The sequence below is a fragment of the Vidua chalybeata genome, chromosome 9 (genome assembly GCF_026979565.1).
Source record: "Vidua chalybeata isolate OUT-0048 chromosome 9, bVidCha1 merged haplotype, whole genome shotgun sequence".
In the NCBI taxonomy this organism is placed as follows: domain Eukaryota; kingdom Metazoa; phylum Chordata; class Aves; order Passeriformes; family Viduidae; genus Vidua; species Vidua chalybeata.
In genome coordinates, this window is record NC_071538.1 from 24,405,658 (window position 1) to 24,474,973 (window position 69,316).

The 69,316-nt window shown below is 41.7% G+C and overlaps 4 protein-coding genes across 10 annotated transcripts; all 4 read left to right on the forward strand.

The window, feature by feature from the left end:
• The first annotated feature begins 2,104 nt into the window (after positions 1-2,104).
• LOC128792355 (pancreatic alpha-amylase) lies at positions 2,105-27,151 on the forward strand. 2 transcript variants are annotated; one of them, XM_053950697.1, is made up of 12 exons: positions 2,105-2,309; positions 4,561-4,666; positions 21,588-21,806; positions 22,412-22,558; positions 22,758-22,955; positions 24,893-25,123; positions 25,510-25,643; positions 25,729-25,851; positions 25,956-26,055; positions 26,267-26,388; positions 26,492-26,617; positions 26,865-27,151. In XM_053950697.1, exons 3-12 carry the CDS (start codon positions 21,636-21,638, stop codon positions 27,052-27,054), a joined length of 1,542 nt encoding a protein of 513 aa, XP_053806672.1. In that variant the 5' UTR covers positions 2,105-2,309; positions 4,561-4,666; positions 21,588-21,635; the 3' UTR covers positions 27,055-27,151. The 2 variants fall into 2 exon arrangements, with proteins under 2 accessions (XP_053806672.1, XP_053806670.1); XM_053950695.1 differs by lacking the exons at positions 2,105-2,309; positions 4,561-4,666 and adding an exon at positions 20,128-21,424.
• A 5,869-nt stretch (positions 27,152-33,020) lies between these two features.
• RNPC3 (RNA binding region (RNP1, RRM) containing 3) lies at positions 33,021-47,066 on the forward strand. 3 transcript variants are annotated; one of them, XR_008432398.1, is made up of 16 exons: positions 33,021-33,254; positions 34,329-34,376; positions 35,500-35,618; positions 36,223-36,303; positions 37,023-37,134; positions 37,599-37,667; positions 38,241-38,389; positions 39,309-39,434; positions 40,174-40,310; positions 41,088-41,249; positions 41,419-41,513; positions 41,593-41,651; positions 42,199-42,331; positions 43,153-43,225; positions 45,926-46,511; positions 46,839-47,066. XR_008432398.1 is itself a non-coding variant. In XM_053950781.1 (15 exons), the coding sequence occupies exons 1-14, from the start codon at positions 33,021-33,023 to the stop codon at positions 43,210-43,212; spliced, it is 1,584 nt and encodes a 527-aa protein (XP_053806756.1). In that variant the 3' UTR covers positions 43,213-43,225; positions 45,926-47,066. The 3 variants fall into 3 exon arrangements, 2 of the variants coding, with proteins under 2 accessions (XP_053806756.1, XP_053806757.1); XM_053950781.1 differs by having other exon boundaries at positions 45,926-47,066; XM_053950782.1 differs by lacking the exon at positions 45,926-46,511.
• Positions 47,067-48,011: 945 nt separating this feature from the next.
• LOC128792350 (pancreatic alpha-amylase-like) lies at positions 48,012-57,876 on the forward strand. 3 transcript variants are annotated; one of them, XM_053950692.1, is made up of 12 exons: positions 48,012-48,199; positions 48,468-48,552; positions 50,325-50,540; positions 52,017-52,163; positions 52,444-52,641; positions 53,180-53,410; positions 54,285-54,418; positions 54,504-54,626; positions 54,731-54,830; positions 55,765-55,886; positions 55,990-56,115; positions 56,704-57,876. In XM_053950692.1, the coding sequence occupies exons 3-12, from the start codon at positions 50,373-50,375 to the stop codon at positions 56,891-56,893; spliced, it is 1,539 nt and encodes a 512-aa protein (XP_053806667.1). In that variant the 5' UTR covers positions 48,012-48,199; positions 48,468-48,552; positions 50,325-50,372; the 3' UTR covers positions 56,894-57,876. The 3 variants fall into 3 exon arrangements, with proteins under 3 accessions (XP_053806667.1, XP_053806666.1, XP_053806665.1); XM_053950691.1 differs by lacking the exon at positions 48,468-48,552 and adding an exon at positions 49,836-49,918; XM_053950690.1 differs by lacking the exon at positions 48,468-48,552.
• Positions 57,877-59,159: 1,283 nt separating this feature from the next.
• On the forward strand, positions 59,160-67,603 carry LOC128792430 (pancreatic alpha-amylase-like). Of its 2 annotated transcripts, XM_053950849.1 has the most exons (11): positions 59,160-61,628; positions 61,792-62,010; positions 62,606-62,752; positions 62,948-63,145; positions 65,334-65,564; positions 65,951-66,084; positions 66,170-66,292; positions 66,397-66,496; positions 66,708-66,829; positions 66,934-67,059; positions 67,306-67,603. In XM_053950849.1, the coding sequence occupies exons 2-11, from the start codon at positions 61,840-61,842 to the stop codon at positions 67,493-67,495; spliced, it is 1,542 nt and encodes a 513-aa protein (XP_053806824.1). In that variant the 5' UTR covers positions 59,160-61,628; positions 61,792-61,839; the 3' UTR covers positions 67,496-67,603. The 2 variants fall into 2 exon arrangements, with proteins under 2 accessions (XP_053806824.1, XP_053806823.1); XM_053950848.1 differs by having other exon boundaries at positions 59,160-62,010.
• The last annotated feature ends 1,713 nt before the right edge of the window (positions 67,604-69,316 follow it).

The window sequence follows — 69,316 nt, forward strand, 5'->3', positions numbered from 1 at the left end:
AACAGAGCTAATAAATAGTTTATCTTAGAAAGCTCACGAATATAATTTATGACAACTTGGATTTTATTTCTTTTCTTTTTCAAGAGGTTTCCTGTGACCTAACTAAAAAAAAAAAAAAAAAAAAAAAAAAAAAAAGTTGTAGCACTATGTGTCCTTAGACCCTGGTATAGATGGCACACAAAAGGAAGCTTGTCCTTTTGGGACCTGGCTCTGAATCAATTACAGACGACAGAGAAATACTCTTTTGTGGCTGCTAAAGTTCAGGAATGAAATCTGGCAGGCTTAGCCAATTCCCTAATGCAGCATCCACATTACCAACGTCAAATTGGCAGCTTTTGCCTGTCCCAATGGGGACAGGGTAATGAATAGATTTAGTTAAGGTGTCCTGACTCATCTACAAAGTGCCTGGTATGTGCACCAAGGCTCTCCTGTATAACTTCCAAAAAAGTGTCATTCAAAGAAAAATGAAGTTAAGAAGGTTTGCTGGCTAGCACTGCTATAGCACAGGACTGAGCTTCAGTCTGCTCCCACTGCCCTAGAAAAAGCTACTGTTCATTCTCCTTAGGCACTGGAAGGAAAGTACATTTCTCATAATCTATGATTTTTCACTGTTGTCAAGGAAGATAATTCCTTTATGACCTTCACACTTTCCTTTTTCTTTTTCCCTGTCACTTCAAAATAATTTACACCATGTCAAAAGACTGCTTGGCCTAATGGTAATTTTAGGTGATTTTCCTTGGAATGAGGCACTGTCATTCTTAAATCCCCAGGCAGTGTGCTTATGAATTTCCAGAGTGTGATACAAACATAATTTTCCTGTGAGGCTCTTCCCCTGACTGTGCAGTGAAGATTGACAAGGGATCCAAAAGTAACCACATCAGAAAGCCCAATGAAATCCAGCTTCTACAGGTGGGATTCTTTCCACAAGTATCTCTAAATATCTACTCTTTTTTTTTTTGTTGTTTTAATAGAGAGCATTTAAAATTTTTCTTTACATTTATTTCTAATGCAAACACAAAGAAATGGGAAAATTTTAAACTCCAATTGTATTTAATTTTTTCTATTCTCACTCATGTCCCTAGAATCCATGCCAGTGCTCAGGAAAAAAAACAAAACAAAAAAACCAAAAAAAAACAAAAACAACAACAAAAAAAAAAAACCAAAAAAAAAAAAAAAAAAAAAACAAAAAAAAAAAAAACCAAAAAAAAAACCAAACAAAAAAAAAACTAATAAAACAAGGGTAAACATTTTGTCTCCTTATATACACTCTCCTGTTTAACCTTCCCTTTTCCTTCATTCAGAAAAATGAAAGAGAATAAAATAACCTAGGTTAAGTTCAAGTTTCCTTGTTTATTTTGGTGGCTTCTGCAAAGATTAGTAACATTCACAGACTCATAAGGCACAGGTGATCCAGTGCAATAGAAAGATAATAAAAAACCAAAGTCATTGGAGTCACTGGAGTGATCTTTTGGATTGTTTCTCTCAATATTAAATGGAACTCTGAGTTCTTGAAGGGCTTGTATCAGCAATTCTCATCTTCAAACTGCTGCAAATGAGGTTCTATTTCACTGCACAAAATTGTATTGGACTGGTGTCTGATGTGTTAGGAACTGAGCCCATGTTCATGATTATAAATATGTATATATGGATGTACAGTCTCCATAGGATTTGTTTGTTGCTTTCAATACTTTCAGATAAGTAACTGATTTGCTGCCATGCAGAAGTCCCCCAAGGAATTACATTACAGAATAATTTTAAATATTTGCAGAACCTCCCAAGCAAAGGCGTTATAAATGTTAAACGCAGAGAGAGATATCATCCATTTTTCACCCTGGCTGTGATAAGCAATATGGAAAAAAAAAAAAAGAGAGAAAAAACTCTCAATAACAAAATCCACATTGAAAAGTTAGGCACTTTGAACTTTCCCATCACCTTACCAGTGTTTCCCCACAGGCTGTCTAAAAGACAACTCAGCAATGTCTGAATGGGGCTGCACACAATGGCTCCTTCACAAGTAGGTCTTTAATTGATTACGGCTGTGTTTATAGAAGCAGAAGAGAATTTACTCAAAATGACAGATTGCCTTTAGTGTTAAAATAGTTTAGTAATGTTAATGGTAAAGGAGGTCCCCGCCACCTCCTCTTCAGCTGCATGAAGCCCTAAAGATGAGCTCTTTGTTCCTGCAGCCCCCAATCGCTTTTTGCTCTCCCTCCTCCCCTCCCCGCTTCTTTCGTGCTTCCAGCGCGGGATGCTCCTGGCTCCAGGGCCACATTCACACCGAGGGCAGCAGCTGGCCGGCTCCTGCGGAGGTAAGATCCTGCAAAACTGCAGATTCCATCGGAAATATTATAAAGTAGAAGAATACCCGGCACAAAGCTCCGGGAGCGCGTCCCAGCACCCTGCCTGTGTCCCTGTGCTCGGGCAGCGCTTGAGGGTACGGCCGCAGGGCCAGCCCAACCCGGGCGCTGCAGCGAGCAGCTTTTCCCCATTTATATTCGAACACCCGCAGTGACGAGGTCCCGGTGCGGCGGCTGGACGTGCAGGAAGCGCTGGATGTGCTGGAAGCGCTGGACGTGCAGGAAGCGCTGGATGTGCTGGAAGCGCTGGATGTGCTGGAAGCGCCCCGGGCCCCCGCCCCCTCCCCCGGCGCGGGGGCGGCATCTGCCGGCCAACACTGACCCCTGGCGGCCAGCGCCGCAACAGCACGGCCGGGAATGCCGGGCGCGCTCCCGCCGGGAATGCCGGGCGCGCTCCCGCCGGGAATGCCGGGCGCGCTCCCGCCGGGAAGGCGGCCGGGCCGTGGTGACGCGAGGCTCAGCGTCACGGCACGGGGCGGCTCTCAGAGCTACAAAGTGCTTTACAGCCTTCTCGCACCTGCCGAGCCCCGGGGCAACTGGCATCTGTGACTTTATAGTATTAAATAAAAAGAAATTAAAATATCCCCCACCCCGATATTTTAAAATACCCATAAACAAGAAGTTAACTGCCGGAGTCTCAGTGTAATTTGGTTGACAATGATGAGCCATGGAGTTCATACACCTGGTTTCTTCCTTATCCAAAAAGGAAAGATAATGATTTAAAAGTCTTCTCTTTGGTTCAGCTGAATTTGTCGAAGCTTGAAGTAAGCAGGAAAACAAACAAACAAACAAAAAAACCAAAACCCCAAACATTAGAAGTGATGCTGTGTAGTTAACCCTGTGTGTGGAAGGTAATGTCAATGTCATCAGACTATATTTGAATTGATATCAAAGATACTTAAAATTGATTCTTTCTTTCACCTACATGACTTCTAGTATCAGAAGAGAGCAATCATAAGTAAATGATGGCATTCCAAACAGACATTAATAAATCAGGTGAACATGATCAATAGCAAAATACCCCAAAGAAGACTTGGGGTATAAATATCCCTGCTAAATACCTTCTAAGCTCTGATTGTGCTGAATGCCTCTTGATTGGAAAACACATTGTTGTGATGCTTTATAGTGAATTTTTCTGTCCCAGATTAGAGGCTTGACTTGCTACTGAATGACTCATCATGCTGCCTGCTTCTATCATCATGCTGAAATATGCTGCTAAAAGAACAACCTTTTAGGGAATAGTAATACCTCCATTGCAAGAGCAGAGCAATGGAGGAAGAAAGAGCCCATTCCCATGGGTAGTTTGGGCAGATATTAACAATGACCTTTGCTAGGACAACCTGCCCTAATGAGTTCAAGCCTCCCATGAAATGCCAACCTCGGTGCATGAGGATGCAAACAGTGAAGTAGATGTTGTTAGTGACATGTGAAATAATTTATAAACAATACCCTTAGTTTTCATACCCTAGACTCCTTAAACTTTTAAATCCAGAGGAGAAGAAGGTCCCCCAGAGAGGTCAAAGGAGGCGGTATTGCTTACTAAGCTTACAGTAAGGCTGTAAAACTGGCACATGAATATAAATTTCAGTTCACTTCTCAATGATACCATTATTGCACTGCAGGAGCAACACGTGGCTATAGCACCTTCCACCTCTGTGACTGCAGTGCCAGCAAAGCCAAGAAGAACAGTCTTTGTACACCTCTGAATTCACATGACTCTTCCAAGTCTACTGAAAAATGAAACCTTATTTTTGTCTTTCATCCTCCATTAGGACTGTCCTTGCATATTTTTTTTGAATGGAACTGCTTAGATGAACCTGAAATACTGAAAATATGTCCTTAAAAAACAAAAAAACCAAACAAAACAAACAAACAAACAAACAAACAAAAAACCCAAAACTGAAACATTTCTAGTTTGCGGTTTTGGAAAATACAGATCACCTGAGGCTGGTAAAAACACACACATATTTAATAGATATGGGAAGGCCAAAAGCAAACATTAACAATAGTCCTACTACAATCTCATACAGAGTACGTATTTATGCAAGAAATTTGTGACAGAAACAATGTATCTCATGCAAACTCACAGAGCTATAAATACATTCTCTTTCTTTAAGCTACAGGAAATGTCAGAGTTGTCACTTCCCAGTGCAAACACATTCAAAAATTCAAAAATAACAATATGTAATATTTGCTCTTGCAGATGTACATCCCATTCAGGATCAACTCGAGAAAAGGAGGATTAACCCTCCAGTCATCTATACAGTCCTTCCTGGTAGACTGGAAAATTCAGTAAATGAAATCTCAAGGTGAGTTTATGAGTGTGATCCTGAGTGTGTGAGTTAGTGGAGCTCCCATAACATGAGTTTGGCTAATGATGAATTACTCCAGCTGTTTCTGTCTCTGAAGAAATAAAGTTGCCTTTGCTATATATCTGCTTACAATATCTGTAGTTTAAGTTTCCTAGAAGGGGAACCTGGCCTTTGATTTTTAAATTTGGGAAAGGCTAATAAATCCTTGTGTCTAACATATAATTAACCTATGAGACTGCCTGGCATGGGCTACTATTCTGACAGATGCAAAAGCAGATTAAAAATCACACTCCCGAGGAATAACACTTGCAGTAGCTAGGACAAAACTTATAATAAGATCTGTCAATCCTGAGGCATTGAGGAATATATTTATTCCCTTGCACAGAGACAGGAGTGTTTATTACAACATTATATCATCTATTTCTTGCAACTTTTCCTTCAAAACCTGTCATTAACAGTGGTGAACAAGATGGAACAATTAGTCTCATCTTGTTAGACATTTCTTGCACTCTTTGGCCATTGGAAAAGTATATAAATGGAGTCAAGAAAGCATTGAGGAATTGCCTGAGGCCTGTTTTAAAATGCAATGGAACTCTTATGAGTGCTTCAAATTATTACTGATTTTTGATTAATAATTAATACATGTATTAATGGAAATGAGGCATAAATCGATCTTGGTAATCAGGAAAATACAAAAAATTTCATTACTCTGCTCCTCAAACGAGAGATAAAACTGTTCCTTTGCTTTCAGAACATTATTACTGAAGCTGCAGTCCCAAAGGCAGAGTGACATCCTGAGCACAGAGAAGGCTGTGGGTTTGCCCTTTGGACATGGGGGAACACAGGGGGTGGCTGTGAACCTCTTCAGCCACCTAAACAGAAAAAACTGGCCTCTCCTCATGCAGAGGAAATGCCCCAAAGATGGGGAGAAAACAAAGAAAAGTGAGTGGTTTTAAAAAGCTCAAAGATCATTCTGAAGCAAAAGTACAGAGAATGTAACACAATGGTTGTATAGAGAGGACGATTAGTGTTAAATAAGCAGTGAAATCTTACAGAACACATCTACTACAAAATCACACATTTGCTTCTATGAATGTGTCTTAGTTGTCTGATGAAGGTGTCAACTCAGAGAACATCTAAAATAAAGAGGCTATATTGTATTCACACTTCCAAAGTGATACATGTTGTGGAGTGTGAGCTGCTTCATAATAAATGGATAGTTTTGTGAAGAGAACTTTAAAAAATGTCATTGGTTTAATGAGGTGCTGGTGTCCTCCCTGCTCAGATTAAATCCTGTCAGGAACGGAGCAGTGCTGTGGCCCTTGCTGTTGTTCAACCCAAATTGAGCATGAAGAGAACTACAGAAACAAGAATTTCCTTGCTCCCACTTCTGATGCAGGCAGTACCACGGGTATGCATTAAATGAGTACAATGTGTGGCAATCCTTTAGAGCTGCTGTGCCCACACTGTGACTGGAGCTCTGCCCATGGCTGGAGTGTGGTGCCAGCTGGGCAGAGCAGGAAAGCTGGGGCATAGCTGTACTCTGGCCCTGCTGAAATTCCACACAAATGGTTTGGGGTCAGAAAATACGATTAGGTTAGCAGCTACAAACATGATAAAGGCTAAAGAATATCCCTTACTAATCTCTGTGGCAAGTTCCTTAGCTGGGCACTGAGTCTGATCCAGCTCTGGGTGACAGCTGCAGGACTTTTTCAGCTGACATAAATGGATTATCTTTGATGTTGGGCACTTTAGGAGAATGAGTGGGGCTGCCATGGTGTTGTTGGGAGGGACATTTTCTCATGTGGTGATTTGCATGGATTTTAGTGGCCTTTGTAAGGTACCATCCAAGGATAAGAGTTTCAGTGAATCTGCACTGCTTGCTGACAGCCTCTGCACATGTCAGTGTCTCAATCCTCATGTACTGTGCCTGGCCAGTGGTCTAATATAAACCACAGTCAAAAAACAGTCAGAAAGAGGGCATGGTATGTGACAAATGTCTTTCTCTACTGCAAATAGTTTATAGTTAAGGATTGCTGCCATATCTTCTGTTACAACTTTCTATTGACTGAATGTTCATATTCAGTAAAATATTAACACATATAGGGCTTATTTTCATTCTTTTTGTTACACAAGCAACTTAAAGATTATCCCTCTGTGTCCAGGAGGTTCTAGTTGCCTGGTATTTATAAGCTCAGCTTTGTCAGTTGACTCTTGCTTCTCTGTGGTACATGCTGGAATTGATAAATCAGGTTTTACTTTGAAAAAGTGGGGGAGCCTAACTCAAAATATGTTATGTACCTTGTTGAGCCTTTCTCTCAAGAGCTGCTTTTGTAAGAATTGCATATTCCTTATACACACTTGACTAATGCACTTTGTGTATTGCAATATATATACATGTCCTAAATTAATCTATTTAGAAATTCTGGGGAAGCTCATTCCTCCCTGTTTTTATATGCAGCATATTTCTGTCTGTGGCCAATGTGCTCAACACCAGTCATATTCACACCAGCTTGTTTTAATCACCTTACTCAGATGCCAGTTCAGATATTAGTTTCCCTATGAAATTACAGAGTGATGTGTCCTGTAAAAGTGACTTTTTATTTTTATTTCCTACCAAGAGTCTTTAGCTCCCAGTGTAGATACCTGAGATGGATACCTAGGTGTAGGTGATAATGATCTGAAAGTCTGCCTCTAACAATGCAAGCTATTCCTTAGTGAGAATCTTTTTTCACACAATTCCCTGGTGTTTCCACAGTCTGAGATACTTTAAACAGCAGAGCAGTCTCACTACATCTCACTGCAATGGAAAACAGATGTTTTCCATTGCACACATCCTCTGCAGGCTTTATTAAACAGTCTGTAACTAACCACTAGGAAGGAGCCTCCTGGCCGTGTCACACTTCCTGGTGGCTTGTTCTGGGCAGCTCCTGGTGCTGCAGCCCTGTTAGACACACTGTGGGCAAACCCTGGCACACAGGGCATCCTGATGTGCTCCACCACGTTTGCTTTCCACTTGATATAAACCATGGAGGAAATTCCAGGCTTAGAATTCAAATCCCAATATGCACAATGACTATTTTTCCCCCATATAACAATTACAAAGTCTTTATGATCATCATAATCCTGTTTTGTACAGAGCCCTAATTAAAATAAAAGCTTGGTGTTGGCCCATAACTGGCTTATGATCTCCTCACATACTCATCAACTTACCTTCTGCATTTTGCTTTTATTTGCCCCTTCTTGAACATTTTGTTTTGCCAATAGATGCCACAGTTAGCTTCCCAAATTGCTAGTTGGAAATTGCATTTACAGTTTCCAAATTATATGTTAGGTTTTCATAATACCTTAAATAGACAAACATTTGAAGAAAGTCTCAACAATACAGCCTTACATATTCCTGCCTCTTGAGGTAATTTTGCCAAGTAAACTATGAAAATACATGGGTTTGGGATGCAAATCAGGTCTTTGTTATTTACACAACCAAAGTCCTTGCTCCTCTTTTCCATTTAATGCTTGAAGTTATGACGACACAAAAAGATAAAGACAATGTATTTCAGTGGAAATATACCTAATCCTAAGTGTATTTCCTATGTGGAAGAAGGAGGTAGGTAATTTACCAATGATAAGAATATTTTATCAATGTAAATCTATCTACACACTTAAATATCGTGAGATATTCAAACCATGCCAACTATAGGTAAATTATGACTGTAATAAATTTCCTTTAACATGTTAAAATGAAAATTTAAAATTTTGGTTCATCATAATGAATGCAGTCATTTATATCCTGATTTGATATAACCAAAAATCACAGATAAGGAGGTCATTCAACATCAGAAAATGCAGGTATTATTTTCTTATTCTCTGGACCAAAAAAACTAATTCTGACAGTTTGTCTGGCCAAATACTCTAGGTGAAGAAATATAATTTATCTTTTGTCATTTTGACATCAATATTATTTTCTGTTGTTCTCAAAGACCTACTGTACTTGAGTTGCATATTATAAAATGTGAAAATTATTACACTTTTCCCTAACAGGACTGATTGTTCTCCTGCTGTCATACATATGTGATAGGACCCTTAATTTGAGGGAGTTGGAATATATAAATTACAACATACATTTCTGTATGCTTTTCTATAATGGAGTGAAAGCCTTCTTGACGGGAAAGAACAAAGATTTCTTTGATAAAACAAAATGGACAGAGAGAAGCATTTTTATGTCACCCACTCAGGTGATTGCAGAGATGCTGATGTCCTAAATGCATCATCAATGTCAGATGATAATGTTTTCCCTCTCAAAACTTTATCATTTAGTTTTAACTGCAGATCTTTGAGTTTTGTGACTCTGGATGAACATGAGTCATCTGTATACATGACTCATGTATACATCCTTGTAAGGATTATATCCCAGATACTGATGGATAAGAAACTTTAAGGAGTAAATGAGGTCAAACAAATAATGCAGGATTCTACACTGAGCAGAACGGAGACCTGCTGTTAACTGAGAAAATGCTGGGAGGTCTCAAAACTGGACCACGCTGCTGTGGCACTCTCTTCCCACCTGCTGTGCATTCCTCCCATGGCTTTTAATACTTTGTGCCATGTGCCAGCAGTGTCAGCAGCTGGTGTAACAGGTCTGAGACCCAAGTGGTACCAGAGGTCTCTTTTTGGGCTAGGACAAGCCAGTGATGGTGCTATGGGACATCATCCCGCTGGCCTCTGTTTGGCACAGGCTGGGTGACTCTGGGAATGTCCTTAATCAGAAATGCTTTGATGTTCCATCAGTTACTCTGTGCCAGTGTTCCCAATGGAAAAAAAAATAAAAGTTTTTGCAATAGCACATAGTAAAATTAGGATAGGATCTGTTTCTTTTATGTAAATTCTTTAAAGCCATTCTCAGTGGTAGAATGGGTTTAAATAAGGGTCAATAAGATTCATTTAAACTATTAAAACTGCTAAATAGAGCAGGTTTCTTAGCAGTTAAATTACGTTTCTCAGAAAAAAAATTCACTTCATTTACAATCAGCTCCTGGTTCAAAAGGTGTAAAGCCATCAGGATAAACATTAAAGCAGAAACTTTACCACTTTACACATTAAACACTCAATTCTGAACAAAAGACAAGTTGATGCACATATATGCATTTCCACTGAGATTACAATATTATCACATAACTAATTTTAAAGAGATAAGAAACCTCACTGCACACTGGTAGACATTAAAGATAAGGTAAAATTTATTAGAAAAATAAATACCAAAAAATGTTCATAATAAACTTTTTTTTTTTGGTAGGACTTCCCCGAAGTTTTATTCAATGTATTCACACTATCTTGATCTGTGGATTAGACTGGACATTCCAGTGAATAGTCAATATTGGGAACCTTGAGTTGAAGCTTCCTTTACATGATACTGCTGACCCCTCTCAAAGCAATTCCTGCAGACTGGAACTGTCTGTGACAGGTTCTACAAAAACAATGTAAAAGGAAGTATTGCTTCAGCATATTTAAATTACACACAAGTTTTCAAAAATTCACTAAAATTAATGGAAGGAACTTGTTATACTTCAACAGACAGTGGATGAGGCTGAGCAGCTTCAGTCTCCCAGTCCATAAATGGGGCTCTGCCCCTGTGCAGTTCCAGTGGTGGAACCATGGCCTCATTTCAGACCTGGTCTCACAACCTGGCAAGGTGAGCAAGCTGGAGAAGAGAAGGTCTGAAAAGGGAGTAAAGATGCAAGGAATGAATAGACCTCAGAAGTCAGAGGCACTTTCCTGCTTATATGTAAATAAGATAAAGAGACTTTGCTGCCTGTCCATGGCCTGGGCTCACACTCAGTGTGCCTGTCACAAGCTCACTTGTCTTGCACCTCGAAGGCACTGATTTCCTGCTGTCTTGTACCTTGTGCAGATACTTGTCTCAGAGCCAACTGCCTTAAACTGTACTGGATTTGATGGATGAGTTTTATTTGCAGCAGCTCTTTCCAGATTGCTGAGACATCTTTGATCTTTGTTGCTATGTACCTGGTCAGCAAAAGAGAATCATCAGCAAAATGCAACTTTCTTAGCAGACTTTTTAGCTGATGCTACATTTTAGAAAATTATATCTTTTATATATGGTTTAAGTCACATAACTGCTTCCTGATGCCTTCCTTGGTTCTTAGATGTGACGTTACTCTAGGCAAGCCCACAGACTCAATATCCTGTCAATTCTGGATGCCTGCAGCACAAAGGAAGGGAAAACCAGCTTTTTTCCTGCATGGACTAGAATATATTGTTTTACTGAATTTTTGATGCAAAACCAGCCAAGTTCAATGGCAATTCAATCCTATATTAAGGCAAGATAAAGACCTATTGCAAACTTCAGGTGACTTCTTATCTGTAGCATGACTTTGCTGAATAACAAGAGCAGAAGCCATTTTCTGAGTGTTTTAAAAATAAATTGTACAAGTACAGACTGTACTAGACACTGCACAGAAGAGTGGCTTAGCACAATCTAACAATCATGGAAAGCACAGCTGTCCAAGGTAATTAAGAAAATCCTGGGAGATCTGCAGCTTGGTCAGTCTAGTGAATGGCCAGGACATTGCAGTGCTGGGGCTGAAGGTTGATCACGTCTCACTCTTGCACTCACACTTTCCAATTAAATAGTAACCAGGAGGCAGAAGAGATTATCAGTAAGGTGAAAATCAAATACTGTCTGTTCCCCTGTTTTCTAGTAATGTAGCACCAACAAGGTATAAAACTTTCTAAACTCCTGCTTTACTCTGATTTACTGTAATACCAGCTGTAAAATAATATACAATTACACCATTTTTACTTCACTATTATTAGGCCTCAGTGAATTACTTTTATTTCTCTCATCATTGAAGGAATTTGCAGTATGCACACTCTAAGTAATAAAATAAGTACTTTTATATATCAAACTATTTGAAAGATCTTAATTTTGGATTTACTTTTATTTAATCATACAGAAGTACAATTACTAAAACAATTCCTGTGACTCATTTCCATATCTTCTTGATAGCCAAGCAAATGTGTTATATTGTACTTTTAAGAATTTTGTTTAATGGTAACATCCATAGCTGGCAAGACCATTCCTGATGTTCCTTAGAACCACAGTGTTAAGTACCAATGGCAGATTTATTTTGCGGTATAATTCACCAGAGAATTACTCTAGTTCAGTGATACTCACTGGAATTTTTTCTTCTTCAATGGTGAGGGATTTAAATGCAGAAAAACTGTGTTTTAGGCCATGTTAATACGCAATATAAACAATATACTCAAGGAAAAAAGTACATTTTCTTAACTTGAAACCTAGAGTTGGGATTTGAAAGTTGTAACTTACCCTGATCTTTACGCTGTCTGCAGTGCAGGGCACTTTCTCTGGTTTTCCAACTAGAGCACTTCTATAATGCTAGAATAATACAAGTCAAATAAATAGATTTAGAATGAAAATGCATTAATTTGTCTACAGAGAGTTGTGGTATAAAGTAGAAATATAACTATCAGAGACTTTTCCCACTGGCTACTTTTCTAAAATTCAGCATTTATGGAGACTCTATTTTCACTGAGTCAGTTTTGTAGGATTTTTTTTTTGCTTATATTGTGTATGCATTGCTCTGATATATATATTTGTATATAAAAACTAAGACTATTGTAACTTCTAAAAATACAGCTGGAGAACCAGTAAACACATTAGAAGAAATATGTTAAAATCTGTATGGTTGCTTTCTGAAATACTAATCTCTTGAAGCGTTTTGGGATAGCTAAAAGCAGTGACTCCAAAAAAAGTGAGACAGATGTGCAACATAAATGTTGATCTATTGTTTATTGTATTCAAATACAAGGTCACCAAATTAATAAGTGGGTTTTATACATCGTTATGGACAGAATCCAAGCAACTTGCTCAATGTTTTATTATTTACTGCTTGCTATTTATTAAAGAACATTTGCATAGAAATGGAAGGTTACCTCAGTTTTTTTGCATTTGAACTGTGGGATATGTTCCCTTTCTGGGAGATATTACAGCTTAACAGATGTCTCCCAGATGGTTCTCTGATCCAACTGTACACAGAAGTCAGGTCAGCAACTTCGGAAATAAAATTCAACTCACAGGAAATACTTACAGTTGATTCAGCATGCAGCAAGATGACCTTTATTAGTATTGAAGGAAAAAGAAGAGAAAAAGTTTACATACTTAGAATAGAAAGCTTTTGGTGAAAATATCAGAGAAACTTTTAGTTTGGCATTCCTAGGGCTTACCCAAAGTTAAGAAAAAATAAAAAGAAAGAAGAAAAGTTTAATAGAATCATGAACTTTTTGGTAAAAATATTAATGAAACTTTTAGTTTGCTATTCCTGAGGCCTACTCAATGTCAAAGAAATTTGAAACAAAATACCTAATTTTTCACATATCCTAAACGCCTTTTTAACATGTAGACACCCAATTTAGGCACTCTGCAAACCCTGCATTCAAAATGACAATAAATATTAATGTTCACAGGTATCTATTTGAGGCATTATTCACAGAGACTAACTCCATGATCCCTAAAGCCAGTGCAGGAAGAAAAGCTACTAAAAAGTGCTCTGTGTTATAAATCTCTCCTAGGGCAGGGAAAAGCAGCAGCATCTCAGGCACACGTTAAAGAAAGGGAAACAATCCTGCTCTTGTGGGGTTAGCTCACAGCCAGACCAGCAAGTAGAAACCCCATGTGGTGGGACAGCAGGAGCACTGGGCTGGCACAGGGAACACAGCAGAGCATGTGTGCTTGTAATGTTCACAGAGAGGCCACAAAAGAAAACAGATGGCTGAAACTTGCACTTGTATGCAGTTTCAGTTATTAGTGCCATCTTTACAGCATCTCTTTAAACGTGCTCCATTCTTTTAGCTGCTTTGAAGCATTCTTGCTGCACACCAAATTAACTTTAAATTGCCTGGTGTGGTACTTATCTGCGCCAAATGTAACAATTAGTTGTCAAGTGGATTTTCATATCCTGAAGGTAGATGGTGCATTTTAAAGGCTTGACCGAATGCTGAGGTCACTGTGCTTGTGTCCTCTTGGTGTCAGAAGGCACCAACAGGCTTTAAGGGCCTGACCAGCCCCAGCTGGAGCTTTATACACCCCTGTCCGTAGGCCCAGCATAAGCTGAGCCTTTGGCTTTCAGTGGCATGGAGGAGTGCTGGTCTAGTTCAGTGCTGGTCACACCTGCCCTTGGCTACTGAGCTCCTTGATTTGGGCCTTGACCTTCAGACTTCCCCTTGGACTGCTGCAGTGCTGTGGACCTGCCTGGCAACTCCTGGAACTGATCCTGGTGTGTGGGGCTGACTCTGTCCCTCCATATCAGAGCTGTACCACCACAGTGACCTTGTCTTGTGATGTGGACTCTTAGGTGGATGTGGGGGCTGTCTCTGGAGGTTTCCTGCTCACCTTGCTCAGGTGCTGTGGGGCTGTGCCCTGGCTGCTCTGCTTAGCTCAGCTCCTGCCTTGCCTTTCCTGATGGCCAGAGATGCTGCCCACTGAGGCTTACTCTTGTGCAGCTTGGCCTTAGTCTTCAGTATATCTTCTCATTATGCAGTGGTAATTAATATTTATTATATTTTATTTGTATCTTTCTGTTCTAGAATTTCCATTCCTTTTTCTCTTCAGGTTTCCAGTTGATTTTGCCCTTCCTTTCCTACCCTTCTTCTCAGGTTCTCACTGGACCTCCTTGTTGTAGATATCACTCCTCTCTCAAATCCCCCTGTCTCCTTCCTCTAGGAAATCCCTGACAGTTATCTTCCGTAGAAATACTTAATGCCTATCCTTGATGAATGAAGATTTATGACTTCATCTGTCCCTAAATCAAGCACTTCCTCAGGTGGCTTCCTCACAAAATACATCAGAAGAATTTTACTGAAAGTGAAAGGGAGAGAAAAATCTCAAAAGTTATGAGAGAAGTAATAATTTATTATATACTCTTAGCGAAATCCAAGAAAGGTCACTGCATTTAGAGGATTGAGGAGGAGTGGGGGGTTGGGTGTGGAATAAAATGCCAAGCTCTCCCTTAATTGAATCTTAGGTGTACAAATCCAAAGCTCTTCCTCTTTAAAATATTCATGTAAAGTTTCTCTTGCCAAAATTATTGCTGAACAAGAGGAAAGGAAAATGCCATCATGGTTTGGTTTGGTTCGGTTTGGTTTATTTCTGGGCTAAAGTTCTGGAGTAAGTAATAAGTTAGAAGAATGTTCTGCAGTAAATGCAGTGTTTAACAGATGTGCTTCTTTCAGAGCCGACAAGTTTCCTCCACTAACTAATGCTTATGCAAACTGTAAATAAGGATCTGCTATTTGGTTCCTTCCATCAGGGGGTACAAGCCAGAAACATAACTAGGAGATTTCATGAACCCCATGCAGGCTTTGTGGTGTATTTTCTACACTGATGAACTCATTTACAAACAAAGGGGCTAGGCGTGGAAAATAGAAAAATAAAAACTACAAAACCAAGCAAACGTTAAAAATTTAAAAAAAAAAAAATCCAAAACCAAAAACCAACACCAAAAATGACGCAAAAGGAAAAAAACACAACACCACCAGGAAAAAAAACACTCTGCAAACCAAAGCCCCTGAACAGCACCTGACTATGGCCACGCAGGCACAGTGGGGCTCTGCCTCAGCACAGCTCTTGGAAGCAGCACCAAAGCAGCTTCCTCTTATCCCTGTTGTTACAGTAGCAAGGGGCAGCTCTCTCATGAAGAAAATCATTCATTTCCCAGTCCCCCAGCACTCCTTTTTGTAGCTTTCTGGTCCAAGTATTTTGCTGAACGTGAGATTGGGGCTTTTTTGGGTTCTTTTTCCCACTATGTGAAGCAATTGAGTGTGTTAGGTATTGGTTCATTACAAATTCTTTTTCTATGACAGCAATCAAACCATAGCAGCCAAAGTTTCTACATTTCCTAACCTTCCTTTTGTCATTCTGATTGTCAAAAGCTTTTTATGGCCTCCTGACTGCCATGTTCCCAAGGCTGTGTTCAACAGTGCCTTGTGTCCATTTTTTCCACCATTTCATCTCACTGCTATATCCCTGCAGCAGATGCAAAGGCTACTTTAGTAACTAAAAAGGCAGTATTCCTTCCTCCTAAATTAAGGAACTAAGAGTAGGAAATTCCAGTGATCCCCTAGACAGAGTATGCCATCTGCACATTCTCTTTTGATGAACAGTAAATTTAAATTGCAGCTTTCCTGGTGGCTTTCTGATCTGAACTATATTGAATGCTCAGACTTCAATCCAGGTAGGGACTAATGTGCTTCCAGCTTGCTCCTGACGGGCTCTGCTTGGGGCAGAGTGCTCAGCCCCAGCCCGTGGAAGCTCTGGGCAAAGGGAGCACTCTGTGGGTAACACTGGGATACCGTGAAACTCCATGGAGTGGCCTTGCCTAAGGTAGCCTGGGCTGACAAATATTTATAGGAAAAAAGGATTACTAAGATGATAATCTTTCACTTAGAGACCTCTTCCAGATCATTCTGGAAGCACACACACAGATGAAGGCAATGCCTTGCTTCACTGCATAGATTTTATTAAAACTGCACTACAAAAATAACTGTCCTAAATGTATGAACAACTTGGTTAGCCCCAGAGTTTTTTTTATCTAGAAAAAGAATGTTTGTATTGGAAGGATAATTAATACTTAAATATCATAATAGAAACATGAAAATAATTTGCTTTATAAAATCTAGGGTAAAAAAAGTGGACTTACGAGAGTGTGCACTTAAAAGTCTTTCAAAACATTCAGTAGAACCAGAATAATAACAAGCTAGATAAAAACTCCAATTAGGGTACAACAAGCAGGTCCTAGGGGGAAATAAAGCCATTTATAGTTGTGTCTTAAATGAAGCAGAGCTGCAAACTAAATTTTATAGACACTCTGCATTAGAAAGCATTTAGCCACTAGTAAATATCCTTATATTTTGCTGTTTGGCTTAAAATAGTGTCCTCTCATTCTCTTATACTTGTCCTTTTAAATAAGACCTGATTCCAATCTCTAGGCTGACTTTGGCACACTATATAAAGTGTAGATGTGCACATCAGATATTAATGATTGTTTGAGCTCTTCTATTTAGCAGTAAAAGTGGGAAGTCCGCTTCATTCCCATATGAAATTTGTTATCCTTTTCCGTGATTTACACAAAGTCTTAGTGATAAGTGAGCTGCTGTAATTTAAGTCAATAAATCTCTAGAAGACTTTTAAAGTTATCAAAGGAAATTTTTTGCAGCAGAGAAGCTTCTTCTGCAAGAAGAATGCAATTCTCACCAATGAAATTCTGCCAAAGGAGAAGTAGATGTACTTCCTAGCATTAAAAAATAGAGTTGAGACACAAAGAAGTTAAAAAAAAAAAAATCACTCAAACAGAATAGGAGTCTGTTACAACATAAGTAACAGAAATTTGGGAAATATATATCTTTTTAAATGGAAATTATGATATGAAGCCTCTTGTATAAATTTTAGTCCTTACAGTTGTATACCAATAGTTTTAAGGCCAGAATAAGTCTAGGTATATATTCTTACTGCCAATCTTACCAATACTGAAGAAATACTTCACATAGTACCTGGATATCAGTGGGACTGTTGGTGAAACAAGGGTCTAAATTGCCTGGTCGTGGGGTAGAAGAAGAAAAACAAGTGGCTTTTAACCACTGCTGTGAGTCTCTTGGAAGTGAAGGCTGGTCTCTGGTTAAGCCTGAAGAAAGCCAGAGGATTTTCTGTCGTGCTGCCCCATTAGAATGTGTTACTGCAGGGACACTGCAGCTGTGTGAGCATGTGCTGGACACCTGGGGTCCCTGGCACAGGCAGCCCAGTGGCACAGCATTTTCAGCAACTTTTAATGGCAAGTTCTTTTCTTAAGGAGTTTTAAACTTCAGGTACTTGTTGCCAATATAAGTATATAATATCTTTTATTGGAAAGCAGTATTAGGTGTTTTTGAAGGAGCCACTAAGCTTACACCTGGAAGCAAAATGAGTATTATCCTATGTATTCAGCAGAATTACTGCAACCTGGTGATTTTATACAAGCCTACCTCCAAGTAAATCAGTGAAAACATGTTCAAAATGAGAGTTAGCACAGGTATGTGACAGGAGCTCAGTTTCAGTATAATTGTTATTGAGTTTGCAAAAATGAAGCTTACTTTTAAAAAAAATGTGAATTATCCCTCACCTCAGAGCCTGCTGTGGATAGAACAATGTCCCAGTGAAGCTGGAATTGTAGTGTCATGTAGGCATTTCCCAATCAGACCCCAGTGTGAGAGGCAGATGCCATTTCAGTGAGGGAAAAACAGGCTTTATGTACTCCTTACCTCTCAGAGAGTGTAATTTCCTTGCTTACATATTGAAAATAAGATCCAGATCTCTGACTGGCAGAAGTGTGCTACATGCATGTCTGAAAGTGGGGAAGGCTGATATTAAGCTAGCTCCAAAGCTCTTTTCTGCTGGAACTGATGGGCACTGACCTAGCTTGTAAGCTGTTCTGAATTGTATAACCTGTTTTCAACCTTCCTCTGGCTTTGACATATGGGGATCACCTGAATGGAGCTGTGCCTTTAGCACTTCTGTACAGAAGGCTGAGTATTGCTTTGTCTGCTGCAATCAGTACAGCCTTACTGTATTAACATTTCTGATAAGAAGATGAGAGAACTGCTGCAAAAAATAAAACGTGTTCGTAGGAGTTCATAGGAACAGCAAATGGTGAAAAATAATTAGCTCACATGAAAGAATGCTGTTCTCTTGAAATCACTTTGAGAAGATCATCAGTACAATGATGTCATGTGTGGAAGTCTAATGGAGCTCTTGGCTAAGATCCCCAACAATGTGGATCAAACAACTGCACTTCTGAATATAAAAGTAGGATTGAAACAGAAAAAAATAAATAATGCCTATGCAATTAATAAATAAGATCACCTATTTTTTAGCAATAATTGCTAAATAGAACTGTCCTCCTTTATTCCAGATGTTCTTACAGAACAGAAAAATAAAATCCAAAACTGAAACAAAACCCACAATTCTGTGTAGCACAGCTAAACAGAAAATATAAATATAAAACTGAATTAGATATCTCAAATCTCTTCTCAGTATACTTTCCCCTTTTTGCAAGTCTTTACTCAAAGCAGTCCACGTCTGCATCTAGGGAGAAGAATATAAGAACAGCTTCAAAAATAATGTGAATTTACCCTTATTGTCAGAAAGAGTTATTGCTAAGATGTCTGATCTATATGGATTTGTATAGAAACTACCCAGCCTATATGTGCTTACAGCTACAATGCAGGCAAGAAAAAGAAAACACCAACTTGTTATATATAAAAATGCTGCAGAGTTCTATAAAATAAACCAAAATGCTACCAGTACAGAATAATTTGCAATTAAGACTCACAGCATCATCTAGTGGTCAAATATGAAAAAGGAGAATTCTGTCTGATCTTCCAGATTTCCCCTTTTTTTGTTTTTTAAGTAAAGGGTTTGTGTACCCTGATGTTAAAACAGTTTGCACCTGTAAGGCCATTATCTTATTAAGACTATTACTGCTTATCTGCTGGATACAGGATAAGATACATGCAATACAGATCACAATCAATGAAAACTTATCAAATACAATCATGTCACTGACAAAGAGACTTGTATAGGAGAACAAAAGGATAATGTCTAATTGGGAAGTGGAAATAAATGGCTACTGTTCCAAAGTTCAGGGGTTCAGGGGCCGTGCTGTTTAGGCAGGAGGAAGTTAACATTACTGAAACTGAATTGATTTTAATAGCACTTAACAGAACTTAAAAAAACAGACCTCAAATTGAATTTAACTTAACTTTAATTTAACTTAAATTTAACTTTGTTTAAGCTTAGCAACACATAAACTTGACAGAAATGATTTTGAACAAAAATTAATCTTAACAGAAATTAACTTATGAGTACTTAACAAAATCTTAATTTGGCAGAAGTGCAACAGAACTTCAAATTAACAGAAGGTAAACTTAAAATCACTTAAATTCAACAGAACTGAATTTTACCATTACTTAAACTGTACTAAATTGAAACAAAACAGAATTGAAAATTAATATCACTTAAATTTAACAAAAGTCATTTTGCCTCTATCATTACAAAGAAGTTACTGGAAATCTGTCATACAACAGTTAAACATCAAGGAACAACAAGTAAGTAAACAACTATTCCGTGACCAAAACAGCAGCAGCATGCATTTACTGGAGGGATTAAACTGCTGCAGGTAAAATTCAAGGTTATAGGACTTAGTTCTAACGGCTCTCAGTGAATCATCTTTCCAGTAAACAATCCTGTTAAAAATCACAGCTCCCTGAAAAGACAAGGTTAATTTTAACAAATGTATTTCAATGCATGCTGCAGGCACTGTAGCAGCAGTGTGCCACAGCTTCAGCACTTCGTGCAGGGCACGATCCTGCCGTGCACCGCAGCTGATGGGCGGCTCTCGGCAGGCACCGACCGGGGGCCCGCAGGTCGGCGCTGCTGCCCGGGCGTGGGAGGAGGCGGGAGAGCTCTGACAAGCCGGGGGGTTTCGAGCCCAGGGGGCTAATACCAGCCATGGGGCCAGCTGTGGGCAGGGGGAGCTCCGAGGGGCTTCCACCACTGCCAGCAATGCCGCGCACCAAATTGAGGCTCGATCCGTTCTGTGGGTTTGTTCTCCGTGTCTTGGATCCATGCTCAGGTTCATTATCAGTCTCTTTCTTAGTACTCCTGTTGCAACTGCCTACAGGTGTTTTTTTAATCTCAAGGTCTCTTTCATTTAGGAAGGAGGTACAGGGTGTTTAACCCATAATGACAGCGGCTCCAATATGGAGAAATGACTGTAATATTTGTAAATTGCACTGACACTACTGGAACACCTCCCAGTACTCACAATTCCATGGTTTTTCATCCAACGAACACCACTGATCTAACTTAATCAGCTGTGCCAGCATCTTGATTTCCATTGGATTGTGACTCGCAAAGAAAGACCCATCTCTCATCGTTCGTAGGCAGAGAGGGATGTTAAAAGCTCCTCTGCAGAGTCCTTGCCTGTTGCTGAGGGGGCACCAGGAGACGATTCTTTCCCAGCACCCTCCTTAGCTTAAAGAGTTTCTAAAATAGCTCTCCAGAGAGGTACAAAACCAGCTGCAATCTTATCACCTCTCATTGCCCCATTCATCCCACAGTTCCACTGGGAAAGCCATGCTGGCTTTTACCCTTTAACGTGTAATGCTGTAAAGTCCACATGTGTAAAGTCCACTTAGGAGAATGAGAAGCAACTGATTTTCTGTGGGGCATCCCCGCTGGACTGCCAGAGAGGCGAAATCTCGTTCCTCACACGGGACACCATTCGCGGGGGTTGAGAGCCAAGGACCATGCTATGCAAGCAAAGCTGTTTGTTGCATCAGTTTACCAGTACTCATAGGTCTCCAAATTCTGTACTTGAACTCCTTTGTCCCTGTTCCCTCAGTAACACAACCTTCTTGGTTATCATTCTTTTGCCAGCAATGTCCTTGTTACATTTTTTTTTCAGAGTGGTCAGAGTGACCAGGCAGGATGTCTTAACTTTTGTCCTTGCCTTGAGCTTATCTCTCCCAGGGCCAAGAGGATGGTGGCACTACCCTGTTCAGCCTCTGCACCTGACTGATTTTCCACATTTTGGAATACTTCTGATAAAGTATCTTTGTTCATGCGATTTGGAAAGAGTGCAATTCTGGATTTGGGTGCACTGCTCCTGGACCACTTGGTTGATGATGGTGTGTAATCATTGTGAAAATGTATTTTATCTTCACCTGTTGGGTTATTCAGGAGAAAAAACAAACCAAAGGAATGGTATTGAGCTAGCTATCTAAATAATAACTGATAGCATTGATCCATGAGAATTTTGACACCTGCTACAGGAACATTGTCATCTTGCAGGCACATAAGTAGCCAGTGAAGAGACCACAGCCTTACACTGAAGGCACCATGCAAGTCCTTCTCCTCCTCCTCGCAGCTGCAGGGCTTTGTTGGGGGCAGTACAACCCCAACACTTTCCCTAAGAGAACCTCTATTGTGCATCTCTTTGAATGGCGCTGGCAGGATATTGCTCAGGAGTGTGAACGCTACTTAGCTCCTAATGGATTTGGAGGAGTTCAGGTGAGTTGTTTCCTGTGAGTAGTAGGAAAATGGCATTGTAATATTTGATTAATAAGTTATTAATAATTAATAATTAAATTAATAATGCCTGAGTTGGAGACAGTCATCTCTAAGTAACTTTACTGCTGGGGAAGGAGGTAGGAAGTAGTAACTGCTTTTAGAAGCAACCCCAACTCTGCAGGCCCCTATAGGAATGAATGATGGTGCATGTCTAGCAGATCACTTACAAAGGGGCATGCTGAAAGGCTTCTCCTGAAAGCTCAGTAGAAGGTAAAGCTCTTTACCTTCTTCTAAAGGAAGTATGGAAGCAGTGAGGTTTGGCATTACAGGTGAAAATAATTCCTGTGGCTTCAGCCCTTCCATGCACATGTCCTGGAAAGCAGGCCCATGCTGGACCTCGGCAACTCACAGGAACAACCCAAAATGTCTTTCTTGCCAGTGCACAAGACAGACATCTCACAGACCTGACCTTCTGCTGTGGGAGAGAGACTGGGTTGGGTACTAACTTTCCTCTGAGGGCACAGGTCCTGAGCACAGGTTTTGCCCTTAAAATGTTGAAGTAAAACCATTTGATTTCTTATCAAAGTACATCATTTCATCTGCAGGTTTCGCCTCCAAATGAAAATATTGTCATTACTAGCCCAAACAGACCCTGGTGGGAAAGATACCAGCCCATCAGCTACAAGATCTGCTCTCGATCAGGAAATGAACAGGAATTCAGAGACATGGTGACCAGATGCAACAATGTTGGAGTAAGTGCCTTGAAACTCTGTCTGATATGGCAAGAAGTGCTGTATCAGCTGAGGGAAGCTGCTGCTGTCCTCAAAGGAGGTGTAAACTGAGAAGAAACCAAAAGGGAAAAGAATCAACTTAATACCGATGTGGTAAAGCCCTGGCTATCACTTCACATTTGCTACAAAACATACTGAAATGCACATATTGCTTTTCCAGGTCCGTATCTATGTGGATGCTGTTGTCAACCATATGTGTGGGGCTGCAGGTGGCTCAGGCACACATTCTACCTGTGGAAGCTATTTTAATACTGGAAAGGAAGATTTTCCAGCTGTGCCATACTCTGGCTGGGATTTCAATGATGGCAAATGTCACACTGGAAGTGGAGAAATTGAAAATTATGGTGATGCCAATCAGGTAAGTTCCCCTGGAAAAATTTTTAAATATTTTTTTACATGTTCTGTTAACTCTGCAGTAAAATTAAATGGTGTAGTGCCTCACAAAACCTGTGCTTAGTCACTTGACAAGTGAATGAAATAGTGACCATAGGTACGTGTGGCCCAAAATATTCTAAGTACCGAGGAATCAAGAACCTATGTGCAGGTGTTTGCTCCTGAAGTGAGCCCAGTGTACTCAGCTCAGCCTGTGAGCTCCTTTTTATAGCTTATAAACTCAGCTGATCATGATAAGGAGCCCCCTTGGAAAGCTGACAGCAGTGCAAGGTGGTGCTGTAGTTGCACAACTTACAGGATTTTGTAGTTAGAAAATGTAGCAGTTCTTTCTCAAGCTCTCCCTTCAGCCACTTTGCAACAATACATTATAATGTTTCTGCACTTGCACTGCTTCATGTAGGGCTTGTCCTTCATGGGTTCAGGTGACTTTTGCTGTGGTAATCCCTGTAAAACATAGCTGAAATCCTGGATTACAACAAGTTCAAGGTATTTCCATTAGAGTGTCCACTCCCAGTTCCTTTGGACTAGACCATCATGTTTAATGTTGCAATGAACTCCTCCCCTTACCCCTGCTCTGGCTTGGATTTACCCACAGCCACTGTCCCCTCATAAAGCAAACCTGCCCAACCTGGCCTGGCTCCTGGCTGCAGGCCCTGCAGGGTGTTCCTGCTCTGCTGTGGCTTTATCCATGGCCACACCTTCGAGGTGCTCCAGCCCAGCCTCACGAACAGCTGCTGGTGCTTCAAGCTGTGCCTGCTGCAGCACGGAGCTGGCCTCGGGCCCCGACAGAGCTGGCCTTGGGCCTTCAGGGGCGCCCCGGCTGTGGCACCGACACAGCCACGGCCACAGGCACCGACACAGCCACGGCCACAGGCACTGACACAGCCACGGCCACAGGCACCTCAGATGGACCTGCTCTGGTGTGGACTTTTCCATGGCCACAGGCACCTCAGATGTACCTGCTCTGGTGTGGACTTTTCCATGGCCACAGGCACCTCAGAGGTACCTGCTCTGGTGTGGACTTTTCCATGGCCACAGGCACCTCAGAGGTACCTGCTCTGGTGTGGACTTTTCCATGGCCACAGGCACCTCAGATGGACCTGCTCTGGTTTGGACTTTTCCACGGCCACAGGCACCTCAGATGTTCCTGTCCTGCCTGGACTCAGGCACAGGTCACAGTCCCTGTGGCTCCAGTCCACTCTGGAGTTCCAGCGTGTCCAGTGCAGCAGCACAGGAGCAGCAGCGCTGCCCCGGCCGGGTGCCAGCCCAGGCCATCGCCAGTGGCGGGATCAGAGTGTCCCAGAGCGAGGGGATCAGCAGCACAGGCTGCAGCTGCAGCCAAAGCACAAAGCAGCTGCTAATGAGCCCTAGAGTCTAATGCACAGTGAGGCCAGTGAGCCCCAGGGCAAGCACAGGAGCCTGTCAATTACTAGTCAAACAGCAAAAACAGTTGTAAATTCCATCTAGCACATTAATCATAGCCATTGTTAATTTGAACCCTTTGAGTCCCACGTTGGGCACCAAAGAGGACTTGTGGTTTAGCTCAGCCAGCAGCTAAAGACCACTCAGCCTCCTAGTTTCAGTGGGATGGGGCAGAGAACTGGAAGAGTAAAACTGAGAAAACTCATGGATTAAGATAAAGACAGTTTAACAGGTAAAGAGAAAGCCACATACAAGAATTTATTCACCACTTCCCATTGGAAGGCAGGTGTTCAGCTGTCTCCAGGACAGTAGGGCTTTATCATGTGCAACAGTGACTTATGAAGACAAAAGCCTTTACTCTGGATATCACTCCCTCCCTTCTTCCCAATCCAATACAACCTCATTAACCACCACCCCACCTCCACCCCTCCTTCAGTGTAATACACAGACATCGTTATTTTTTTCATTTCTGTTGCACAGGTCCGGAACTGCCGCTTGAGCGGCCTTCTGGATCTGGCCCTGGATAAGGACTACGTGCGCTCAAAGATTGCGGAGTACATGAACAATCTCATTGACATGGGTGTAGCAGGATTCCGACTTGATGCTGCCAAGCACATGTGGCCTGGGGACATAAAAGCATTTCTGGACAAGCTGCATGATCTAAACACTCAATGGTTTTCTGCAGGAACTAGACCTTTCATTTATCAGGAGGTAATCTCCACATTTTCTCCTTTATGCTTGCCTTTGTCTTTTGTATCTCTTTTGCCTCCTCCTTCAGAGGAACAGCAATACATCCTCATCGAACTTACCCTAGAAGGAGCTCCCAATTTACTTAGAGCAGCCCTGCAGAGATAGGTAGTTTTGATTCTTAAAAATGCCTCCACAGCAGATTGTCAATCAACTTTACCCTTCCTTTCATCAGTCATGTTTTTACATGTGTCCCCCACGTCTTATTCTGACTTTGTGTCGATCTACGCAGCACAATTACAGAATTGCTTTCTTATCTATGTAAAGCAAGAACTCATGCTAAGTTCTGTACATTGCATTGTTGGTCTTTGTAAGACAAGAAGGGATGCAGGTTTTCTTTCTTGTACCAGGTAATTGACTTGGGTGGAGAGCCCATCACAGGCAGCCAGTACTTTGGAAATGGCCGAGTGACAGAATTCAAGTACGGTGCCAAACTGGGGACAGTGCTCCGCAAGTGGAACGGAGAAAAGATGGCCTACTTAAAGTAAGGATGAAGGTGCTGCAACTTCTCCACGATTCACTGGATACACCAATTGACAGGGTAACTTCAAGTCTGTGTTTTTGTTTAGGAACTGGGGAGAAGGCTGGGGATTTGTGCCTTCTGACAGAGCCCTGGTCTTTGTGGATAATCACGACAACCAGAGAGGACACGGGGCTGGTGGAGCTTCTATTCTAACCTTCTGGGATGCCAGGTAAGGATTGCTCTTGTCTGGCTGATGCTTCTTGCTCTTGCTTGTTTGTCTGTGTGTTCTCTGGCAGGTTCCTCTGTCTCATTCCTTGTTTGTCCATCAAACAGGCTCTATAAAATGGCGGTCGGTTTCATGCTTGCCCATCCATATGGGTTCACACGTGTGATGTCAAGTTTTCGCTGGCCAAGATATTTTGAAAATGGAAAGGTGAGCTATTAATGCTGAAGATCCATCCATGGGGGTTAAGGGTGAGAACAGAGCCAGAGAATTAGTCCAGCTGATTTCAGGTTGTCAAGTGGTTTGCCTGTCCCAGGCTGGATGTAGCTGGTGCAACTTTGATGCTCCCTCTAGCTTTGCTCTCCAGAGGGGTTCTCTGCATTTTCAGTCACAAGATATAAACCTGTCTTTTTAATGACAGGACGTCAATGACTGGTATGGACCCCCAAGTAACGCAGATGGCTCCACAAAGGCCGTCACAATCAACGCAGACACGACCTGTGGCAACGACTGGGTTTGTGAACATCGCTGGCGTCAAATCAGGTAGGGCACTGGGGAGAAACAAGAAGTAAAAGCATTTTCTTGCTGCTCCATGTGGCTTTTGAGGTGTTGCAGGTGCAGTGGCAGACACTGCTTGTGTTTTCAGGAACATGGTTATCTTCCGTAACGTGGTGGATGGTGAGCCTTTCTCCAACTGGTGGGACAATGGCAGCAATCAAGTGGCTTTTGGCCGTGGCAATAAAGGTTTCATCATCTTCAATAATGACAACTGGTAAGTCAATGGCAGAAACAGTTTCCCAGAGATAACAACAGAATCCCTCATCAGCAATCCAACATGAGCTTTTTGAGTGCATGCTGGGTCCTGATAGCTAAAATGGGAGTGTAGGATGGGTTGGGTCAGAAGGCTCTTGCTTTGCAATGCCCTTCAAATAGGGGAGTAAGATCATGTTCAGAAATCTTCCAAACCATTTAAAATATCTGTTTTAAAACCAATGCATAAATTGTGTTTATTTTCTCAGGAATATGAATGTCAATGTGCAAACTGGACTGCCTTCTGGTACCTACTGTGATGTTATTTCTGGACAAAAGGAGAACAACAAATGTACTGGAAAGCAGGTGTTTGTTTCTGGTGATGGAAAAGCTAATTTCCAGATTAATACTGATGCTGAAGATCCATTTATTGCAATTCACGTTGATGCCAAGTTGTAATGCGGGAGAAATCTCCTCCTCTGGTCTGTGTATTACTGTTTCCCCCATATGTTATTTCCTGCTTTTTGAGCATGAGTGACTCTCTATCGAATAATAAATGGCATTCCAATTGAAGAGTAGTGTTCTTCCCCAGATGAATTAGATGTAACATTATCGTTACCCCCTCATAACTAGTGGTGATGCAGTGGTAGGTTTTAAGGCAATGCCGCACTCCACTTCCCATGTAACAAAAACACTGGAGAGAAAATCAAAAAAAGAATCCAAGCCAGCTAAAATGGCCAAGCTAAAGTGCAGTATTTCCAGGGCTGATCCATGCACACACACTTGTATCCCAGAGCAGCCACCGTGTGGGCTGTCAGCTATGAGCAGGGCCTACGTACAGAGTCTGTCCCTTCCTTATGACAAATCAAGCCTGGGGTCTGGGTCACTGAAGGAAGCTGGGCTGTGCGGGTGCTGAAGGTGCCTGAGAACACACGATGTATCCAGGCATTGCTTCCACCTTGTGCCACTGGCTGAGGCATGGCAAATTCCTGCCTCAGGTGTGTTAGGCACCCTTATTCTCTAATATCTCAAAGAAATATGCAAACACAGTACAGGTTTGGCAGCCCTCCCAAATCCCTTGTCATCTGTGAGAAAATGCTGAGGAAAAGCGAGTGTGCAGGCCTTGCTTTAAGTCAGAATCTCTGCTAGGCCAAAAGTGCTGACTGCATCCCATTCTGGAGGGGAAAATGGAAGGAGGTTGCTCCAGTTGAAGGTCAAGGTGCAGTTTTAGGTTTCCTTTCTGTGGTGTTGGTGGTGGATATTGGCTCTCAGTGTGCCCAAGGGCTCCAAGTGTCTGTCAGGGCAGTCTGGGTGTGGGAAGTGTCCCTGGCCCAGCACTGGACCTCCATCTGTCTCCCTCCTTGGCTGTTGCCAGCATCTCCTGGATCCATCCACTCAGCCCCAGTGGAGAGGTGCTGAAGATCTGGGGACTCACGTGGCAGGGTGTTCGTAGCCTTTGCAAAGCGGTTATTGGCCCACGGGGCAGGTCAGGGAGTCCTTGGGCCCCTCTGAAACTGATAGGAGCTGTCTTAAGCCCTGCATTCAGCTCTACCCCTCAGAAACTAGGATTCCATCCTCTCTTACTCAGACATTGCCCAATCCCAAATGGAATAATCAGTTCACACATCAAATTGCACATCCAAGCCCCACACCTTTTGTGGCAAATGATGGAAATGACGCACACTGATCTGAGGTGTCCATACATCAACAGGCTGAATGTGGAGAAGGTTGTCTGTGCCTGTGAACATATGTGGATCCACTTTCCAAGGATGTTGGAGTGCAATGAGCGTTTTGCTTAATGTAGGTTCACGTAGCTCTGCATTTCACAGTGGAATGAAATAGAACATGGAGAAAACGAAATCATGAGACACTTTCTTTAGGTGTAAGTAAAACTTTGTGGGCCAAATGTTCACTGCTTTGAAAGGACCTAAATTGCATTCAGACCTTGGGTTTTGTTCTTTTTATTTCAGGATTTTGGTACGTTGCATCACAATTTGAGCACAAAGATGATGAAGAAAGCAATCGTGTCATCCAGAGCAACACCAGATCTTTCAGATAACTCACTGAACCCAGAGCTACAGTCAACCTTACTGCTGATCTCCAAGTTTTCAAAAGAATGTTAGTACTAGGAAATGTTTATCTTTATTTTTAAAATTTCTCTTGCTGCTCTTCTATTTGAAGTGATGACACTAATGGCCTTAAATTTTTATACCAGCGTTCAAAGAAAAATTGAAATTTTGTTATGAAATTATCCAATTTAAGGTAAGATATTGGCTGGGGCACATCAGGATGTCACAACAGATCTCCTGAATTGTAAAATTTTAGAATTTTTTTGCGCAATGCAATATTTAATTTTCTCTTAGAAACAGTGTTCACTTTCATTGGCCAAACCATGAATTTAGCTGTGTAATTAATCTCCAATTCTAAAGATGCATTGTAAATTTACAATTATGTTAATTTTTTTAATCTTTTTTTTCTATTTATTTTTCTTTTTCTCTTTTCCTCTTTTTTTTTTCCCCATTTTTTTTCATTCAAGAGTCACAGCATAATCTAGTGGTCAAATATGAAAAGGTGACTTAGTGGATTATCCATTGCTTTTGTATTTTATTCAGACAGAAAAAATACCAGCATAAAGAAATTGGCTGCTTATGCTCAGGAAAGCAGTTACCGGAGCTAAAGCCTTCTTTAAATATTAATTTTCTGTTTTTGCAAAGAGTCATTTTTACTGAATCAGCAATCATTTTGCAGTCTCAGGCTGTATGTATGCCTACGCAGCTGTGGTGGGTTGGCCTTGTCTGGATGCCAGGTGCCCACCACAGCTCCTCTCTGCCTGCCCTCCTCAGCAGACAGGGCACAGGAAGTGTGACCAAAGGCTCACAGGCCAAGACGTGGACTGTCTTGGCAAAACAGTGGAGGTCCACCCTGGGGCCAGCTGGCACCGGCTCTTCTGGAAGGGGAAACTTCCAGCAGCTTCTCATAGAAGCCACCCCTGTAAGCCCCTGGCTACCAAAACCGTGCCACACGAAGGCTGTGCAATAGGATGAAATGCAGCTCCCCATGCCTGGAGCCTCGGTACCACAGACACCATTCTAGCAGGAACAGCCAGGATCCTGCCAGCCTCACCAGGGCCCTTCTGCTGCCTTCTTTCTAAAGCACTTTCTTACACCACCCTGTTGAGATGAATATGAAGACAGTTACTGAACTGCCACCATGAAAATCAGATTTTATCCAGTAGTGTTGTCATTTGTACCTCAAAGCTGCTCTGGTGGTTTTCTTTTCTACCTTAGTAATCAAAACATTTTGGCCTGAGGCTTCCAAAACTCTTAAAAAAACACCACCTTGCTAGGCTTGTGTAGCTCACAAGAAATTAGGCAGGAAATATATCCTTTGGGAACTGAGTTTGAATAACATCTAATACTGCCTAAAAGTCCAATATTTTTGATCTACGGAGTTGTTATTGCAGCAATGACCTGGTAATATAGGATTCCGGCCTGCAGGCCACTAAATACTGTATTGCCATTATTAATAAAGAGCCACAGGCTTTCAAAGCCTCAGGACTGAGAGATGTCAGATTTGTTTTGCTTGAACTCACACAGGCTTGGCTGGAGCTCTGTCTTAACTTGCTTAGATGTAGCATCAATTTTCCTTATGAGGTGGCTATGTCAAATTTCATTTACTTTAACCTCTGCGCTGAAAACCAGATCTGATCTAAGCTGTAGTAACAAGCAGTCATTCCGTGGAGAAGGAAATATTTATCACTAATGCAGAAATACAGGCCTAGCATGACAGCAGAGGCCCTGGAGTCAATGATGTGCAAGGGGACACACATGCATGCAAACATACAAGAGCAGCTTAGAAGCTTTGTAGAAACTGGAGTGCTACACAACATTTGGAACCCAAATTTTGATTCTATTCAGGAAAAGTAAAAGCAGACTCCACTTGGAAAACCACTCAAACAACCCTGGCTGTATAATCTACAGTTCTGCAAGTCACTGTGTGTACAGTTACAGATCAGACTGTTGCTCTTAGCAACTCAATACATCTTAACTGGAATTTGAATTTTTGTCTTCATGAAGTTACCACACATTTACAAAAATATAATCATGTTCAAATGGATAAAGAAGGGAGAAAAAAAAATCACTAGAAGGTTAATTAAGGTGTGGAAAAGCTTATTTATACAGGCTGTGGAATCTTCACCCCTAGGGCAGTTTGACACCAGGCTGGAGAAAGTCCTGAATGATGTGGTTGGATTTCAGTATTGACCTTGCCTTTGAGTAGGTACTGGACTTGACTTTGACTGGACTTGAGATTGCTGCGAAAGGATCTCCCTCCTTTCCCACCCGAATGAGTCTGTAGTTCTGACTCATACTGGTACTGCTAAACCACTTGCTTTCAATCTCTGTAAAAGCAAAGAACTTCTAAGCCATGGATTTCACCACAAAAACATGATGCATTGGTGTTGAGGAACTCTATTGTTCAAAAATCTACAAATTAAACATCTTGGAAAGTAAAAAAGGTAATATATTATTCATACATTTTGACTGTAGACATGATGGTGAGAGAAAGTGTATTTTTTTTTTTTTTTACTTTCTGTGTCTTAGAAAAAACACACATATTTTTTTATCAGCTTGACTTGCATGTTGCTATGTTAAACCTCTGCTCTAGAGGTGTTCAGCTTCAGCAGCCTGGTCTAACAGGGTAAAGAGACTTTAGAAGAGTTTTTCTCTATTTTTGGGGGAGATTTTGTGCTAGGAGGAACAGGTGGGCTGAAGAGCCATGAGATATTAGTTATTTCAAGTGAAACAGTTCTTGTCAATTGTTCAGTGTAACTAAAGATTACGTAGTTTCCTCAGACTTCTCTAAGCAGAACTGGGAACAGTGTTCCGTAGTTGTGAGCGGAAAACATTTGAAGTTCTATCATTATTTTACCATCTGGTGAATGATGTGCAGATTAACAACTGGAATGTGCTAGAACACTAAAAGGGAAATAGGAAGGTTTGCTTTGCCTACAAGTTTCACAGATCTGCTGCATAAAAAGTTCTCTGGAGTCATTACCCAGGAGTGAACTACAACTCAGGCCAATTTAAACAGGATGCAGCGGCACAGCCACCGCAGGCCTGCATTTACAATTGTTATCTTCCCATCTGCTACAATTGCACGTTGACCAGCATACCCCAGAAAATCTTCTGGACTTTATACAAACCACAAGCCACACACACAGAACTGGCTAGGCTGGTCAGTGTTACTTTTAAAGTTTCAACAGCCTCAGAAAAAAACTGCTTATGTTATCAAGAGAGAAAATACACTGCTCTATTTGCACACTGTGTTAATTATTCCACCTGTTTCCCAATTCATAGATGTTTCCTAGCTTATACTTATGGCAGCTACAAAAATGCAGTAACAGATCCTGTAAGAAATTGCTCCTACATTTCTGCTTTTCTCATAGATCCCTTTAGAAGATACTTTTTTACCCAACTCCTTCCCAAACTTATTTGGACTGTTATCTGATCAACCTAACGAGACTGCTGTGACCACCCACAATGGCCAGGTCTTTGCCCCAGCTGTCAGTGTTCAGTCACCAAATGTGCACGGTGAGACCCTCCAGGTGCACCGTGCACACAGCGCCAGGTCCATCACGACCACTCAGGAAAATTGAAGGGGCCTTGAGGACTTTATGGACTGAACGCCTTGCTTTTTCTATGGAGAGGTGTGGGAGGCAGCCATCCCTACGGACCAGGTTCCAAGCACGTTTTCTCCGTGGCTGGCTCCAGCACAGCCTGGGTGTCCCTGTGTGCTCCAGCTGCCCAGAGCCACGGCAAGTCCTCCAGGCCCGGCACCGCGCCTCTGTGGGACCCACGGCCTGTGGCAATAATGACACAGGCAGGCTTTTGCCAGCCAGCAAACAGCTAATTAAGTACGGTGAGGCCTGAGATTTCATCAGTCAAGATCGGGGATTTCACCCTCTCTTAAGATCACAGCCTGTATCCCCCAGAACAAGGCAGGCTTCAGAGCTGCCTGTGTGGCTGCGGCGGTAGGTGGCAGGAATCTGAGCATCCTCAGCGCTCACGCTGATTATCCCCTCACAAGTTGTAATTATGGCGGCGTTTCCCTCGGCCAGACACAGCTGCCGCCCTGAGGCAGCAGGCTCATGCCTGTGCCAGCCACGCCTCAGTTCACGGGAGGCAGGCAGGGACAAGTCTCTGCAACTAAAGGCTGAGGACAGGACATTTTGAGAGTAACACTCTTTAGCATTTGGTGTGAGGACAAGCTCCTAAGTATTAACGGGGAAGGGGAGGCTCCCGCCTCCCCTGGGAGCAGCCTCAGCGCGCACGTCCCGCGACCTCCGCCGGGGGCGCCAGTCTCGCGAGACCTGAGGCAGCGGCGTCGCCCCGGCTCTCGCGCGATTTGCGCCGCTGGTTGCGGCGATGGCGGCGCCGGGCGCTGAGGAGCTGCGGGCGGGCGGGCCGGGACCCGCGGGCGGCCCGGGGCTGGGCCCGGGGCCGGGCACCGTCCCGCCGCACCCCGGCGTCTCCCGGCGGCGCGGGCGGACGCTGCTGGTGCGGCACCTGCCCGCCGAGCTGACGGCGGCGGAGAAGGAGGATCTGCTGCAGCACTTCGGGGCCGTGTCTGTGCGCGTCCTGTCGGACCACGGGCGGCTGGTGAGGGCCGGGGCCGGGGCGGGGCGCAGGCCGGGCTGAGCCTGGAGCCGGGCAGGGCTGAGCCTGGAGCCGGGCCGGGCTGAGCCTGGAGCCGGGCCGGGCTGAGCCTGGAGCCGGGCAGGGCTGAGCCTGGAGCCGGGCCGGGCTGAGCCTGGAGCCGGGCCGGGCTGAGCCTGGAGCCGGGCCGGGCTGAGCCTGGAGCCGGGCAGGCGCGGGGGCCCCGCTCCCAGGGCGGTCGGGACAGCGGCCGGCTCCGGGATCCCGGCCCGCCCGCCGCCAGCCCCGTGCCCGCGGCTTTGGCCTCTTGCCGCTGCGAGTGAGCCTGGGCTTAAGCCGCGGAGAAGGGCCTCTTGGCACATGCAGGGGTGCAGTTTCACAGGTCTCTTGAAACCTCTGGTTTGCTTTCTTCTTCCTCCAGATTACGAAAACGTGAATGTATTTGTTCTGCGTTTAGTATTCTTCATAAAGAGCCTCGTGTTTTGCAGAACTGCAGATGGATGATGTCTGCATATTTTATCAGGGTCATGCTTCATAGGATATCGGATATGCTGATTTTGTTACAATGATTTTGGGTACGGAATCATGTATTGGCAAGATGGGGTAATAAAGTTTGTTAAAACAAATTTAACTTTGAAAGGTGTATTCTGTGAGGATTTGATTTAATTTGGAAAATTAGGGGGAAAAGTGGAAACTATTGAAACGTTCAGAGCACAATAGTTACAACTTCTGTAGCAGGAAGAGCGTTACTTTGATGAAAATGTTTTGTGGGGTGCTCCAACGAATTTTCTTGCAGTTTAGAATGGTTTTTGCTTGCTAGAAAAAAACCACTTGTCCTGTATTCCTCCAACTGCTGAGCTCATGTCTTAATTTTGACTGCAGGAGGTACTTTTCCAAAATTCTTAAGAAAAATGTTTTCTAGTCCTTCATGTTTGCCCCAGATGGGAGTTAGATGACTCCCATGTAGTAACTTTCAAATATGTAAGCTTGAACTAACAAAGTGCTTGTGGCTCAATGTTTTACATGCAATATCTTACGTTTTTGATTCAAATACATTATAACTTTTTTGTTTTCTAGAAACATACTGCTTTTGCCACCTTTCCAAGTGAAAATGCAGCTGCAAAGGTTTGTATTGAGTTTGTAACTGAATGTTTTAGCAAAGCATTGAGTTGCCAATGCTCTGATGTGGTTTACACATCATCTGGTACTTAGTGCTAGGAAAAAACAAAGCGGCACAATGTACACTGAGAGTTCTGTTTCAGAATTTGCTTGCAGGACTTGATGAAATTTTTGAACACTTCTGTAGAGTCCTAGGAAAGGTGGATTGAAAGGGGTTTGTGGAAGTCATCTGATCCAGCCTGGCAAAGTTAGAGAAGCTGAGACTGATCAGAGCACTGTTTAGGATGTGTGTGCATTTATATGCAAACTATAAACCAAGCAGAGTTTCCTTGTCTCCTGTGTAATTGTGTTTGCCATAAAAGTCAGCCCTAGTGATTCTCACAATCCAAGTCTGCCTTGAATGCCCAACTTTGATAAGAAAACTACTGTATTAATAGAGGATATGGATGCCAAAAAGGTAATATTAATAATGCTTTTTAAATACTAGTCTGGTTAAAAAGCCTGTGCCAGAACTTTCCGCTTATACCTTGGGGGATTTTTTTTGGTGCGTTTTTTTTTTTGTTAGTTTGGTTTTTTTGGGGTTTTTTTTGGGCCACATTTTAGAGGACTAAAAAAGTTAAAGACTGTGTGAGGTGAACAGTGGTGAATTAGCTGCTTGTGCCAGTTGTTAGCAGCCTGCTGGGCTCTGGACTTGAAAAATGCTGGATCTTCCTAGTGCCACTGTTAAGATCTTGATTTTAAAATTCCTAGCTGTTAGTGACAGAATTTAGCATGCTTATAGTGCAGGAGCAAAAGCTTGGTTACTTGAAATTCCAGCAATTTAGTAGGCTGTGTGAAAAGTTGGATTGTTAAAGCTGCTGCTGTGTTCAGGTGACCAACCTCTGCAGTGGTTCTGGCTGTGCAGCCTGGACCCTTTCCTTCCTGACAGCAGGAAATGCTGCTAAAAGCAGGGCTGGGAAGACACAAACAGTGCAGAGCTCTCATGCCCACAGTAACACAGGCTTAGCTTAAAGCAGCTGGGACTGCATCCTGTGGCCAATGTACCACTCAAAGGAAAAAGAGTTATGCTTTAAGATAATTCTCATGTTTGTCCTCTTCCCTTTCTTTTCTCCTCTGTAATTACTTGAAGGCTTTATCAAGACTGCATCAGCTGAAACTTTTGGGTCACACGTTAGTTGTTGAATTTGCAAAGGAGCAAGAGAGTGCACAGGTACTTAGCCAGCCTTCTGCCTCAGACAAGTGCAAAAGGTATGTGCAGAGTAATTTCCTTGTGTTTGTGGTCAAGGAAAGGGGATTCTGGATTCATGATACTTAGGTGGTATGTGTAACTCAAAGGATGAGTTGTAACCATCTGGAAGTCTTAACAACAGGCTCAGACCTATAGGACAGTGACTGCATTCCTCCCAACAGAACTGTGTCATTTGCACCTGTGAAATGTGCAAATAAGTGATAAAAGCTATATGATAGTGCTAAATTAAAAATAGTGTAGTAAGAGTTTTCAAGTTATTTATTCCACTTTCTGAATATGAGCAAATCAGTAATTTAATACCTTTGAATTTCTGGTCTCTGAAGAGAGTGCATGATAAATAATTTCAGTTCTTTTCCTTTGATTGGATTTAAGTCAGGAGTGCCTGAATATAGGAAGACTTAAATCTACATATGTATTTATTTCAGAAGACTGTCACTACTGTAATTATCCTCATGTATTAATTATGAAGAATTGGTAACAGCTGTAGTATTGCAGTTGGTAAAAGAGTTTTTATATTTAATAATAGATGATGCATATTTTATATATTACATAATGCATACTTAATTTTTGTCCTGTTTTAATTGAGTCTAAATTAATTTTCAGCATAGAAGAACCAGTGAAAGAAGAAGAAAAGATAGAACCAAACTGTGTTAAAATAGAGAATGGAATTGCACCCAACCATGGGTTAGTGTTGAGTTTTTATCTTTCTTACTTTATTCTGTTACAGATTATTTTGAGCTGTGTTATGTACTGAACAAGAGTTTTGTTTCCTCCTATGCTGCTGTTCCTCAGGCATAGCTGTAGGAGTTGTCATAAAGATGGAGTTTCGGTTCCTCAAGTTTAGAATCCTCACATCTGCATAGTGACTGGTGCTTTGAGCTGTGAACTTGTGGATTGCAGAACGGCCTTCTAGCACTATGCATTGCTTTCCTGGGAGGTTGGAGGGCTGAGGTTTTCCCAGTGTTAACAGCAGAATACCACTGACTTCTTTTTCCTGATGTTTCTTCCTTTTTCCTCCCCCCATTTTCATGTTAGCATACAGGAAGTAGTAAATTTTTTGAAGCTAATGCAGCCCTTTGAGCACTTAGTTTCTGATACTTGTACAGGCTGCTATGCTGTGCTTTTGGTTTTGGACATGTTGATTGTTTCTGTTTGCTTTAGGCATCTGCATGGCTTGATACTTTCAGTATGCCCAAGCCCAGTAAATCTGTCATGCATTGGGGACTACTTCATGATGTTGGAAGGCATTTTAAGTGGCCCAAAACTGTTGTAGGGAAAATAATAATATTTCAGTGTTACTTCAGATGTAATCAGTAGTTAAGCCTCTTGTAATCATTAATTGTTACCAGTGATTAAGTGGCAATAATGTTAAAGTGTCTTGTTTTCAATCTTTTTTTCCTCAGCCTCACCTTTCCCATCAATTCTTGTCTCAAATATCTGTATCCACCACCTTCAAGTGCAATTCTAGCAAATATAGCAAATGCCTTGGCAAGTGTGCCCAAATTTTATGTCCAGGTAAGTAAAAAATAAAAAAAAAAAAAGTATAAAATTAAAGCTATTTAATTTTTTCATCTTTTAATTATTCACAGAAGTAATTATTTTTGTCATCATAAATACTAACTTGGTTTTTCTGTGACAGTGTTAACCAATCTTAGTTGTTTGCTATGCTGAGGTAATGAGATTTTATTAACCTGAGGTAGATTACTTAATTGGCACTGAAGACTTAACTGGATATGCTCTTTCTAATTAGATGTGACTTGAGTACCTGGGATTTCATTCTGAGAAGATGCTGTACTTTTTTTTATTAGCCTTGTTAGGGTGTTGCTTATATTGACTGTTAGTGTTGGATCTCAAGTGCAAGTTTTACATTGAAACTGTGCTGATTTACACCTGCCAGGAGTGATAGGCTCTTTTACCTAGCAAGGAACTGTTATCACTTACTTATTCAAAGGAAACCTACTTATTTTGACTCATTTCAGGTACTTCATCTGATGAATAAAATGAATCTTCCTCCACCTTTTGGACCAATCACTGCTCGCCCTCCCATGGTAACATTTTAAATATATGTCCAGTATTGTAGGATTGAGTCACAATTTAAAATGTTAGCAGCATAGTAGGAGATCTTAATTTCTAGAGGATTGCAAATCCTGCTGCATTTCACTGGGTACATGTTGGTCTTCTAAAGTAATTCTTTGGACTCTACTTAGAATAAACCATCTATGGTAGGAGCACTGGAATGATTCAAACTGTTGAAACTGAGATGGTTTTGGAACCTAAGCCTTCACCCATATGCTTTGACTGTATTCTTCTCAGGAAAGTCCTTGAAGCTGAGTGCAAAGTGAAAATCCAAGGCCAAGGTTGCTGTATTTTTTTATCATCTGAAAAGAATTAAACCATTCACTGTTATGCTTCAGAAAGCAGATTTTTTTTTTGCTTGTGGAAAGTTTTTCATTAGTAATGTAGTTTACCAAAATGATATCTAGATCCCTATAAGCATACTTGGAGAAAATACTTGTTAAGTTATCATTAATTGCTTTGACTGTTGTTATTAAGAAAACAAGATAAGTTTAGGATTTTTCCTTTAAAAAATTTACTTTTTAAAACTTTTTCCCCATAATTAGTACGAAGAGTATTTACCAGTGCCTGTGCCACCTCCCCCAATCCCACCTCTGCCTCCTGAAGAGCCTCCTTTGCCTGAAGAGGAAGAAGAAGGACTGTCTAGTGGGGATGAATCAGAATATGAAAGTGATAATGATGAGGAAAAGGAGAGGTATGCATTTTACAGTCATTTGCAAGGTTTTGGGCTTTCTGAAAGGGGTGGTTTTACTTCTCCAGCTTCTAGTTCAGCAAGTGGTAATGTTTGCAGTATATACATGTAGCATTTCGTAGAGAGTATGTAGAAATCTTTCCAGATGCTTAGAGAAACTCCAGAGTGCAGGAGGACAGTGCAGGTTTAAATGTAGTAAGAAAATGAAAGTGGCCTATTGGTGTGCAAGTTTTCATTTGTTCCCATGTCCAAAAAAAACCCAACTAAACAAAAACTCAGGAAGCAGAAATTAGATTATTTTCTGAAGTTTTCATTGTTCCACATCTCTCTAAATTGACTCCTCAGTTCAAATCGTATGTGCACACCAACTTCCAGAACATTCTTTTTACATCAGCGGGTATTGCTAGCAGTGATAATATTTGTGCTGAGGATTCTCTTGCAGTTTTGGGAGTGAGTTTTACGTCATAGCTGTGGTTTTTTTAATCTTTAAACTAACTCTGAATTAAAAAGTAGCTTTATTCTTTGCTGTCTAAACTGAGAAGTAAATCAGAAAGTCCCTATGCTGTATTTGCAAAAACACATCATGTGGAAAAAGGTACCCCTGTTGAGCGTTACAAAATCAGGTTCAGCTTGGGGCATCACAGCTTCTCTCACAGCTTCAGTGTCCCAGTAAGGAGCATGCTTGGGGAAGGAAGGGCATCACTGACATGTTAGGATTATGGTCAGTCCTTAAGTGCTTGGTATATATTTGCTGTGTGTTACAGTTTCAGTTTTAAGTTAGTTAGTGCTACAATTATATTCTGAAAAGTTCTATGTTAAGGATTTTAAGGAAAGGGGAAGGGTTTTTTAAATTAGTACTTTCAAATAAACTATAAACCTCTTTGTTTTATTTTCGTTTTGTTTTTATTTTTGTCTAAAATAGAATGACCAAGTTGATGGAATTAGCAACCCTTCAGCCTAAAAGACCAATAAACACAAAGAAACGTGGTGTTAGAAAAAAGCAAAGAATTAAAGACATGTTGAATGTTCCTGTGTGTACTTCCCACAGGTTTGTGGTTTTTGCACTTATCCTATTGCTTTTATTACCCTAAAAATCAAAATTTTCCTCTAGTTTGAACTAAAGTCTGCTCAACAACATTAAAGTGTGCTTAATGCAAGCTCTGTTTATCTTCCTGTCAAACCAATAGAAATTCCTTTTCCTAAGAAGATAACTAGTTTTCCATCACAGTTGTGACTGAAGCAATTTGGATTTATTGTTTGGGCTGCTTCTTAAAACAAAAAATTAAAAGTACAACACTGGAAGAATAGAAACTGGCTTGTTTTAAAGTAAGTTTGAGTCTGAGAACTGCAGATCTTTGCCACAGTAGACAGCAGTGCAGTATTTCTATGTTGTGATGAATGGTTGTGAATGCATTTTTACTAATGGCTGCCTGCTTCCTCCAAGTGATTTGCTACTTTTTTTTTTAATGTCGTATATTTTATATAGTAGGTGAGAGCAGCAGCAAGGCCAGTTATTTTTCATGCTTAAGTTACTGATGAAGGTTTTAATAAATGCCTGTGTGTATGTCCTGTGGTACGTGATTGTTGGTTTTGCTCCCACTGCCAGACATACCTTCTGTATCTGCAGTGTTGTAATCACCTCTAACTCTGTTGGGTGAAATATGTGAAATGGAGAACATGTGTTTGTAGTAAACAACTGCATAAAATCTAACTGGAAGAAATCTTGTGTTTGACCATGCATTCATCAGTGTCTGAATCTATAATTAATGTGTTGTTGTTTTAAACAGTAACTCGCACCCTACACTGTCACCTTCAGATGTCTTTGAGCAGCTGCAGCACGTAGGTCATAAAAAAATAGAGTTTCATATTAGTACTGAGATCCCAGCTGTTCTTCAGATAAACTCAGAAAAAGAAGAAAAAAATGGTAAGAGAGTTTGTACTTGAAATGTATTTAATGTTCAAGTATGTGGCTTCAGTATATAAAAGGGTGCTGAAATTTGCACCAGGAAATTCTTTTCCCTTACTGTATTGGAGCTTGCAACACCAAGTTGCATCATATTTGTATTTGCTGTTTTTCCCATGTTACAAGCTTTGGAAAGGATCCAGAGGATTTTAAAGGTCTCTCTCCCATGTACTTATAGGTTTATGGTGAATTGCACTGTCTTTTAAATGTTAGGATGCAAATGTTACAAATTTTCAGTATTTTATGATGTAAATGAATATATCACGGTAGTTTCAGATTTTCCTTTTCCAGCTTTTAGAGAGCAGCATCCAAGAGATTGCCAACCCCTTTTCTCTGGTGCACTGATTATCTGCCATAAAAGTGCAATGATAACAATGAGGTGTGATGGCTTTTTAGAGGGTTATGGTCAATCTGTGGTTCTTGGTACTTTAGAGTAATATCCAGTTTCTTGAAGGGAATATAGTGAAATGGATACAGGATTGAACAGCAAGGCAAGTTTTATGCTAACTAATGCATGCCGTTGCCTTTATTTGTACTACATGGGGTTTTATACGACTGTACAGAGCAGGTACTTTTGTCAAACCAGGGATTAAAACTCATTTTTAGGGGTGTATTCAAATTGCCTTACAAAGTCTCCTCTATTATAATGTTGCTGGAAAGAGTATTGTTTTCTTGCTGGCTCTTGATCTTGGTGTGAATAAAAGTACAAACCACTTACATAATTTGTTGAAATTTCAGATCTTTGTGCAACCACAGAAGAAATCAATAATACAGGCTTTGGAAGGATTTTCCCAGCTCCTAGCTCAAATGATAAAATGGAAACTGAAGAGGAGGATGATGAAATACCATCAGAATTTATTTCTAGAAAGGACCTAGAAAAAAACAGACTTTCTAGAGAAGGTATAATTGTGAGAATAGATTATCTAGCTACAGCTTTTTGATTTGTTGCAACAAATATCTTAAATAAGTGTTTATTTTCTTAATTGAGCATATAGTAAATTATTTTATACTGAGCAGATGTGCAAAGTAAATGAACTAAAGCATGGTTTATTTTTTTTTTTTCTTCAAGAAATGGAAAAATATTCTGTTTTCAAAAACTATGAGCCAGGTGATCCAAATTGCAGGATATATGTGAAGAATTTAGCTAAACAAGTTCAAGAGAAGGTAAGTAAAGAAGCAAATTAAATATCTATCAAAAGAACTTTTTCTTAGCATTTATCTTACACCTGCACTTTAATTTCAGGATCTTAAGTTCATTTTTGGAAGATATGTTGACTTCCAGTCAGAGGTGGAACGCAATATGTGAGTTCATTTTGTACTTGGTTAGAATTAAGCCTTTTATATTAACTTCTATCACACTTCTGAAAACTGGGATTTTAAAAATAGCAATATTCACATTTTCTGTCTTTCTGCATAAACAAAAAATGTGTTAGACCTAAAAATCATTTATTAAGATGAAGAAATAGAATTTTATGACAAGTGACTGAAGACACTATTATTTTGCCTTTATATTTGCATGCCTAGGTTTGCTTTTCTTGGCTGTGTGACACAGAATGAACTGTGTAGGTGATTGTGTGTATTGATCATTTTGCATATGTCCTATCTTGGTAGTAATGCACATCAATTTGCCATCCTGCAGTTTAATATTACCTTTTAGCAAATGGTTTCTGCAGGCAAAATGGTCTCCAAGGACATCACGCCTCCTTGTAGGCTTTGCTTCTGTTTCTGCTGTTTCTCCCACCTGAAGCATGAGAATTGTGCATTTGTATGCACAGTTTGTATTTGTACTGTGAAATCTGCAAGGTTTGGTAAACATGAGTAATTCCCACTTCTCCATTGTTGTCCCTAGGTTCGATATCCGTTTGATGAAAGAAGGCCGGATGAAGGGACAGGCTTTCATTGGACTTCCCAATGAGAAAGCAGCTGCCAAAGCACTAAAAGAAGCAAATGGCTATGTCTTGTTTGAAAAACCCATGGTAGTTGTATCCTTTTCTTCAAGCATTTACATTATATTCTTTGTAATCTCTGCCAGTCTCTAGTTTTGTTGTCATAGTGTTCTGCAAAATAAAAAATGCCTTAAGAAAACCAGTCAGCATAAAAAAACACAGAGGCAACTCTTCTGAAATAGGAAAGTAAAAGTGATTTATTTAAGAACAGAATTTGCTGGTCTTACATCTTTGATCCTGCAAAGACAATACAGAAGATAATTTAGTTTGCATGACCACTATATTTAAATTAAATACAAGGGTTTTGCCTTGGCTAGGTGTATGTTTACAGAATCAAGAACATAAGAAATCTTCCGGTAAGAGTAAGTGGTTCTAGACAGGTTTTTCAGCTGGAATGGTCTCTTTTTGATTGCATAGCACTGTTTTTTTGTGTGAAAGTCCTTTCTTAATTTTCACTTAAATATTTCAGAGTTTCAGTTTCTTTATACTCATATTAACCCCAGCATCTGCTGCTTTTACTGTTTTTGCTCCCAAATACTGAGACATGAAAGTTACAAATTCATGCTGGGTTGGAAGTTTGTAAATATCAAACATTTATCCTACTGTAGTTACCCTGTGTGCATCTAACCCATTCCCAGTTAATCCTCCTTATGGGCTCTCTAATTTAAACTCTTGTACTGTGTATCAGTGAGGTCCTAATCTTTGACTAATAGACACTGTTATAATACTTCATACTGTAGTGGAATTGATTCACAGATAAAGGTCACTTTATAGACTAAATTGCAGAAGTAATCTTTTTTGTCTTTCCTAACTGACTTGTACTTACCAGACACTTGTAGTCCTTAATAGAATCTCAGCAATTTGCTCGTTCAGCTAGACCAAAACAAGATGCCAACGAAGGGAAAAGAAAAAAGTAAAACCCTGTGCGAGGTATGGACTCTGTGCCTGAAAGCAAAAACAAAGGATTGGGCTGGGGGTTTTTGTTAGTGTTTGGTTGGTTTTATTTACTCTCTCTTTAACAGCTTCTTTAGGAATAGCGATGATGGAGAGGAAATGTTCCGTACAAAGTAATTTTCTTAAATGTGTGCTTATATCAGAAAAACAGAGTGCAAGGTATATAGTTGGTATAAGTTTAAAACTTTCCTTTTTTTCTGTGTTTAAAACCTCAGAGACCAATATTTTCCTAATCCTGATATTGTAGGGCACTTGTCAGTTTCTCTAATCCTTAATCTGCAAAGATAAGGAGAATATTGTGGAATTTTGTGGAATTGGGCCACTTATCTTTTAGTAATTTTCCAGGGTTTTGGTATTGAAAAGTGTTGCCTCTTAACTCCTTCCTTTCCATCCCTGCCATTATAAAGTGATCCTGAAGAACTTGTTCCAGCAATAAACTTCTGCTAGCTGTAAAGAATCTTTACTAACTTTAGAAAATGAGTTCTTAGTGCTGTTGCAGTAACCTTTAAACTTGTCTGAATTAGTGAAGGATATTCTGTCAGGAAGTGCTGCTTAATGTTGCATCGATCAAGACTTCCTTTGTTGTGGAATGTGTAGGTCCTCATTTTTGGCATTATTTAAACATGAAGAAAGTACCTTCTGGCAGAAAGTTGTTATTTCACTTTTATTTCCTATCATGTAGCTTTACTTCACTGCTCCCTACTCTGAGTATTTATGTGAGAGTAAATCAAGCAGAATCAGCTCTAATTTACCTGAGTGGTTTCATGGCCTGCAAACATTTGTATAGTGAACTCTAAAATGACCGTGTGATGTAGCTGGTGCAAGAATAAAAAGCATTTATTTCTCAATCTGCACCCTCTTGATACATGAGTTAGCTCAAATTTAAAGGGCACTGACCTTAATTTCTGGTTACAGTTGAGATCACTCTGGTTATGCCTTCGCTTAAAACAAAATTAACTGAAGTCTTAGTCCAAGTACTTATGAAACATTACTTAGCCCATGGTGTGTTTTTAATCTGGAGCTTGATCCTTGTTACTCTGAAGAAAACTAGAATTTGAAATAAAGGATGTGAAAATTTGTTTTTGATTTTTACAAATTGGCTGTAAAGCCCACAGTGTGGTTATTGTGATGGTAGTATTTCTGTTGTTAACAGCTACTCTAATTGTCGGTTCTTCATTCCATCCATTGTCTTAGGATTTTTAAAATCAGATTTAGGCTTGTTTCTCTCTCTTTGGTCTTAATTCCTATTTTGTCTTATTGTTTGTAGCTTGCAAAATCTGTATTTTGTCAAGTTAAAGATCACTTTGTTATAGGCCATCTTCTGTACTGGTCGTTGAAAAGAGCCTTGGCTAAAGTGTTCTATTAGGATCAAGTATTTATGAGACTGTTTCGGTCTTGTTTGTCACTCCTTTCTTGTTAGAAAAAAACCTCCTATTTGTATGATTTAGTGTCTAATAAGATTACTAAGGTTTCTTATATTATAAAAAAATTGAAGCATTTTAGCTATTGGAGAACCTGATAGATGAAGTTTGAGCACTTTTGTTCTTTTAGGAATTCCACTTTTTTTTTTCAACTCATTTTGTATACTTATTCTGAATTCATTAAACATGCTAAATACTTGAATTGCTTAAAGAAAATAAGAAAGTGCTTATTTGTTATAATATTGATGGTCACCTCAGAAGCTTTTCCTAGAATGAGCAAACCATACTTAGGCAAGATTTAATTGTGCATCTGAAAGTCTTCCATGAGTTATGATCTTACAAGTGTCTCTGGTGTTCTGTTCATGGGCAGAACTTCTCACTTACCTTGACTGTTTATATGTTGTAATCATAACAATGTGGCACAGAGTTACACAGGTTTCTAAGGATCCATGACGTTTAATTAAAAATATTTGTTGCATTTCCCAAATAATGGTTAAGCTGACCCCTATTTCTGCATGACTGTTTTTCTGTTCCTGCTGGAATATTCTGATGGATGCTGATTAATGATGCAAAATTCCATGATAAAAACTTGAGTCTGCTTGAGTCTAGGGTTGTTTTTCTGTTGTGGGTGGGTTTTGTTTTGCTTTGGTTTGGTTTTTTGTGTTTGGGTTGTTTTTTTTTTTTTTTTTCTACAAAGGTTTTATCCCTTTTTTTTTTTTTTTTTTTTTTTTTTGACAAAACAATACATATGGTTTATAAAATACAGCAGAACTCCTTGCTGGCTGAAATGTCTTTTTATTGATGGACTGGCATAAAGTTCACCTGAAGTGACGTTTTCCTGTAGCTGAAATACAACTGTTTGGGAGAAAAGTTATGTGAAAGAAACTGATGTTGAGAGCTCTCCAGTTTCTTCATAAGGAAGAAGTGGTTTGAAAGCTCTCATTAAAGGGAAACATGATTGAGTTTTGGACCTGATGGAAATAAAGTGAGTCTGTAAAATGGCAAAGACTTGAAGGAGATGGAAAAATCTGCTGATGTCCTAATAGTTCCTGTTATCAAAAAATGTATTTACTTCTGAATATGAAGTTTAGTGTTGATGGATTCATCAGCCCTCATTAAATCTCATAAGGGATTAGAATTGGTTTTTATCAAAGACGCATATTTGATTTTTTTTTTTGGTAGGTAGCATAAAGTTATGTGTGTGCAATACTGAGAATCAAGTAAAATTAAACCACATTCTGCTGTTCTTCTTTAGAAACATTCCTGCGTAAATACTGCAATAATACTGTCATGCAGAGTGTATCCTTTCTTGTTGTATCCTTTTTTGTGCAATGTTTCCTGTAGCACACAACTGCATCTTAAGTTTTCATATAGAGTAGGTGTGGGGAGGAGTTAACATGTTTTAAGCTTGAGCTACTCTAATAACTTTAAAAAAGCAAATTTTTTCAGGGGGGAAAAAAGAAACCAATGAGTTGTCTGTACAATGAAGGTTCTCAGTCTTAAAAGGTAGCCTTCACCTTCTTCCTCAGATACCCTACTAATTTGCAGTCCTGTTCCTTAGAGGAACAGTTCTAGTTCATACCAGCTGATCTGTGTGAAGCTGTGCTGAGCTCACACTGATCAAGTTACCTTGTTTTACTTTAAAAACATAGTAATATAATAATATGTTGGCTAAAATACATCGCAGAGCAGTTTTAATATTAAGGGGTTGATCAGTATTTTAGATCATTTTGATGATTACTGTTGTTCTGATACATGAGAAACAATTTGGAGTTGATTTAGTTAATACATTCCTTACTTTGTCTTTTTTGAGTAAAGAAGAAAATTAACAATATCTTGCAGTTAAGTATTTGGAGCTGGACTAATAATCAACTATTAATCACTGCTGCCTTTTTGTTGGTTGTTTGGGTTTTGTTACATTGCTGTCTGCACCGAGGTGGTGTTATTGCTAGTGACCTACATGTTTCCTGTGGGTTTCATACTACATTACTGTTTAACATTCTGTAATCTAAAATGAACACAGTCTGCATTTATTAAGATGTATTTTTTCACAGACATTAAGCACTTTTTAAAACACTAAGCATCTTTCAATTTAGTTGTCAAAAGCCGGTATAACACTCCTTTTTTTTGGTAGTTCTTACTTTTAACATGCCTTTGTGATGTTCCAGGTCCCTTTTGTGTTCCATCTCTTTCAAGTATTATCGACCTGGGGAAGAAGCAGTGTAATCATCAGGACTCTTGAACTGTGCGTAGTAGCATTTCTAAAGTATTTAAGGCAGAGAATAAATTTTCCTGTCTTAAGGATTCCACATATCTTTAAATAACACAAGATTATTACATCATAAATGTATGTTAGATTGCTTGTGAAATCTAATAAATTATTTACCTTTTCTTCATTTTGCTGCCTTCTCTGTTTTGACTTTTGTTCTTGGGGTTTTGGGCAGAACAGGTCTTCTTGTCTTGAAAACCAAGCAGAAAGATTGGTGTATTGGCCTGAATTTGTTCTGTGAAACTGGGCACTGTTCTTCCTCAGTAATTAACTTGCATTGTTCATCTGCAACTTGAAAACTGTCACTGGTGAGACTGAAGTAATTAAATTCAGAGTAACAGTTAAAACTGGTATAGCTGTGGTCCTTGCCCTGTTGAGGGTGATGGTAACAGTGGTCACATAGGATTAGCTACATACTAGGCTGCTTAGTGCAATGGGAAATACTGCAATGGCATTTAATTGACAAGATATTCTAGTCCAGTAGACTTAAAGGAAAAGTTATTCCATAAATGACTAAATCATAGTTGGTGGTGTGGGAGCTGGCTGGTGTAAAAGATTTGTCATTACTCCAGCTGCAAACAGTCTAAATCACTAATATTGGTGGCCGGACCAAAGTAAGTCTGTCTTTGCTATTTTGTTCCAATTGGAGCTGGCTTAGCAGGTTACTTTAAAGTGCTTTTACTGGAATTATTCTTATCTTTCTTGCTGCATTCCCATGGGGACTGTGTAATTGTTCATTCAATCCTAGAGGGCTTTTTCAACTTAAATGCTTCTATGGTTCTACAGTAGTATGTCCTAACACCCATGTTGAGCTACACGTACAGGACCAAACGCCCACAAGTGAAGTTTCAAAGCGCCGAAGTAGGATAACAGCAAGGTGGTGCTGTGCTCAAGGACAAAAATACTTTATAAGAAAGTGCGTAAAGCGAGCGTTCAGAGAGCTGTGCCCTGTGCGCGTTGTCCCTGTGCGGGGCGGTGTCGCGGCCCGGCGGAAGGGGCGGTGCGGGCAGGGCGGGGCGGCCCCAGCACGGACCGCGCTCCGCGGGATCCGCGCCGCACGGGGAGCGCTGCCGGGAGCCTCCGAGGGGCGGCCGGAGCGGGGTTGCTTCGCCTGCAGGAAACACGGGGCTGCTGAGGGGGTTCTGCGGGGAGCCGCCAGAAGGAACAGGGCCATTGCTGTGCTTCCCTGTGACAGCCTTTGGCGCCTGCAGCTGCCGCAGCTCAGCGCCGGGCGCCCCGCAGGTCTGAACACGCTCGCAGGTGTGTTGGCGATGGCGGCTGGGCGGCGCAGCTCAGGCCGTGCCCCAGCAGACGGCAGGGTGCCCCGAGTTCCCGTGTTGGCCCAGACAGCGGTAGGGCCTTGCAGAGACGCTCCGCTCCCAAGTTCTCGGCATTGCAATCTATGTTGCTCTCTTCTACATAGCCTCTTAGCGTTTTTGCAAGTTTCAAAAACATTTTGAAGCTATAGCCTTCAGAGTGCAGTGAGGATTTCAATATCCTCATTCTCTTATTATTGCTTGTATTGAAGGCGGAGCAGCTGTAAACCTGTTTCAGAGAAATTAAAATCTACATCGAATCTTTAAGCACTGGGCTTTGGAGCTGGTTAGGTCAAGGTACATTATTCTTACTACTTTGTGTATTTACTGCTGTAAGTAAAACTTGCCAATCTAATAAATAGCTTTTCTCATCAGAGAAGAGGGAATTTTCTTAGCTCATTTTCTCTTAATTTATGTTCTTCCTATCAGGACCAAAAAGCATTCCTTCAAGAAAATGGAAGTGCACAGAACAACTGCTTGTGGCTGAAACTTAATCAGTTTATTTTACTGGAACTCTACAAGTAAATAATTGTATTAAAGTTATTTTGTTCACAAGCAGAAAAGTCAGCTGAGTATACCAAATGCTTAATTGTAAATAACTCTGCCTGCTTGTGAGGAACAGTGGCAGCTGATAGCATCTGTCAGGTTCTGTAAGGCTGGTTCTACACTTTATAAAAGGTATATTTTGTGCCTAATTTTGCTCCAAAGAATGCTCCACTGCCTGAGAGATATGGATCATCCTTTCCTTGAAGCAGAAATGAGGGCAGTTTTGTAGAAGTCACGTAATATTTTACATCAACTTATATCTGGGTAACTGTATCACAGCAGGTTGGAGTTTTCAGCAGTGCATTCCCAAGTGTGTATTAAATCAGGAAAAGCACTAGTTTCCTCTGTGTAGCAAACCTGGGGGCCCTTGTGATCATGTTTAAACCTTCACTGAGGTGTTTGGTTTCCCTTGTGACAGAAATCTGCCTTTGCTCTGTGTTGTTTCTGTAGGATAACTTTTTATAAAGAACAGATACAGAATCTTGTTACTTTCCTGTAAGTATTTTGTTATTTAAGGGAAGTATAAGTTCAGCCATTAGTTTGCAGAAATTCTTCTTGTAGGACTTTGTATCTCAGACTCTCTAAATCAACTTCTAATCGGGAAGAGTGCAAAATAAGGTTCTCAATGGAGTAATGTAAACCTTGGTAGTTGATTAGTTTCTGGTTTGTTACATGTTTTATCTCTAGGTAAGGAAAAGGAGAGGCAATTTTGATATAAGGATTGCTGTCTTTGTTTGTCCCTAAGTAAATACAAATAGGGTATGAGTTGGGAAATGCAGTTTCTTAGCCTAGCTCATCAGAAGGAAATGTAGCTTCAAGCCTCTGGAAAGCTCCTTTTGCAGAACTCTGTAATTGGGCACTCAGAAGGAGATTTCTTGGTTATGGAGCTTCACAGCACTTCTAACATCTGCTTGCCATTGCCCATGTTCTTAAAAGGAGAATTTCTCCACACAAATCCAACAGGAGTGCAGAGATAAGACATTTAGTATTTCTGTGTTTGAGTCACTATAATTAATGATTTCTTTGTCTGAGAGATCTTCCAGGTTTCAGGCTGTTGTTTGAATGAGAGATGTCATGTTAAACCTCCGAAATATCTGGGGTTTCATAACAAATCATGGTAAGAAATATGCTGCCTCTGCAAGGTCTTGTCCAAATATGTTCAAGTTGTAGTAACACCATTTGGAAAAAATAAATGCCTTTCAAGGATAAATAGGAATGTAAAATAATGTACAATAAAATGAGAAACAAAATGTTCATTTCCATCCATATAAGTATTCCTTTGCCCTTTGGGGTGGTTTTTGGCTTTATACTAATAAAAGCATAACTTTTGCATTCTGGAGGCAGTCTCCATTTGGCAACATCTGAATTTTAAGTGCATGAAAACAAAGTTACTGTTAGTATGGGAATTTGATAGAGTTTGGATAAAATGCAGTTCTCATACAAAATAACAGGTAAATAACACCCAGAGATGGGTGTTTACCTTTAAATGTGTATTTTCTAATGTGTACTTTACCCTCTTGCAGGATCATTGACAGTTAGTAAGAAGAGCACAACTGATCACAGAGCACTGGATGGGGATCTATTTTCTGCTGTTAGTTGTAGGGCTTTGTTGGGGGCAGTACAACCCCAACACTTTCCCTAAGAGAACCTCAATTGTGCATCTCTTTGAATGGCGCTGGCAGGATATTGCTCAGGAGTGTGAACGCTACTTAGCTCCTAATGGATTTGGAGGAGTTCAGGTATGTCTGCTCCTATCAGTAGGTAGTGAAATTGCTACATAGATGGTAATTTGTTTTTCACAGAAAATGTTCAATTTGTCAAAGGACAGGTACTGAACAAGAAAAACAGAAATTGGTAATGGAAGTAGTAAATGCTGACAAATGTATTCTTCAGCTATCTTCACATAGGCATGAATTTATTTCATTGCTCCAAAGTGCATGTTTTGCAGTCTGTGCTATTACATTTAGATGAATTAGAATTACACATCACTTATTGAATCTTCTTTTTTTTTTTTTACTGCTGTGAAGAGTCACCTATGTTTATCTGCTTGATATTATTCAAATCAAGGGAAGAAGCTCTTACGAGCTAGATAAATGTAAAATGAAACTATGACTAAATAAAGGGCTTCCAAAAAACCAAAAAATGCTGCAGGTTTTAAATAATTAAGTAAAAAAGGCTGCTAATTGTGTTCACCCAAACTGACAAGTTTTTATCTGTGTAACACAGTGTCACAGTGCCACAGTAAGTGTACTTCTTTGCAGGAACCTGGTGTGAGCAGGCAGAAGTGAACTGAACGCAGGTTCTGGTGAAGGTGTCCCTGTGTGAGTCAGTTCTGTCTGAACGACAGAGATGTGTTCCTGTGGAACCAGAACTGGCACTTGGGTGGGGTAGCATGGCAGGAGAGCAGCCACTTATTAAAGTATTTCCGTTTGCCTGTCAGATTGCTCACGAAAAAATGGTATGAAGGCGGCTTGTCTCTTGTAGCCCAAGAGATTGCAAGCTGGCCTGAGTGAGAACTTTCCCATAATTTTCAAATAATCATCTTTTCTTTGGAACTTTCTTTCCAGGCACGGAGACCAAGTGGACTTTAAATTGATTTTTCAGACTGTGGCCTATGCCTGTTTATCATTTTAATCCATTCTGTGGCAGGATCTCAGGAAGTTTTTTTCAGATGATGACTTGCTGATCAGGAATGTCTGGCAGCTAAGAGGCTGTAGGGGTGTTTCTGAGAAATGTTTGGATCAGGTTGCTGTGCCCAGAGGCTTGGAGGTAGCAGCAAAAGCTTGTTGCCTGAAAAGTATCCTGAAAAGTCTGTAAAAGGAAGAGGTATAACTCGCCTGGAAACCTACAAGAATTAGGTCAAAAACACGCTCATCCAAAACATTACAAAAATGGGAAGTTGGATCAGTTTTAAAGGTAGGATGTTATGTCAGTTGTTATGCAGTCACTTCCTTCCACTGCTGGCCTAGTTCTTCAGATGCTTCTTTTTGAAGTTTGAAGTCACAAAGAAAATTAGGCCACTGGTTTCTACTGGTTTTTATACTGGGTTTCTACCTGTTGAAGGCCAGGCCTAAGTCTTTTGTTTCCAGCCTACTGCAGTGTAAGCAGAGGATACTGAGGATCTAAGTGGGTTATGTTCTTTCTCTAAAAACACTAGGCAAACAGATTAACCATTTTCAGTATCCTGTTACCAAGTGCCTTTGTTTTATTGACAGATTTCACCTCCAAATGAAAATGTTATCATTACTGACCCCCAGCAACCATGGTGGGAAAGATACCAGCCTGTCAGCTACAAGCTGTGCACAAGATCTGGAAATGAAACTGAATTTAGAGACATGGTGACCCGGTGCAACAATGTTGGAGTAAGTACTTTTAAAACTTTCTGGTGTTTACAGTACAAGGATATAGCCAAGCAGTGATTCTACCATTTTAAAAAATGGATGCAGTGTTACCTGCCTGTCTGCTGAACTGCATGTTTTATAACACTTGCTGCATGCTAATAAAAAAAATGGAATAAAATATTGGCTGAAGCAAGCAAGCAGAAGTAGGGAGATAGGGCAGGAGGTATGGGAGAGAGAACATTAATTAGTGGTGCTGTGGGAAGTAGCTTTTTCAAGTTGTTATGTGGATACTGTTCTCTAGGTGCACATTTATGTGGATGCAGTGATCAACCATATGTGTGGAGCTAATGCTGGGGCTGGTGACCATTCTACTTGTGGAAGCTATTTCAATGCAAAGACTGAATATTTCCCAGCTGTGCCCTATTCTGGCTTGGACTTTAATGATCATAAATGCAAATCTAGAAGTGGAAACATTGAGAATTATCATGATATATCTCAGGTAAACCTACAACTATGGTTTTCATGTACATCTGTTCCTGTGCTGTGATTTCTTTGCTCTCATTTACAGTGAGACATTTTTTTAAAAAGGAATTTAAAAAAAGCCTCATGAAAAGCCATCCAAATTGATAACAAAGGTTAGTGTTGCTGTCAGGAGCACCACTTCTTAAAGGGATAGCTGTAGTTGAGACAATGTCTCAATTTCAGATTCAGACAAATGTGCTTAGGTGATTAATAAAGACAGTTTAAAGCTCATAAAATCTATTTAGTATGTTAAAAAAGGTAGAAGTTATTATTTGCCTTTTATTGCAATTTGGAAGTTTCCCTTGGTCTCAGTTTCAGGAGAGAGGGGTAAATTCAATTTCTTATTGCAGCTTCTGTGTAGATGACTTTGCAAAGGAAAGAAATGCATGGGGAACAAAGGCTACTGAAGGTTTTATTTGGCATTGTAATATAGGCCAAGAACATTCAAAAGGTGTGTAGAACACTACATGAAGTTTATTAGGTGAGAAGGGTTTGATTTCAGAATTTTTGCCCAGGTGCGGGACTGCCGCCTGGTCAGCCTGCTGGACCTGGCCCTGGAGAAGGACCACGTGCGCTCCAGGATTGCCGAGTACCTGAACCAGCTCGTCGCCATCGGCGTCGCGGGGTTCCGGATCGATGCTGCCAAGCACATGTGGCCTGCGGATGTCAAGGCCATTTTAGACAAGCTGGAAGATCTAAACACTCAATGGTTTCCTGCAGGAACTAAACCTTTCATTTACCAAGAGGTAATCTTTATTTTTTTAAATTCAACTTCACAAACATACTTCTTGCAGGCCCAGTACAGACTCAGTCAAACATGGCAATGCTTTGCATGGGCTGAGCCCAAGCAGATCTACAGAAATCATCCTCAATATCATCCTCAACTATAATCTACAAATATCTAATCTGCCCATAAATGGTAATTGATGTGCAATATGCCCCACTTCTTTTGGACCTTCTGGAATTAAGTAACCTGGAAGTTTTACTGAGATGAAATTTACTACCTTGAAGTTAGTGTAAAAATTCTCTTGGTTTAAGAAAGAGATTTCATTTCCTGAATTTTAAATTCTGGATAATAAATTGCAACAGAAGACATAAATGTAGATTTTGGGATGAAAGTGTATTTTCCAATGGCATAACGACTATTACTTGAAATTCTGAATTTGTGTTTTACATTTGAATAACTAATTGGAACAAGCAGGTAAGTGTTGGTTTCAGTCAGCAGAAGCTAAAGTTGCTGCATGCATTTTATTAAATTAGTAACTTGCCTGCAAAGTCTAGGCAAATAGAAATGGTCATTAGCTCCATAGTGAAAGGATGCAGCCCAACTGCCAGAAGCAGAGGCCTTGGTGATCATACTAAATATAAAGGAAGTACAGTCCAAGTCTTAATCATGGGTAAGTGAGCAGCTGGGGTAAGGAGATAAAGGATAAAAATGGAAAAGAGGTTCACAGCTGGGCTGAGTGAAAAGGAGAAAATAGCCTTACATACAATTTTGCAAGAAAGCCAAATAATACAATTAGCTCAAGTACTGTCTCCTTGCTTAAAGCAATGTCTAAAGCAGTGTCTTATTTGTTTGGTTTTTGAGTAGAAAGACATGCTTTATCTTTCCTGTACCAGGTAATTGACTTGGGTGGAGAGCCCATCACAGGCAGCCAGTACTTTGGAAATGGCCGAGTGACAGAATTCAAGTACGGTGCCAAACTGGGGACAGTGCTCCGCAAGTGGAACGGAGAAAAGATGGCCTACTTAAAGTAAGGATGAAGGTGCTGCAACTTCTCCACGATTCACTGGATACACCAATTGACAGGGTAACTTCAAGTCTGTGTTTTTGTTTAGGAACTGGGGAGAAGGCTGGGGATTTATGCCTTCCGACAGAGCCCTGGTCTTTGTGGATAATCACGACAACCAGAGAGGACACGGGGCTGGTGGAGCTTCTATTCTAACCTTCTGGGATGCCAGGTAAGGATTGCTCTTGTCTGGGTGATGCTTCTTGCTCTTGCTTGTTTGTCTGTGTGTTCTCTGGCAGGTTCCTCTGTCTCATTCCTTGTTTGTCCACCAAACAGGCTCTATAAAATGGCGGTCGGTTTCATGCTTGCCCATCCATATGGGTTCACACGTGTGATGTCAAGTTTTCGCTGGCCAAGGCGTTTTGAAAATGGAAAGGTGAGCTATTAATGCTGAAGATCCATCCATGGGGGTTAAGGGTGAGAACAGAGCCAGAGAATTAGTCCAGTTGATTTCAGGTTGTCAAGTGGTTTGCCTGTCCCAGGCTGGATGTAGCCGGTGCAACTTTGATGCTCCCTCTAGCTTTGCTCTCCAGAGGGGTTCTCTGCATTTTCAGTCAGAAGATATTCACAGCATTCACAGAATGACCAGGTTGGAAGAGACCTTCAAGATCATTGAGTACAACCCATGCCCTAACATCTCAACTAAACCACGGCACTAAGTGCCACATTCAGTCTTTTTTTAAACACATCCATGGATGGTGACTCCAGCACCTTCCCTGGCAGACCGTTCCAGAACTTGATCACCCTTTCTGTAAAAAAACTTCTTCCTAACATCCTTCCATCTGTATTTCCCTTGACACGGTTTTAGACTGTGTCCTCTGCTTCTGTCAGTTGCTGCCTGGTGCAAGAGACCAACCCCCACCTGGCTACAACCTCCTTTCAGGGAGTTGTAGAGAGTGACAAAGTCACCCCTGAGTCTCTTTTTGACCAGGCTAAACACCCCCAGCTCCCTTAGTCGTTCTTCACAGGGCTTGTGTTCCAAGCCCCTCACCAGCCTCGTTGCCCTCCTCTGGACACTCAAGCATCTCAATGTCCTTCCTAAACTGGACACAGCACTCGAGTGCTGAGTACTGGGGAAGGATGACCTGCTTGCTCCTGCTGGCCACACTATTCCTGATACAGCCCAGGGTGCCATTGGCCTTCTTGGCCGCCGGGGCACACTGCTGGCTCACGTTCAGCCGGCTGTCGACCAGTGCCCCCAGGTCCCTTTCTGCCCGGGCACCGTCCAGCCACACCGTTCCCAGCCTAGAGCATTGCAGGGGGTTATTGTGGCCAAAATGCAGGCCATAAACCTCTCTTTTTAATGACAGGATGTCAATGACTGGTATGGACCCCCAAGTAACGCAGATGGCTCCACAAAGGCCGTCACAATCAACGCAGACACGACCTGTGGCAACGACTGGGTTTGTGAACATCGCTGGCATCAAATCAGGTAGGGCACTGGGGAGAAACAAGAAGTAAAAGCATTTTCTTGCTGCTCCATGTGTCTTTTGAGGTGTTGCAGGTGCAGTGGCAGACACTGCTTGTGTTTTCAGGAACATGGTTATCTTCCGTAACGTGGTGGATGGTGAGCCTTTCTCCAACTGGTGGGACAATGACAGCAATCAAGTGGCTTTTGGCCGTGGCAATAAAGGTTTCATCATCTTCAATAATGATGACAGGTGAGTAAAAGGGAAATAAATTATAATTTATTATGATTATAAGAAAATATTATGTAATAAATATATATTTTAAAAATCTAGTTAATAGTGAAACCTTTTAAGATGTTGCTAGCTTGAATAGATCTTTTTAATGGATGCCTTAGTTATTGGCAATTTAAACATAGCATTTTCCACTCTACCATAGACACTCTTCACTCTTGGCAGCCTTGTAATGTGGTCTTTCTCTTTCCCAGTTCTGAAGCTGGCTGTATCACTGTGTCACAACCAGCAAAATCTAAATTTATAGAAGTGAGGGAATTTGTAAAGTCAGGAATATGTTCTAAATGTGACAGTTTTAAAAACTGTATTGAAATAGTTTACGCAAGAACGAGATAATAAGAGAACAGGAGTATGTCAGGGCTGTAATAAGTAGCTGTAGGTTGTGGTGATGAGCAATTTGAAGCATGCAGTGATTTAATAGATTCTGCAGTGACCAGAAAAGTGCTAGAGGATAATTCCAGACTTACTTAACATCTGAGGTTTCCAGTATGATTTGAAGAGCATTTTAGAGTCCTCATAATGCTTACTGCACTTCATTCTTTTCCAAAGGTCCTTGAATGTATCTGTACAGACTGGTCTGCCTGCTGGCACTTACTGTGATATCATTTCTGGGCAAAAGGAAGATGACTTCTGTACAGCAGTTAAAGTTCATGTTGCTGCTGATGGTATGGCTAATTTCCTAATTGGGAGTGAAGAAGAAGACCCATTCATTGCCATTCATGTTGATGCTAAATTGTAACCAGATGTGTTGTGCATCTGCTGTTCTTTCTCTGTGTCTTTGTTAACAGCAAACAGATGTGCAGAATGTCCTGGCTCTCAGGACTGCATGAACCGAGACAGAGCAAAGCATGTTAGCTGTAATACTAATGAATTATGAGCAGCTGCTGTACAGAGATGGGAACTGGTGGTGCCAGTGCAGATCTGGGAGTGGTGCTATATATCTGTGTGCATTTCTAAGTGTACTGTATTCAGTTAAGGTAATAATAAAAAATGGAAGGAGAAGATTGACATAATTAAATTTAAAATCGTGCTGCTCTGTGCAGAAGTGGAGATGCAGTTCTCTTTAGGGCAAGCAGGATTGCTAAAATTGACAGGATATCCAAAAACCAAGAGAAGACCCCTTTGTGCTGAAACATAGCACAATTCAGGTGGATTTTCTAGTCTTCGTATTCTCTTAGAGTATTGTTTTATTGTTAGTATGACTCAAGTTTATTCGTGGAGGATTGTCGCCAAGACATTGATCTTAAAAATCAGTTCCAAATGAAGACCTGAAATAATTTCATGAAGAAAAGTCAAAGGTCTTTTTTTTTTTTTGAAGGAGGAAATTGTAGGAAATGCAAGAAAGGACTTGGAAAACAGCTCTAGCTTTCAAATTCAGTTATATATCAGGCAGCTAAAACTCATCTGCACTATCATTTGCATCTAATTTTGGATTTTGTTCCTTTACTCTGGTGAATCATTGATCACTTAAAATGAGGTGAAACACCTTATGCAAAGTTTCTGCAGGACAGGCAAATGCAGCTCTGATCACTTTCCATCAGCTGCTCTGCACAACCGTGTGAAGAAAACCAGTAACAGTTCATAGCAGGGACTGGGCAGTGACACCAGAGAAAGATTAGGTATGAGAACGTGTCCATTCCTAGTTGCCAGTGGGATTCACCTGGTGAAGACGCCAAACCTCTTATATGATAAATCTGTTACTGATTAAATATTGCTGTTGTATTGGTTTTGCATGGCCTGATTTTTGGTAGCTGGGGTATCACGGAGGTGGCTCCTGTGAGAAGCTGCTGGAAGCTTCCACCGTTTCCAGCAGAGCAAATCCCTGATGGCTCTGAAGATGGACATGCTGCTGGCCAAAACCAGGGCAATGAGAGAGGTTGGTAATGCCTCTGTGCTAACATATTTAAGAAGAAAATCAAAACAAAGTCACACAGTTTTTCTTTTAGTCAGAAAAGAAGAGGCGGTGAGAACACACTTTGGACACACCAAGGTCAGTGCAGAGGGAGGGGGAGAAGGGGCTCCAGGTGCCGGAGCCAAGATTTCCTCTGCTGGCTGTGGTGATGCCCATGGTGAAGCAGCTGTGCCTATGCAGCCCATGGGCATCCGTGGGGGATGCAGAGATCCACTCACAGCCCATGGGGGAGGTACCCATGCTGGAGCGGGTGGATGCCTGGAGGAGGCTGTGATCCAGTGGGAGACCCAGTGGAGAGAGGGTGCCCTTGCTTCCAGGCTGGAGCAGCCTGTCCTTGGAGAACTGCACCCTGTGGGAAAAGAGACCCATGTCGCAGCAGTTTTGGGAGGCTGTGTGCCCATGAGAGGGACTCGTGCAGCAGCAGGTGAGGTTGGCTGCTGCTCTTGAGAGCAGACCCACTCCAGGGCAGTTCACAGAGAAATGTCTCCTGTGGATGGGACCCCATAACCTCACAGGGGGAGGACTCCTCCCATTGAGTAGCAGAAGAGAATCTTGGTGATGAACTGACCAAAACCCCCATGCCCTGTCTCCCTGAGCTGTCAGTGGGAAGGAGGGGGGGCTGGAGTGCAATAAGTGTTTTAAGGGCTTATTTTACTTCTCATTATCCATCTCTGATTCTATTTGTAATTAACTCACTCTGCAACCTTAAGTTGAACTCCTTTTGCCCTTAAATGTTTTCTTCCAGTCCTTATCTCATTCACCCTTTGTTATATTTTTTTCTCCCTCTCCACTGCCCAGATGTGGCAAGCAGCTGTCATGGGTGCCTGGTGTTGGGCCAGTATAAAACCATGACAGTTGTTCATACCCTGGCCTGAACTCAGTCTAATCCTGAGAGCGAGACACCTCTGAATGCTGGCAAACTCATTAATTCTCCTAATGCTGTTAGATTTCCAGTCATCTTTCAATCAGCTCCCAGTCCTTTTACCTTCCAGAGCCCCCTTTGGGGGTTTGTGTGTTATGTTTTGGTGCAGGGATTGAGAGACACAGACCACGCTATGCAAGAAAAACCGTTTATTACACTAGTTTACCAGTATTTATTGGTCTCTAAGTTCCATACAAAATTTTCCACTTGAACTCCTTTGCCCCTGTTCCCTCAGTAACACAATCTTCTCGGTTATCATTCTTTCACCAGCAATGTCCTTGTTACATTCTTTTGCCAGAGCAGTCAGAGTGACCAGGCAGGATATCTTAACTTTTGTCCTTGCCTTGAGTTTATCTCTCTCAGGGCCAAGAGGATGGTGGCACTACCCAGTTTACCTTCTGCAGCTGTCTGATTTTACACATTTTCCCCTTTTTTGTTTTTAATGTAAAGGGTTTGTGTACCCTGATGTTAAAACAGTTTGCACCTGTAAGGCCATTATCTTATTAAGACTATTACTGCTTATCTGCTGGATACAGGATAAGATATGTGCAATACAGATCACAATCAATGAAAACTTATCAAATACAATCATGTCACTGACAAAGAGACTTGTATAGGAGAACAAAAGGATAATGTCTAATTGGGGAGTGGAACTAAATGGCTACTGTTCCGAAGTTCAGGGGTTCAGGGGCTGTGCTATTTAGGCAGAAGGAAGTTAACATTACTGAAACTGAATTGATTTTAATAGCACTTAACAGAACTTAAAAGAACAGACCTTAAATTGCATAACACTTAAATTTAACTTTGTTTAAGCTTAGCAACACATAAACTTGACAGAAATGATTTTGAACAAAAATTAATCTTAACAGAAATTAACTTATGAGTACTTAACAAAATCTTAATTTGGCAGAAGTGCAACAGAACTTCAAATTAACAGAAGGTAAACTTAAAATCACTTAAATTCAACAGAACTGAATTTTACCATTACTTAAACTGTACTAAATTGAAACAAAACAGAATTGAAAATTAATATCACTTAAATTTAACAAAAGTCATTTTGCCTCTATCATTACAAAGAAGTTACTGGAAATCTGTCATACAACAGTTAAACATCAAGGAACAACACGTAGGTAAACAACTATTCCGTGACCAAAACAGCAGCAGCATGCATTTACTGGAGGGATTAAACTGCTGCAGGTAAAATTCAAGGTTATAGGACTTAGTTCTAACGGCTCTCAGTGAATCATCTTTCCAGTAAACAATCCTGTTAAAAATCACAGCTCTCTGAAAAGACAAGGTTAATTTTAACAAATGTATTTCAATACATGCTGCAGGCACTGTAGCAGCAGTGTGCCACAGCTTCAGCACTTCGTGCAGGGCACGATCCTGCCGTGCACCGCAGCTGATGGGCGGCTCTCGGCAGGCACCAACCGGGGGCCCGCAGGTCGGCGCTGCTGCCCGGGCGTGGGAGGAGGCGGGAGAGCTCTGACAAGCCGGGGGGTTTCGAGCCCAGGGGGCTAATACCAGCCATGGGGCCAGCTGTGGGCAGGGGGAGCTCCGAGGGGCTTCCACCACTGCCAGCAATGCCGCGCACCAAACTGAGGCTCGATCCGTTCTGTGGGTTTGTTCTCCGTGTCTTGGATCCATGCTCAGGTTCATTATCAGTCTCTTTCTTAGTACTCCTGTTGCAACTGCCTACAGGTGTTTTTTAATCTCAAGGTCTCTTTCATTTAGGAAGGAGGTACAGGGTGTTTAACCCATAATGACAGTGGCTCCAATATGGAGAAATGACTGTAATATTTGTAAATTGCACTGACACTACTGGAACACCTCCCAGTACTCACAATTCCATGGTTTTTCATCCATCAAACACCACTGATCTAACTTAATCAGCTGTGCCAGCATCTTGCTTTCCATTGGATTGTGACTTGCAAAGAAAGACCCATTTCTCATTGTTCGTAGGCAAAGGGGGATGTTAAAAGCTCCTCTGCAGAGTCCTTGCCTGTTGAGAGGGGGCAACTGATTTTCTGTCTTTCTTTAAAAGTTCAGACATAAGTTCAAAGACATGTTTTTCTTCTGAAGACATATTAGTGTCCATGTCCCCCACAGGTCCCCATCAAAACCTGAAGGGATGGATGCCAGCTGGCTCCTGCTTCCTTTCAGCAGCACTTCAGTTCTGTGGGGCATCCCCGCTGGACGGCCAGAGAGGTGAAATCTCGTTCCTCACACGGGACACCATTCGCAGGGGTTGAGAGCCACGGACCATGCTATGCAAGCAAAGCTGTTTGTTGCATCAGTTTACCAGTACTCATAGGTCTCCAAATTCTGTACTTGAACTCCTTTGTCCCTGTTCCCTCAGTAACACAACCTTCTCGGTTATCATTCTTTCGCCAGCAATGTCCTTGTTACATTATTTTTTCAGAGTGGTCAGAGTGACCAGGCAGGATGTCTTTTGTCCTTGCCTTGAGTTTATCTCTCCCAGGGCCAAGAGGATGGTGGCACTACCCTGTTCAGCCTCTGCACCTGTCTGATTTTCCACATTTTGGAATACTTCTGATAAAGTATCTTTGTTCATGCGATTTGGAAAGAGTGCAATTCTGGATTTGGGTGCACTGCTCCTGGACCACTTGGTTGATGATGGTGTGTAATCATTGTGAAAATGTATTTTATCTTCACCTGTTGGGTTATTCAGGAGAAAAAACAAACCAAAGGAATGGTATTGAGCTAGCTATCTAAATAATAACTGATAGCATTGATCCATGAGAATTTTGACACCTGCTACAGGAACATTGTCATCTTGCAGGCACATAAGTAGCCAGTGAAGAGACCACAGCCTTACACTGAAGGCACCATGCAAGTCCTTCTCCTCCTCCTCGCAGCTGCAGGGCTTTGTTGGGGGCAGTACAACCCCAACACTTTCCCTAAGAGAACCTCTATTGTGCATCTCTTTGAATGGCGCTGGCAGGATATTGCTCAGGAGTGTGAACGCTACTTAGCTCCTAATGGATTTGGAGGAGTTCAGGTGAGTTGTTTCCTGTGAGTAGTAGGAAAATGGCATTGTAATATTTGATTAATAAGTTATTAATAATTAATAATTAAATTAATAATGCCTGAGTTGGAGACAGTCATCTCTAAGTAACTTTCCTGCTGGGGAAGGAGGTAGGAAGTAGTAACTGCTTTTAGAAGCAACCCCAACTCTGCAGGCCCCTATAGGAATGAATGATGGTGAATGTCTAGCAGATCACTTACAAAGGGGCATGCTGAAAGGCTTCTCCTGAAAGCTCAGTAGAAGGTAAAGCTCTTTACCTTCTTCTAAAGGAAGTATGGAAGCAGTGAGGTTTGGCATTACAGGTGAAAATAATTCCTGTGGCTTCAGCCCTTCCATGCACATGTCCTGGAAAGCAGGCCCATGGCAACTCACAGGAACAACCCAAAATGTCTTTCTTGCCAGTGCACAAGACAGACATCTCACAGACCTGACCTTCTGCTGTGGGAGAAAGACTGGGTTGGGTACTAACTTTCCTCTGAGGGCAGAGGTCCTGAGCACAGGTTTTGCCCTTAAAATGTTGAAGTAAAACCATTTGATTTCTTATCAAAGTACATCATTTCATCTGCAGGTTTCACCTCCAAATGAAAATATTGTCATTACTAGCCCAAACAGACCCTGGTGGGAAAGATACCAGCCCATCAGCTACAAGATCTGCTCTCGATCAGGAAATGAACAGGAATTCAGAGACATGGTGACCAGATGCAACAATGTTGGAGTAAGTGCCTTGAAACTCTGATATGGCAAGAAGTGCTGTATCAGCTGAGGGAAGCTGCTGCTGTCCTCAAAGGAGGTGTAAACTGAGAAGAAACCGAAAGGGAAAAGAATCAACTTAATACTGATGTGGTAAAGCCCTGGCTATCACTTCACATTTGCTACAAAACATACTGAAATGCACATATTGCTTTTCCAGGTCCGTATCTATGTGGATGCTGTTGTCAACCATATGTGTGGGGCTGCAGGTGGCTCAGGCACACATTCTACCTGTGGAAGCTATTTTAATACTGGAAAGGAAGATTTTCCAGCTGTGCCATACTCTGGCTGGGATTTCAATGATGGCAAATGTCACACTGGAAGTGGAAATGTTGAAAATTATGGTGATGCCAATCAGGTAAGTTCCCCTGGAATTTTTTTTTTTTTTTGACATGTTCTGTTAACTCTACAGTAAAATTAAATGGTGTAGTGCCTCACAAAACCTTAGTCACTTGACAAGTGAATGAAGTAGTGACCATAGGTACGTGTGGCCCAAAATATTCTAAGTACCGAGAAATCAAGAACCTATGTGCAGGCGTTTGCTCCTGAAGTGAGCCCAGTGTACTCAGCTCAGCCTGTGAGCTCCTTTTTATAGCTTATAAACTCAGCTGATCATGATAAGGAGCCCCCTTGGAAAGCTGACAGCAGTGCAAGGTGGTGCTGTAGTTGCACAACTTGCAGGATTTTGTAGTTAGAATATGTAGCAGTTCTTTTTCAAGCTCTCCCTTCAGCCACTTTGCAACAATACATTATAATGTTTCTGCACTTGCACTGCTTCATGTAGGGCTTGTCCTTCATGGGTTCAGGTGACTTTTGCTGTGGTAATCCCTGTAAGACATAGCTCAAATCCTGGATTACAACAAGTTCAAGGTATTTCCATTAGAGTGTCCACTCCCAGTTCCTTTGGACTAGACCATCATGTTTAATGTTGCAATGAACTCCTCCCCTTACCCCTGCTCTGGCTTGGATTTACCCAGAGACTGCAGTCCCTCAGGGCTCGACCTGCCCCAACTGCAGTCATTTCTGTGAGCCACAGGCTCTTCAGGGGGACGTGGCTGCTGCATGGATTTATCCACAGCCACAGGGGCTCTGAGGGGCAGCTGTTCCAGCACAGCCCTGTCCATGGGCCTCAGTGTCCCCAGAAACAGATCTGCTGCAGCACGGCCTCACCCACAGCCACTGTCCCCTCAGAAAGCAAACCTGCCCAACCTGGCCTGGCTCCTGGCTGCAGGCCCTGCAGGGTGTTCCTGCTCTGCTGTGGCTTTATCCATGGCCACACCTTCGAGGTGCTCCAGCCCAGCCTCACCAACAGCTGCTGGTGCTTCAAGCTGTGCCTGCTGCAGCACGGAGCTGGCCTCGGGCCCCGACAGAGCTGGCCTTGGGCCTTCAGGGGCGCCCCGGCTGTGGCACCGACACAGCCACGGCCACAGGCACCGACACAGCCACGGCCACAGGCACCGACACAGCCACGGCCACAGGCACCTCAGATGTACCTGCTCTGGTGTGGACTTTTACACAGCCACAGGCACCTCAGATGTACCTGCTCTGGTGTGGACTTTTACACAGCCACAGGCACCTCAGATGTACCTGCTCTGGTGTGGACTTTTCCACGGCCACAGGCACCTCAGATGGACCTGCTCTGGTGTGGACTTTTCCATGGCCACAGGCACCTCAGAGGTACCTGCTCTGGTGTGGACTTTTCCATGGCCACAGGCACCTCAGATGGACCTGCTCTGGTTTGGACTTTTCCACAGCCACAGGCACCTCAGATGTTCCTGTCCTGCCTGGACTCACGCACAGGTCACAGTCCCTGTGGCTCCAGTCCACTCTGGAGTTCCAGCGTGTCCAGTGCAGCAGCACAGGAGCAGCAGCGCTGCCCCGGCCGGGTGCCAGCCCAGGCCATCGCCAGTGGCGGGATCAGAGTGTCCCAGAGCGAGGGGATCAGCAGCACAGGCTGCAGCTGCAGCCAAAGCACAAAGCAGCTGCTAATGAGCCCTAGAGTCTAATGCACAGTGAGGCCAGTGAGCCCCAGGGCAAGCACAGGAGCCTGTCAATTACTAGTCAAACAGCAAAAACAGCTGTAAATTCCATCTAGCACATTAATCATAGCCATTGTTAATTTGAACCCTTTGAGTCCCACGTTGGGCACCAAAGAGGACTTGTGGTTTAGCTCAGCCAGCAGCTAAAGACCACTCAGCCTCCTAGTTTCAGTGGGATGGGGCAGAGAACTGGAAGAGTAAAACTGAGAAAACTCATGGATTAAGATAAAGACAGTTTAACAGGTAAAGAGAAAGCCACACACATAAGCAAAGTAAAACAAGTATTTATTCACCACTTCCCATTGGAAGGCAGGTGTTCAGCTGTCTCCAGGACAGTAGGGCTTTATCATGTGCAACAGTGACTTGTGAAGACAAAAGCCTTTACTCTGGATATCACTCCCTCCCTTCTTCCCAATCCAATGCAACTTCATTAACCGCCACCCCACCTCCACCCCTCCTTCGGTGTAATACACAGATACCTTTATTTTTTTCATTTCTGTTGCACAGGTCCGGAACTGCCGCGTGACCGGCCTTCTGGATCTGGCCCTGGATAAGGACTACGTGCGCTCAAAGATTGCGGAGTACATGAACAATCTCATTGACATGGGTGTAGCAGGATTCCGACTTGATGCTGCCAAGCACATGTGGCCTGGGGACATAAAAGCATTTCTGGACAAACTACATAATCTAAACACTCAATGGTTTTCTGCAGGAACTAGACCTTTCATTTATCAGGAGGTAATCTCCACATTTTCTCCTTTATGCTTGCCTTTGTCTTCTGTATCTCTTTTGCCTCCTCCTTCAGAGGAACAGCAATACATCCTCATCGAACTTACCCTAGAAGGAGCTCCCAATTTACTTAGAGCAGCCCTGCAGACATAGGTAGTTTTGATTCTTAAAAATGCCTCCACAGCAGATTGTCAATCAACTTTACCCTTCCTTTCATCAGTCATGTTTTCACATGTGTCCCCCACGTCTTATTCTGACTTTGTGTCGATCTACGCAGCACAATTACAGAATTGCTTTCTTATCTATGTAAAGCAAGAACTCATGCTAAGTTCTGTACATTGCATTGTTGGTCTTTGTAAGACAAGAAGGGATGCAGGTTTTCTTTCCTGTACCAGGTAATTGACTTGGGTACAGAGCCCATCACAGGCAGCCAGTACTTTGGAAATGGCCGAGTGACAGAATTCAAGTACGGTGCCAAACTGGGGACAGTGCTCCGCAAGTGGAATGGAGAAAAGATGGCCTACTTAAAGTAAGGATGAAGGTGCTGCAACTTCTCCACGATTCACTGGATACACCAATTGACAGGGTAACTTCAAGTCTGTGTTTTTGTTTAGGAACTGGGGAGAAGGCTGGGGATTTATGCCTTCCGACAGAGCCCTGGTCTTTGTGGATAATCACGACAACCAGAGAGGACACGGGGCTGGTGGAGCTTCTATTCTAACCTTCTGGGATGCCAGGTAAGGATTGCTCTTGTCTGGGTGATGTTTCTTCATCTTGCTTGTTTGTCTGTGTGTTCTCTGGCAGGTTCCTCTGTCTCATTCCTTGTTTGTCCATCAAACAGGCTCTATAAAATGGCGGTCGGTTTCATGCTTGCCCATCCATATGGGTTCACACGTGTGATGTCAAGTTTTCGCTGGCCAAGGCGTTTTGAAAATGGGAAGGTGAGCTATTAATGCTGAAGATCCATCCATGGGGGTTAGGGGTGAGAACAGAGCCAGAGAATTAGTCCAGTTGATTTCAGGTTGTCAAGTGGTTTGCCTGTCCCAGGCTGGATGTAGCCGGTGCAACTTTGATGCTCCCTCTAGCTTTGCTCTCCAGAGGGGTTCTCTGCATTTTCAGTCACAAGATATAAACCTGTCTTTTTAATGACAGGACGTCAATGACTGGTATGGACCCCCAAGTAACGCAGATGGCTCCACAAAGGCCGTCACAATCAACGCAGACACGACCTGTGGCAACGACTGGGTTTGTGAACATCGCTGGCGTCAAATCAGGTAGGGCACTGGGGAGAAACAAGAAGTAAAAGCATTTTGCTTGCTGTTCCATGTGGCTTTTGAGGTGTTGCAGGTGCAGTGGCAGACACTGCTTGTGTTTTCAGGAACATGGTTATCTTCCGTAACGTGGTGGATGGTGAGCCTTTCTCCAACTGGTGGGACAATGGCAGCAATCAAGTGGCTTTTGGCCGTGGCAATAAAGGTTTCATCATCTTCAATAATGACAACTGGTAAGTCAATGGCAGAAATAGTTTCCCAGAGATAACAACAGAATCCCTCATCAGCAATCCAACATGAGCTTTTTGAGTGCATGCTGGGTCCTGATAGCTAAAATGGGAGTGTAGGATGGGTTGGATCAGAAAGCTCTTGCTTTACAGTGCCCTTCAAAGAGGGGAGTAAGATCATGTTCAGAAATCTTCCACACCATTTAAAATATCTGTTTTAAAACCAATGCATATTTGTGTTTATTTTCTCAGGAATATGAATGTCAATGTGCAAACTGGACTGCCTTCTGGTACCTACTGCGATGTTATTTCTGGACAAAAGGAGAACAACAAATGTACTGGAAAGCAGGTGTTTGTTTCTGGTGATGGAAAAGCTAATTTCCAGATTAATACTGATGCTGAAGATCCATTTATTGCAATTCACGTTGATGCCAAGTTGTAATGGGGGAGAAATCTTCTCCTCTGGTCTGTGTATTACTGTTTCCCCCATATGTTATTCCCTGCTTTTTGAGCATGAGTGACTCTCTATCGAATAATAAATGGCATTCCAATTGAAGAGTAGTGTTCTTCCCCAGATGAATTAGATGTAACATTATCGTTACCCCCTCATAACTAGTGGTGATGCAGTGGTAGGTTTTAAGGCAATGCCGCACTCCACTTCCCATGTAACAAAAACACTGTAGAGAAAATCTAAAAAGAATCCAAGCCAGCTAAAATGGCCAAGCTAAAGTGCAGTATTTCCAGGGCTGATCCATGCACACACACTTGTATCCCAGAGCAGCCACCGTGTGGGCTGTCAGCTATGAGCAGGGCCTACGTACAGAGTCTGTCCCTTCCTTATGACAAATCAAGCCTGGGGTCTGGGTCACTGAAGGAAGCTGGGCTGTGCGGGTGCTGAAGGTGCCTGAGAACACACGATGTATCCAGGCATTGCTTCCACCTTGTGCCACTGGCTGAGGCATGGCAAATTCCTGCCTCGGGTGTGTTAGGCACCCTTATTCTCTAATATCTCAAAGAAATATGCAAACACAGTACAGGTTTGGCAGCCCTCCCAAATCCCTTGTCAGCTGTGCGAAAATGCTGATGTAAAAGCGAGTGTGCAGGCCTTGCTTTAAGTCAGAATCTCTGCTAGGCCAAAAGTGCTGACTGCATCCCATTCTGGAGGGGAAAATGGAAGGAGGTTGCTCTAGTTGAAGGTCAAGGTGCAGTTTTAGGTTTCCTTTCTGTGGTGTTGGTGGTGGATATTGGCTCTCAGTGTGCCCAAGGGCTCCAAGTGTCTGTCAGGGCAGTCTGGGTGTGGGAAGTGTCCCTGGCCCAGCACTGGACCTCCCATCTGTCTCCTTCCTTGGCTGTTGCCAGCATCTCCTGGATCCATCCACTCAGCCCCAGTGGAGAGGTGCTGAAGATCTGGGGACTCACGTGGCAGGGTGTTCGTAGCCTTTGCAAAGCGGTTATTGGCCCACGGGGCAGATCAGGGAGTCCTTGGGCCCCTCTGAAACTGATAGGAGCTGTCTTAAGCCCTGCATTCAGCTCTACCCCTCAGAAACTAGGATTCCATCCTCTCTTACTCAGACATTGCCCAATCCCAAATGGAATAATCAGTTCACACATCAAATTGCACATCCAAGCCCCACACCTTTTGTGGCAAATGATGGAAATGACGCACACTGATCTGAGGTGTCCATACATCAAGAGGCTGAATGTGGAGAAGGTTGTCTGTGCCTGTGAACATATGTGGATCCACTTTCCAAGGATGTTGGAGTGCAATGAGCGTTTTGCTTAATGTAGGTTCACGTAGCTCTGCATTTCACAGTGGAATGAAATAGAACATGGAGAAAACGAAATCATGAGACACTTTCTTTAGGTGTAAGTAAAACTTTGTGGGCCAAATGTTCACTGCTTTGAAAGGACCTAAATTGCATTCAGACCTTGGGTTTTGTTCTTTTTATTTCAGGATTTTGGTACGTTGCATCACAATTTGAGCACAAAGATGATGAAGAAAGCAATCGTGTCATCCAGAGCAACACCAGATCTTTCAGATAACTCACTGAACCCAGAGCTACAGTCAACCTTACTGCTGATCTCCAGGTTTTCAAAAGAATGTTAGTACTAGGAAATGTTTATCTTTATTTTTAAAATTTCTCTTGCTGCTCTTCTATTTGAAGTGATGACACTAATGGCCTTAAATTTTTATACCAGCGTTCAAAGAAAAATTGAAATTTTGTTATGAAATTATCCAATTTAAGGTAAGATATTGGCTGGG

Excerpts from the sequence above, each read along its gene's own strand:
- LOC128792355 (XM_053950697.1), top strand. The coding sequence starts at position 21,636 with ATGCAAGTCCTTCTCCTCCTCCTCGCAGCTGCAGGGCTTTGTTGGGGG. Across the intron at positions 22,956-24,892 it reads ATTATGGTGATGCCAATCAG|GTCCGGAACTGCCGCTTGAG; the intron begins GTAAGTTCCCCT and ends TCTGTTGCACAG. Across the intron at positions 26,618-26,864 it reads ATCTTCAATAATGACAACTG|GAATATGAATGTCAATGTGC; the intron begins GTAAGTCAATGG and ends TTATTTTCTCAG.
- RNPC3 (XM_053950781.1), top strand. The coding sequence starts at position 33,021 with ATGGCGGCGCCGGGCGCTGAGGAGCTGCGGGCGGGCGGGCCGGGACCC. Across the intron at positions 36,304-37,022 it reads GGAATTGCACCCAACCATGG|CCTCACCTTTCCCATCAATT; the intron begins GTTAGTGTTGAG and ends TTTTTTCCTCAG. Across the intron at positions 41,250-41,418 it reads AAACAGACTTTCTAGAGAAG|AAATGGAAAAATATTCTGTT; the intron begins GTATAATTGTGA and ends TTTTTCTTCAAG.
- LOC128792350 (XM_053950692.1), top strand. The coding sequence starts at position 50,373 with ATGGGGATCTATTTTCTGCTGTTAGTTGTAGGGCTTTGTTGGGGGCAG. Across the intron at positions 54,419-54,503 it reads GAAAAGATGGCCTACTTAAA|GAACTGGGGAGAAGGCTGGG; the intron begins GTAAGGATGAAG and ends GTTTTTGTTTAG. Across the intron at positions 56,116-56,703 it reads ATCTTCAATAATGATGACAG|GTCCTTGAATGTATCTGTAC; the intron begins GTGAGTAAAAGG and ends TCTTTTCCAAAG.
- LOC128792430 (XM_053950848.1), top strand. The coding sequence starts at position 61,840 with ATGCAAGTCCTTCTCCTCCTCCTCGCAGCTGCAGGGCTTTGTTGGGGG. Across the intron at positions 65,565-65,950 it reads GACCTTTCATTTATCAGGAG|GTAATTGACTTGGGTACAGA; the intron begins GTAATCTCCACA and ends TTCCTGTACCAG. Across the intron at positions 66,830-66,933 it reads CATCGCTGGCGTCAAATCAG|GAACATGGTTATCTTCCGTA; the intron begins GTAGGGCACTGG and ends TTGTGTTTTCAG.